This window comes from Trifolium pratense, linkage group LG5, assembly GCF_020283565.1.
Source record: "Trifolium pratense cultivar HEN17-A07 linkage group LG5, ARS_RC_1.1, whole genome shotgun sequence".
NCBI lineage: Eukaryota > Viridiplantae > Streptophyta > Magnoliopsida > Fabales > Fabaceae > Trifolium > Trifolium pratense.
Window position 1 is genome coordinate 51,574,830 of NC_060063.1, and position 71,838 is coordinate 51,646,667.

General features: G+C 33.8%; 6 protein-coding genes, 1 long non-coding RNA gene and 1 other non-coding gene across 11 annotated transcripts; 5 read left to right on the plus strand and 3 right to left on the minus strand.

Moving 5' to 3' along the window:
• The first annotated feature begins 4,400 nt into the window (after positions 1-4,400).
• LOC123885273 (pupal cuticle protein 36-like) lies at positions 4,401-7,688 on the plus strand. The gene is made up of 4 exons (XM_045934550.1): positions 4,401-4,565; positions 4,656-4,906; positions 5,491-5,716; positions 7,422-7,688. Exons 1-4 carry the CDS (start codon positions 4,487-4,489, stop codon positions 7,529-7,531), a joined length of 666 nt encoding a protein of 221 aa, XP_045790506.1. The 5' UTR covers positions 4,401-4,486; the 3' UTR covers positions 7,532-7,688.
• Positions 7,689-8,690: 1,002 nt separating this feature from the next.
• Positions 8,691-8,762, minus strand: TRNAP-UGG. The gene has a single exon. It is a non-coding gene; the product is annotated as a tRNA-Pro (tRNA).
• A 1,407-nt stretch (positions 8,763-10,169) lies between these two features.
• On the plus strand, positions 10,170-11,509 carry LOC123885545. Its single transcript, XM_045934824.1, has 2 exons — positions 10,170-10,350; positions 10,544-11,509. Exons 1-2 carry the CDS (start codon positions 10,321-10,323, stop codon positions 11,270-11,272), a joined length of 759 nt encoding a protein of 252 aa, XP_045790780.1. The 5' UTR covers positions 10,170-10,320; the 3' UTR covers positions 11,273-11,509.
• Positions 11,510-21,903: 10,394 nt separating this feature from the next.
• On the plus strand, positions 21,904-26,430 carry LOC123884992 (transcription repressor MYB6-like). The gene is made up of 3 exons (XM_045934230.1): positions 21,904-22,152; positions 22,299-22,428; positions 25,521-26,430. The coding sequence occupies exons 1-3, from the start codon at positions 21,972-21,974 to the stop codon at positions 26,224-26,226; spliced, it is 1,017 nt and encodes a 338-aa protein (XP_045790186.1). The 5' UTR covers positions 21,904-21,971; the 3' UTR covers positions 26,227-26,430.
• A 6,325-nt stretch (positions 26,431-32,755) lies between these two features.
• Positions 32,756-37,956, minus strand: LOC123885757. Of its 2 annotated transcripts, none has more exons than XM_045935075.1 (6): positions 36,974-37,339; positions 36,393-36,524; positions 36,237-36,295; positions 34,190-36,145; positions 33,667-33,790; positions 32,756-33,579 (listed from the first exon to the last, which is right to left on the minus strand). In XM_045935075.1, the coding sequence occupies exons 2-6, from the start codon at positions 36,499-36,501 to the stop codon at positions 32,906-32,908; spliced, it is 2,922 nt and encodes a 973-aa protein (XP_045791031.1). In that variant the 5' UTR covers positions 36,502-36,524; positions 36,974-37,339; the 3' UTR covers positions 32,756-32,905. The 2 variants fall into 2 exon arrangements, with proteins under 2 accessions (XP_045791031.1, XP_045791030.1); XM_045935074.1 differs by lacking the exon at positions 36,974-37,339 and adding an exon at positions 37,511-37,956 and having other exon boundaries at positions 32,764-33,579.
• A 13,648-nt stretch (positions 37,957-51,604) lies between these two features.
• Positions 51,605-57,009, plus strand: LOC123885677 (protein REDUCED CHLOROPLAST COVERAGE 1-like). 3 transcript variants are annotated; one of them, XM_045934980.1, is made up of 8 exons: positions 51,605-51,903; positions 53,206-53,514; positions 53,618-53,680; positions 53,774-53,875; positions 54,228-54,545; positions 54,968-55,060; positions 55,158-55,259; positions 55,376-55,871. In XM_045934980.1, the coding sequence occupies exons 5-8, from the start codon at positions 54,279-54,281 to the stop codon at positions 55,688-55,690; spliced, it is 777 nt and encodes a 258-aa protein (XP_045790936.1). In that variant the 5' UTR covers positions 51,605-51,903; positions 53,206-53,514; positions 53,618-53,680; positions 53,774-53,875; positions 54,228-54,278; the 3' UTR covers positions 55,691-55,871. The 3 variants fall into 3 exon arrangements, with proteins under 3 accessions (XP_045790936.1, XP_045790935.1, XP_045790934.1); XM_045934979.1 differs by adding an exon at positions 56,950-57,009 and having other exon boundaries at positions 51,618-51,903; positions 53,774-54,545; positions 55,376-55,609; XM_045934978.1 differs by having other exon boundaries at positions 51,618-51,903; positions 53,774-54,545.
• A 5,492-nt stretch (positions 57,010-62,501) lies between these two features.
• Positions 62,502-66,593, plus strand: LOC123885678. The gene is made up of 3 exons (XR_006801218.1): positions 62,502-63,165; positions 63,953-64,082; positions 66,282-66,593. It is a non-coding gene; the product is annotated as an uncharacterized LOC123885678 (long non-coding RNA).
• A 92-nt stretch (positions 66,594-66,685) lies between these two features.
• LOC123886873 (protein SRG1-like) lies at positions 66,686-67,959 on the minus strand. Its single transcript, XM_045936147.1, has 2 exons — positions 67,107-67,959; positions 66,686-66,931 (listed from the first exon to the last, which is right to left on the minus strand). Exons 1-2 carry the CDS (start codon positions 67,344-67,346, stop codon positions 66,686-66,688), a joined length of 486 nt encoding a protein of 161 aa, XP_045792103.1. The 5' UTR covers positions 67,347-67,959.
• Between the last annotated feature and the right edge of the window lie 3,879 nt (positions 67,960-71,838).

Sequence of the window (71,838 nt, forward strand, 5' to 3'; positions counted from 1 at the left end):
GGTACCAAAATTTCAAGATATTTATTTACTATTTTTCTATAAAACAATTTTTTTTAAAAAGGATCTCTTGGCGACACTGTTCACATCTTCCTAACCCGGATTCCTGCAAAACGGGTAGCGGTTGACCCGTGTTTGACCCGACTGGTTTTCCTTCATTGCTCAACGAAATTCAAAGTGCTTTATATCGTTTTGATTGTCATTCAATTTTACAAAGGTTCCCGCTTTTCTTTTAAGGATCATCATTCGAATCATACAAATAAAAGAATTAAAGTTTGTACCCAAAACTTCGAATTTATCATCGGCTCTTGCTTGGTTTTTAAAAATGATATGTTTAAAATAGAAACAAAACAAATTATAGATTGGAACAAAACAGAACGATTTATACTCATAAAAATAGCAACAAAATAGATTAATATGATCAACTTAATAATCTATTAAAAGAAAAAAGATAATAAAATAGTCAATAACAAATTATAGAAAAAATAAAATGAATATGCATAAAATTAGATAAAAACAAACAATATTTTTCATAAAAAAATACTATTAACTATTAATATAATAAAAATACAATAAAGTTAATTACTAACAAATTTACTAAATTATCCTAAATATTCCTAATCAAATTTCTATTTTTTTATTAAAAATATACACAGGACTATTATTTGTGACGAATACATAGAAAATTAGATAATTTATCATTGATAATTATAATCAAATTTATTCGTTTAATAAATTTTACAAAAAATACCACAATAATATAGTTTCACGTATATTTAACAATATTATATAAAAAAAATTTAAATATTTTATTCTAAATAAATTTTCTACTATAATATAATAACACATTTAAATATCTAATAAAAATTAATGACTCGTACGAATGAATGATTCTTTAAACTAGTTTTTATATAAAACTTAACATTCATTTGCTTTTTTTGGTTCTTAACTAATGTTCTATGCAATTGTTAGTATGATCTTTTATTTTAGTTTTTTAGTAATCTAGTTGCTGGAAATTCAGAAATGAGTAAACTTAATGAATCCCATATTCAAACCCCAATACCTATATATTAAATATGACTCACAAGGAAGCATGATCCACTCACAAGGACGCATGATCCTATCACTTTATCTCATCTAAACAAGTAACAATATCCCTGCCAAAATATGCAAGGTTGTGAAAAGAAAATAGAAAAAGTGCACATGTTCTTCCACCCCAACAAATTTGTTATCTTAGCTTGTATAGTTTTTTTTTTTCTTGTATAGAAAGTATCATAGAAATCAATAAAAACTCAGAGTCTCCGTGAACTTAACTCTATTGATAAGAACATCGCATTTTATATGTAATGATTGAGGTTCAAATTCCGAACACGTCACTTATCCATAGGGGTGTGCATGGTCGGATAATTTGACAAACCAAACCATATCCAAACCGAAACCATTTAATTGGATTTGGATTCATAACCATTATCATATTTTATTATAAACCGGTTATAAAACTGGTTATAAATTTAGTTATGGATATATATATAACCAGTTATTTTAACCAAACCAAATTTAAAAGCGGTCATTTTTTAAATCCAATTTTTAACCGATTATTTTTAAATCTGATAAAAAAAAATCAGTTATTTCCTTTTAAAAACTGGTTTTAAGACAATTTAAAAAAATCTTTTTTTTAAAAAAAAAATCTAAATTTACTAAAACTTGCGTAAAAAAAATAGTAAAGAAATCAGAATTTTATACATAGAATAAATTCCTATATTTTATTTGGATAATGTAATTGAATTTCCTTCATTTAATTTTATTTATTTTAATAAAATCTACCATAAACCCAAAAATTGGCCGAAGAACCGAAAAAATCGGCGGAAAAACCTAAAATCGGTCAAAAAACATAAATCGGCTGAAAAACCTAAACTCGACCAAAAGTCCTAAAATCGACTATAAACTCTAAAATCGGCTGAAAACCCAAAAAATTAATCGAAAACCCAAAAATTGATCCTAAACCCAAGAAATCGGCCGAAAAACCTAAAATTGGCAAAAAACCCAAAATCGACTATAAACCCTAAAATCGACCGAAAAACGAAAAATCGACCGAAAAACGAAACAATCGACTATATAAACCCTAATATCGGCCGAAAAATGGGTTTATAGTCGATTTTAGGTTTTTCGGCTGATTTTGAGGTTTATAGCCGATTTCAGAATTTTGGGTCGATTTTAGGTTTTCGGCCGAGTTTTTTGGGTTTAGGGACAATTTTAGATTCTTCGGCCGATTTTTTGGATGTTGGCCGATTTTGGGTTTTCGGTCGATTTTAGGGTTTATAGTCGATTTTTGGAATTTTGACCGATTTTAGGTTTTTCTGCCGATTTTTCGGGTTGCCGGCCGATTTTTGGATTTTGGCCGATTTTAGGTTTTCGGTCGATTTTTGGTTTTTCAGCCGATTTTTTGGGTTTTCAGCCGATTTTAGGTTTTTTCTGCCGATTTTTCGGGTTGCCGGCCGATTTTAGGGTTTATAGTCAATTTTTTGGATTTTGGCCGATTTTAGGTTTTCGGCCGATTTTTTGGGTTTTCGGTCGATTTTTGGTTTTTCGGCCGATTTTTTGGGTTTTCAGCCGATTTTAGGGTTTATAGTCGATTTTCTGAATTTTGACCGATTTTAGATTTTTTCTGCCGATTTTTCGGGTTGCCGGCCGATTTTAGGGTTTATAGTCAATTTTTTGGATTTTGGCCGATTTTAGGTTTTCGGCCGATTTTTTGGGTTTTTCGGTCGATTTTTGGTTTTTCGGCCGATTTTTTGGGTTTTCATCCGATTTTAGGGATTATAGTCAATTTTTGGAATTTTGGCCGATTTTAGGTTTTTCTGCAAAATTTTTGGATTTTCGGGCGATTTTAGGGTTTATAGTCGATTTTTGGGCTTTTGGCCAATTTTAGGTTTTTTCTGCCGATTTTTTGGATTTAAAAAATTCTCCCATCCAAATAGGGATGGCAATGGGTAGGGTATGGGTAGGGTACTATAGTACCCATCCCCATACTCGCAGATTGAAAAAATACCCGTACCCATCCCCATACCCGCGTGGGTAACAACTTTTGCCCCCGTCCCCATACCCTATGGGTACCTATGTACTCATACCCGTACCCGTTACCCGCATTTTTACTAAAAATAAATTGATCAATTATAAAATATCATATAATTTTAATAGAATTAAAAAAATTTCAAAGATTTTAATATTGACTAATAAAAATTATAAACAAAATTATTACTAACCTTATGTTAAAGTTCATATTTATCTTAAATATTCACATTAGTTTTATATTATGTTATAAATAAACATTTTTATTAAAAATATGTAATAGTTTAGTAGAGTTGTATTGTTTTAAATTGATTTACATATATTATAATATAATAATATAAATAAAATAAATAAATATATATTATGCGGGTATGGGGCGGGGTGGGTACTAAGGTACCCGTACCCGCACCCATACCCATTCATTTTTGTGGGTAATTACCCATACCCGTGCCCGTACCCAAAATGCGGGTTTTTACCCTACCCATTGTGGGTAATTTTTGCGGGTACCCTCTGGGTATGGGTCAAATTGTCATCCCTACATCCAAACACACTCTAAAGCTTTTTCTCATTTTATCAGCTCCATTCCCCCGCCAATGAGAATTCGATTCACTTTTTTTGATACAGAATTCGATTAATTTAAGAGTTTATTTTTCTAATTACTTTCAATTTGGCAATGCTCATAAATTTTGTTTGTTTTTAATAAGAAAAAAAAAAATCAAAGTTACGACACCAAGCCACAATTACATTCTGGTTAAAAGGGACATCCATTTTATCAACCGGTTAAAAATATGGACAAACCGATCCAAAATTTATGGTCTGGATAAAAACCATATTATAAATATCCGGTCATTTAAATTTGGTTAAGGATATGGATGAAGTTTTTGTTTGATAACCAGTTAATTTGTGCACCCCTACTTATCCATTGGTTATCTAACAAACAAAAAAACATGAAATCAATAGAAACCGTTTTAGGTTTGATTTATTGGATTCAAGGAAAAACAAAGTTGGTGGCTTGCACTTCAACTGCTGCCAGGTCCTAATGTTTCTTGTCTTATTTTATTTCACTAATGACTTTTTTGCAAATGCTTTTGACTAGTTTCCCTTTTTTCTAATGAAATTCACCCAACATTGCAACTTTCAAAACTCATTCATTCTAATTAAATATTTGAAAATGCATTAATTTATTTAATTGTGGCAGTTTAATCTTGTTGAGAAAAAAACATGAGTAAGTAATTACTAGAATTTTCACACGCATAGTAATGTTGGTAGCTAGGAATTTAATTTATTCAGCATGGTACTATTTAGCATATATGATATATCATGGTACAAAAGTGTGTAACGTTACATTACATTGCTATATAATATTCTCAAATTAAACTTCATTATTTGCATGAATTGATACCATAGATAAGCTTCTATAATGGCATTTCGAATGAGTGTCAAACTTTTGATTTTAATCTTTGCTCTTCTTTATGTTTGTTTATTCTCGAGTAACTTTGGTATGCATCTAACTAGACTAAAAGAGTTTTAATATTGTTTATTTTGTAAAAAATTATTGTTTTTGATCAAATTAGAATTTAATTTTGTAGGAAAGGCTGATGATGATGAACCTGATACCCAAATAGGTGGTGGTGGGTTTGGTGGTGCTGGTAATGGAGGCGGTGGTTCGGGGATTGGTGGTGGTGGTTCTGGAGTTGGTGGCGGTGGTGGTACCGGAGGGATTGGAGGTGGTGGTGGTGGTGCAGGCGGGATTGGAGGTGGTGGCGGCGGCGCCGGCGGCAGATTTGGTGATCCTTCTCAAATTATATCTAAAGCCTTGCTATGTTTCAATGATAAATATGTGAGCAATATATCCTAAAATGATTTTTCTACTTTTCTTTCAATAAGAGTGAACATTCAAATTGGTTCTCAAGATATAAAGTATAGATCAAAATATTTTTTTCAAATTGATGGTTGATTTTTTTTTAATTATCCCGAAAGAATTGTCGGTAGTTTATCCAAAAACTTATAAGTAAAGTAAAAGTTAGTATGTGAGTATCACATGTAAATCTACGTAAGTGATTTGTTTTAATTGATTGTTGGATAAATACTCTCAATTTCTTCAAAGAGTAATGTATGTCTCACCGTCGACAAATACATTAGTACCTAAAAATAGTAAAATGTCATTTAAAATAGTTAAGTTGTTAGTAACTTTTTGTGGTTTGAGATTATACTGTAGTGACACGTTAACTGAACATGTCACATTGCACGTTGATTCTACATCATGTAGATTCTCTGAAATCCCATCAATTCAGTCATCTCTTTTGTCCTTTTAGGCCGGTTCGTCTTGACAACTCTACTTAACAATAGCTAGGGATAGTGTAATCTAGCAAGGATTGTTAAAGTGAGAATGTTAATTGTGTGTATTATTTTAAAATTTAACAGATTTATCAAAGCTGTGAAGAGTCATACAGATTGAGTGAAAATGGGAATTTAGATGTGCCCTCAGAGAAAACTGATGCATTCTGTGAAGGACCGTGTATGTCAGAGACAAACTTGGTCCTAGGCTGCATTGACAACATTTTCAGCAACTTCATATTCTACAACAGAGCAACCATAGAAGATGTTAAAGAAACAATTCTAGCTGGTTGTGGTTATGGTCCTGAAAGAGGTATAATTACCATGTTTTAATTGCATATCATCATATTATAATTTGATAAGGCTTAATTAATAAAATAGTCCCTTAAAGACATTTTAGGTTTCAAAATGGTCCCTTAAAGAAAAAATGGTCCGATTTGGTCCCTTAAAGATATAACTGTTTGCCACATTGGTCCCTTCCGTTAGTTTATCAACCCCAAATGTATTAGGTGGACCAATATTATAGGTGGTTCACCATATACCTCAATATATTTTTTAATCTTAACCATTAGATCTTTTTGAAGAAAAATAAACCATTAGATTTTGCAAGTGCATCGGATCTAACAGTGCACCACCATCACCAACTAATGTTTCTGTTCATCTTCTTCCACCCAGAAACAACACACGCAGCAGCAACCACATTAAGAATTAACCCATAAACAACAAACAAGCAGCAAACACAAAAAATCTTCATGATATTCACCATCTTCATCTTCATCCAGAAAAATCATCATCTACAAAATTCAGAAAAATATCATATCGAGATTAAAAAAGCCCAAAAATTCATAAATGAAAAAATAAATCAAATCTTTAATAGAAAACAAAAAAATCAGAATCATCAAACACACCTAAATCTTCAAACATTCACACCCAAATCTTCAAACATTCAACACAGAAAATAAATTAAAAAAAGAAACCAAAAATTTTGCATATCTTCAAACATACCCAAATCTTCCAACACACCCAGATCTTCAAACATCACTCAAAAATGATTTCGATCGCATTTTGTTCTACTTCTCCAAAAAAAATTCATTTTTATTATAGTTGTTAATTTTTTCTTCTCTATGTTTTGGGAAAGTATGCAATTTTTCGACTTTATTTTGATGCAGAAATTCATGATTTTTTTGATTAATTTTGTTTTGGTTATTTCCCAGACCAATCTTGCGGCTGTAGGAAGCAGTTGATTTATCTTAGATTGAAAATTTAGATTTAGTTTCCTCTCTGAGATGATTAGTAAAAATGTTTAGTTTTAATTTTAAATTTTTTGGGTTTATCTTTATGAAGATGGATAAGGATGAAGATGAATAAGGATGAAGATGAAGAAAAGGGGTAAAAGTTAGGTGTTGGTGGTTTACTATTAGATTACATAGACTTTACAAGATTCAAGGGTTTAGATTTCAATAAAATGATCCAATGGTTAAAATTTAAAATTTTATTGAAGTCTATGGTGGACCACTATGTATATTGGTTCACTTTAGATAGTGTCATGCCACCTATTCACAATTTAACGTTTTTTTCTCAAAAAGTAACGGAAGGGACTACAATAGCAAACAGTGATGTCTTTAAGGGACCAAAGCCGAACTTTTATTCTTTAAGGGACCAATATGAAACAAAAAATTTCTTTAAGGGACCAAAATACTAATTAAGCCATTTGATAATTATATAGACCATAAAGATTAATGTACAATATTATATTTACAAATTTCATGGGATATTTTACATCAATACATTTGGTTTTATTGATTTTTGTGAAATACTAATATGTAAATCTATAAAGCACTAACACAGACATTAAACATACAAATGATATGAACAGGTCAGAACTAATAATTATTTGAGAAAATAGTATTCCATAACCAGGGCCGAGTTCTTGGTGGGCTCGGGAGGGCCGCGGCCCGTCCCAAAATTTTATAAAACACTAACATAGACATTGACATATGTGAATTCCTTTTGTGCAGGAAACTTTAATGTGGCTGAGCACATCCAAGAAAACAAAGCTGGGAAGGCTACTAGCCATGTTCTAATGGGCCTTGCTTTGATCATAATGGGCCGTGCTATATTGCTCTAATATTTAGGTTTTTATTTTTTTAAGCAATGCTCTAATATTTAGGTTAATAAAGTGATACAAGTGATTTGTGTTTGTATGTGTACTAATTTACTTATTTAATGGATTATACAAATGAAATGAATTTAAGTGTTTTTTTTAATGAATTCAAGTTATGTAGTTGTAGTCATTATGTGATGTATTTCAAAAAAAAAAAAAAAAGAGAGAAGAGAAAGGAATGTGATGATAAACAAATTGAGCTAGTAAAATGGATGGATTTAGATTTGAATGATAATGGATTGATCAAAGTAATTTACTAATCCATTAACAATCCACTAATTTTTTTTTAAAAAAAATTCAATCAAATTCATCTATTAATTAAATATAAAATCCATCTAATTCACCATTATTGTATTTTAAAGGATGAATATCCATCCAACCATCTATTAAATTAAATAATTTTTTCTTTCTTTCTGTTGTTGCATATTTTATGCTTTGAAAGCGATTTGTTTAAAATATTTTCACCACAACTTTTTTTTTTTTTCTATTTGTGAATTTAGCTCAAAGCCATTCCTTTTATTGGCCGAACACATAATTTTTTTTAACTATTCCAAAACACTTTTTTTTATTTAAAGAACAGTTTAAAAATACTTAAGCATTATATAATTTAATATTAATAAAACATTATTAAATAATAAAAAAATTCTAAATTTATAGAAATAGTAGCAGTCAATGAGTTAACATCAGAGTATGGCGCCTGTCGGAGGTGGTCCGTGACAAAACTCCGGTAACTCATGATGGCGTATGATGATTCTGATCAACCTGTGATGAAGCTTCGATGGTCCACGGATGAGCTCCGACAGTTTTATTTAAACATTCTCCTTATTTAAAGAAAAAAACATTCTCCTCATTTAAATATATTTTTTCCCCCAATTTTTCTTAAACTTGACAATTCCACATTCATTAGTATATAAAGGTAAGGTAGATAAGTAGGATTGTGTAAAAAAAAAAAAAAAAAGTAGATATGTAAGATAGCTGTTATGTAGGTAGGTGCAAAAAGAGATTAATATGTGTAAATGAACTGAAGTATTGAGCTTGGGCTTGATCGAAAAGAGAAACAAGTGCCTAATAAACATATAATTAAGTGTCAAAAAAAAAAAATTAAATGATTAAAAATAAAAAAGGGGCATTCGGAGAATCGAACTCCGGACCTCTCGCACCCAAAGCGAGAATCATACCACTAGACCAAATGCCCAATTGTGTGATATGCTATGTGGTGGGTATTATATATAGTATGTACATTAAATTGTGTTAAACTTTTATTACCCACTCTGTTACATAAGTTCTGCTATTTTGACCCATCAGCTAGAAGCCTAGATAGATAACTTTTTTAGATTAAAAATTTTACTTTGAATTTAACCTCACATGTTTTTTTACTCAAATTTTAAGTCACACTTGTTTTTAGAGTCAAACAAACTTTGCTCTAATACCCAGTTTAACAAAGAATATCAAAACACTATTATGTGCATGTTTTGAACTCGACTACAAACAAGTGATGGACAATATATAGAAACAAATCACATTTCTATGAGTTTCGAATTTTTTTTTATGTTAAGTTCATTTGCTGAGATAAAACAAATAAACGAAGTGTCCATAATTTTATCGATATTTAAACATGAATCCAAACGATTATTTTGAATGAGACATGTTAAACTTGATACGGTATATTAACAAAAACTAAAATCTATGGAAAATGTATGTTGAAAAACGTGAATCACATTGGTTACTTTGGAGATACATTGCCTTACAAAAAAAAATTAACATTTAGTTGGTAATTTTTCATCTTATAACACATTTTTGTTTTTCAGACTTTTATCTTGCAGCATAAAATGCATTCTCCAATTGTGGAGATAGCTTTGTAGATCTTTAAAATTTTGTCCTTTTTATGTTTTTAGGTGCGGAGAAATATTTGTGAAAAAATAGACTGTTGTAAATTTCTTTACTGACCTACAGGAGGGGAGATCAACATTGAGGCCAGCTGATTTTCTAGTGGACGGATGGGTAGGAGGAAAACATGCATGTATGGACTTAACTGATGTTTTCCCACTTGTGGGATTAAGGAATGAGGATTTTACTGTGAGACAGACGGTCTTCAAAACTACTTCGAGCAAAATGGTCAAACATGAGAAAACGTGTTCTGACCGATCAACATGCTTATATACCATTAGTGTTTGACACTTTTTGACTTTTTTTTGGACTCTTTTTAAAAGAGTCCAAAAAGTCATGAATATCAGTATTGTACGTATCTCCTAGCTAGATCTCTCGATGTAGTGTTTAAAATGAATAGTTTTGTTATCTAAAAAAGATTAGCGACGCAGTTTATTGCTTATTTGCATCCATTCATGTATAATCATCTTGAATATACAATACACAAATTCCACATATTTTTTTAGAGATTTAGCTCATTTCGTGTCAAATAGCTTATTAAATAATGTCAAACTTTTCTAGTTTATATCAGAACAAGTGAACAACCATAAAATTTATTCTAAAAGGTTAGCATTTTCATTTGAACACACAACCACTATAATCCACATCTAACATTTTGATCAATCTTTCACGTATAAGACTCTATTAATTTGTTAGATTCAAGACATTGTACCATGAGCTGCAATATTGGTCACCACCAACTAAGAAGAATAAAATCAACCTTCACATTAATATAATCAATTGGAGCTCTAAAAATTCTAGAGCTAGAAAATTAAATTCTCCTCATTATCTTGCTGCTAACACCAATAAACTTATTGACCATAAGTATGTCCTTCAACGAACAAGACATTTTAGAGGTAACAACATATGCTAATCTTTTTTTTCTTTTTTTTTATTTTGGGTAGATTAATCTCTTTTATTTTTACTATAAGCAAATGTTGGTATATTAATTGTTATATGTAACAATATTAATTTTGATGTTACGGTTTTTTTTATTTATTTTTACGATTATAAGTTTATAACGATTGTTTTCTTGTTATCGATCTGCAGAAGATGATGATATCAATAAGCGAATTTTTCTCGATAGAACCTAAACCAAAATGTAGACGAGGAATTGTTTTAAAAAGCGCTTATAAAGATATATTAGCTGTTTTGAAGTTGAAGAGATCAAAGAACCAAGTGAAATCTTTTTCCAATGATTTTGATCCCAAACATCAAAATCACAATGACCCTTTTGATTATATGAGTCATGAGAAGCTTCCTAATCAATTGGAAGATTCTATGTTTCATTCTACTCAACCCTCAGCTCCACCAATTCCAAATCCTACCTTTATTGGAATCAAAGCTAATATTTTAGCTAACTTTGACATTGATTATGTTCCTTTGCTAGAAAAAGTTTGCAATATTCATCCTTGTTTAATAGAGTGTCAAAGGAAAAGAACTCCAAATTATGCAACTTGGGCTTTTACAGCTCTTGGAAGAGTTTTACATTTTCTTGAGATCACTAAAGTGGAAGAAATGAATAAAGAGGCATGTGAATGGCTTCAAGTATTGTGGGATGAAGTTCAAGTGTTTGGATTTGATTTGTCATGGCTTGCACCACAAGTGGAGTTTGCTTTGAAGTATGTGGAGAAAACAAGCAAAGTGAATATGCTTGAGGAGGAAAAAAAGAAGCTAGAGGTGAGAATTCAAGAATTAAGCATGGAATTGTTTGAGACAAAGAAAGAGATGGAAAGTTCTAAAGATGATTTGGAAAAATTTAGGGTGGAATTGGGTTAGTTGGTGGAAATTAGAAAGGTTATTGGGAAATCAAGCTTATGATGTAGAATTCTTTGAAATATGTGACTATATATTTTAAGGGGAAATACAATATGAGATACTTTAAATTATTTGATTGTATTAGATTAGTCCTTTGAATTTTGTTGTTGATGTCCCAAATAGGTCCCATAAGACAGATTGGGTGTACACAATTACCCTTTTTAACATTATATTATAAAAATATGCAAATATCTATTATATGGTATTGATGTGGCAAGAGCGAGGTTAGTGGCATATTTGCATCACACATTTGATGTAGCAAGTGCGGAGTTAGTCACATATTTACATCACACTTTTAAATTGAAACATTTTCAACATAGATGTCATTTTTGTCCACAAAATGGTCACCATGGTTGGAACTTGGAAGTCAACAAAAAAAAAATTGGTCATTAGTTTAAAAAATACAACACAAATAACAGACATTCATGATCTTTACATTAAGCGCTCAATCATGTCGCTAGGCGAGATAAGGCAGAAGTTGCGGGCTCTTTCTAGTCTTGTCATCAACCAAGATTAAGTATAAACAACACGTTTTTGGTAATGAGCAATGCTATTTGTCCGGAGAGAATTCATCCCGAATTGATCACGAAAAATACTTGGCCAATTAAATTACTCCTTTGCCAGAAAACACAGGAGATCATGGATGTTATTTAGGAAAGATATTTAGTAGCAATGTATTCGTGATGTTTTCGGAAAGTTATCTGTTGTGATAACTAGCAATTTCCTTTGGTAATTATTTCATTATTAGGCGATGCATCAATAATTTCAAACCTTAAGCGATGAAATTTTTCATTTCCACGATCAATGATTTCATTCACTTTTATAAGCTTAATTAGAGAAACTATTGTAACAAAATTGTCATGTTAACGTTATAATCATATTGAACTTTTTCAAGGCCTTTATTTAGCCCAAACTTTTGAAGGAAAACTCTAGCTAGAGTCTCTTAGCCCTTGGATCAACCCTGCTAGCCCAAACTTTTTCAAAAACTCTCTTCGGCCAAAAATTATGAGGTCTAAAACCTTAACTTAAACTGATTAACCCTTGAGTCAGTCATATGTTTGAGCTTGATCAGGGACGGACATGGGGGGCGTGGCAAGTAGGGACGGACATAAGGGGGAACGGTCATATGTTGTCGTTTTTTTTTTTTTGTTAAGTCAGTCATATGTTTGAGCTTGATCAGGGACGGAGGGGGAGGGGGGGGGGGGGGGGGGGGGGGGGCGTGGCAAGTAGGGACGGACATAAGGGGGGACGGTCATATGTTGTCGTTTTTTTTTTTTTGTTATATATTTGTTCTTGATATATATGTACACATAAATTGATATTTGAGAGATGTGTTTAACGATTAGTAACTACCGTTTGGTGCAAAACATGTACCCACAACATAGTAATTGTAACAATTTACTTTAAAATATTTTGATAATATATATTATACACTACTAAAGTCCAAATTCAATTAAATTAGTTCTGATTGTTTGCTACAAGTGAGAGATTATTTTCTGCTATGAAGATTGTGAAAAATAGGTTGAGAAACAAGATAGAAAATGAATTTCAAACTACTTATGTGATTACTTACACCGAGAGAAGAATTGCTAAAAAATTTAATACAAATTCAGTTGTTGATGAATTTTATGATATAGTGCAATGTCGTGTACAATTTAGATAAACAATGTGATGTATTTTTTATTTTTTATTGAGTATATTCAAATACTATTATAATTATTAATTATTCCGACCTCATTTTATAGATTCCTGGATCCGTCCCTGAGCTTGATCAATAACAATCTCAAACTTGACTGTATGATTGCACATTTAATGCCCTGAAAAACTTGATCCCATAACAATCTTTCATAGACAATAGAGTTTAATTGATATGCATCGACGGTGTAAAATAATTTTGCACAATCATCCAATAAACAACCATTATTTTTCCATGTCATATCAAGAAAGTGGGGTGGAGTGGGGTGATGTGGCGGAAAACATGATTGGTATTGGTTAACAGTGTAAAATTATTTTACACCATCGGTGCATATCAATTAAATTCTAGACAATAATACTACACGAGCATTCGTCATCACTTAACCTTTCATGCTATTTTTCATATCTAAATAAAACTTGTTGGGAAGATTGGCAAAGCTCAAGTGTAATTTCCACCTCTACACATATCCAAAATAGGAGCATTTAAGAATTAATGAGTTAGAGATTCAAGGTTCAAGTTCTAACCTCTATCAAAATTACAAGAGAGAATATACTATATCGATCTACATCCAAAATCTTGATACATAAAATATGAGTCATTTTTCTTATATAGTCCAGTATCAAATATATTTTTTAAGCAATGTGAGACTTAATTATCGCTTATACTTGGGAAAAGGATTCATTGCAGTCGCTATGATGCAGTCAGTGCATCATAGCCGTCTAGCTAAAATCAAACGATTCAAATTTAAATGCAGTTTTAATATTTTAAAATATAAAAATTCTAATCTATAAATATAAACCGTTTTATCTCGATCGAATGGTAAGGATCTGGGTGTCTGCATATACCATCATGAATGTTGAGTGCATGCAATCCAAGTCCCTTATACTTGAACCAACAAAGTCAATCGTTGTACATCTGCATTTCTTTCTTGATCTAGGGTATACATGCCAGGTAACCATAGGCGCCGCAATAACTGTGCCAGATTGGTGGCAGTAATTGTTTCAACTGACAAAATGAACATAAATGAAAATTTTGTCGGCCGGCACCCATTAACATCCTTCTCCCTCATAGTAAACAATGAATGCAGTTGGTATATGGTACAACATGCACATGTAATATTTTCTACTCATGGCATGGGAATAGAGTACTGTACTTTCAGAAGGATTTAAAGGTTAAGATTAATTTTTAATTAAAACATTACTTCACTTAATAAAGTTAAACAGATTGTTTTGTCAGGAAAAATAAAGTCTAAACAATAGATTTTTTTCATCACAGTATCCGACGCACTAAACTGTATAATCTGATTCAGAGTTAATTTTAGCATTAAGTGATTACACCTCTTCCCGATCGTAGTTGCGAGAAATCAAACTGTTATCCTCCCTAGCTACTAAGTCCAACATTAATCACCACTGAATCAACTAACTATTGTAACAATGGCATCACATTGCTTAAAAAATATTTTAATATGTGGTACCATGTAATTCATTTGATCAAATGCAAAAAGATATGTGGTACACAGTGAGACACATATTTCTTTCCTTAATATTCTCTTATTCTCTTTTTTTTCTCACTTCACAACCTCTTTCAAAGAAGAAAAAAAAAAAACCTAGTAATAACACTCTTGACTCTACCCGTTGAAATGTCAATAGGTAAAATAAATATAGTACTAGTGAAAAGGAAAAATCAATGACAGTAGCCAGTAGGTTAAATTTATGTCGTTAAAATGAATTCCAATTTATTACTCTGACATATATATGGGCCATGGCCCAATTAGGAAAGTAACGTATACCCGATCCATTGACTAATGGGGTAGGAAATAGTAATTTTTAGTATCCTAGACTCATGGAGTACAATTCTATCTATGAGTATCATATTGTCCAAAAATATTTAGACTTTTTTTTATCCAAATACCTAGACTCTTTGTATTGTTTTTTTATTTTTACAGTAGAATCTTTGTATTGTTGTTCTCATATATGTGGGGATTCCCACAAATTGTGCATGGAAAGATATTTCTAGCTTGACATAAATAAACAATTTAAATAAAATTAGGATAAAATCCAGTGTAAAAGTTAAAAGTTAAAACTCATGCTTTTCTTGAAAAAAAAATTGCTTAAAAAAATATATTTATAGGATGAGTTGAGATCCTCTCCATTTCTTATGTTTTCCATTTCTTCCATTACCAAAGTTTTTAAATATTTTGGAGTGTATAAATGACATTTGGACCCACTTGATGTCACATTTTTGCATTTATATTCCCAAAACTATATAATAATGGAGGAAATGGAAAGAATTGGAAATGGAGAGGATCCTAACTCTAAAAGGATCATGTTAACACGTATCCTAAGGGCACACCTAAATACAAAAATTTACCATCTAATGTTTCTTTTTTGACAAATTTTACCATTTAATGTTTAGAAGGTTGAATATACAATTTTCAAGAAAATATTTCTATATTTATCTCCTTAACATATGCCCTAACATTTTCCTTATGTAAATATGATTAAAGTTTTCCTTGAGACATCCACATTTATTTTCTTTTTCTTTATTCAAATAGATATGTCGAGTTGCTTACAAACTGCGCCGTCATGACTCAATTGTAGAGATTATGCATGGTTTTCAAGAACCATTATTGTTAATTCAAATCTCAACATGGCGAGGCTCGAGATCATATTTGATATGAATAAGTATATAAGTATATTTCTAGAGGATTGAGACTATAGATTTGGATGTTCTCTTTATAATGCTAAAGAAAAATAATCTCTTTTGTATATATTTTCAGACCTGCTAAGAAGCGAAAGGGGAAATAAGAAGAGTTAACTACAATTTCTTAGTTGGAATGATTTTATTTTGTGTTAACTCTCACATGAATGATGTTTATCATCAATTTTATTAGCAAGTTTATCATTTTTTTTATATAAAAAATAGAGTTCATATGTATGATGTAAATTTTTACGAAATTATTAAATAATCACGTTAACTTGTGCTTTAAGGGTACTGGATAAAGTATCTAAATATATAAATTTTGTATTAAACACTATAGTAAAAAAAAATTAATTTTAAAAAAGTTGAATACACAAATTTCAAAAGATTATTTCTACAAAGATTACAGTTGAATCTTTGTATTGTTGTTCTCATATATGTGGGGATTCCAACAAATTGTGTATGGAAAGATATTTCTAGCTTGACATAAATAAACAATTTAAATAAAATTAGGATAAAATCCAGTGTAAAAGTTAAAAGTTAAAACTCATGCTTTTCTTGAACAAAAAAAAAACTCTTGCTTCAAAAAATATATTTATTAAAAGGATCATGCTAACATGTATCCTAAGGACACATGATAAGATACCTAAATATGAAAATTTACCATTTAGTGTTTTTTTTTTGTTGACAAATTTACCATTTAATGTTTAGAAGATTGAATTAATATACAATTTTCAAGAAAATATTTCTATATTTATCTCCATAACATATGCCGTAACATTTTCCTTATGTAAAAATGATTAAAGTTTTCCTTGAGACATCCGCATTTATTTTCTTTTCTTCATTCAAATATATAAAGTAGATAAAATAATTTAAAAAGAGGGAAATCTGCAAATAAATTGAATATGACTCAAATTAAAAAATCAGTATAGGATTGAAGTTGATCTGTGTAAAACCAAACAATGTCAAACCAAACAATGTCGCATCAAGATGACCAACCAAATAATTTCACACTCATACGAAATAATGGAAAAACATCGAAGAAAAAAAAAATCTATTTTGAAAATTGAAATCACTCATTTTTAAAAATTGAATTGGATTTAACTCATTCATATAAAATAAACTTGTAAGTAAAAAAATTTCGTCGTAAGCATAGTTTTAGATCAAAGAAAAAAGGTTAAAAAAGATCATGCAAATAGGTAATTCTGAATTCCATAATATGCCTAAACTCACACGTTTAGATCTGAGTAGAGAGAAGTTATGAGAGAGGCGGCTAGAGTGGGCATCTAAATTTATTACTCCTTCCGTCCCAAAATATAAAGAATATTCCCTCAAGTTCTTTTTATAAGGAACACTTTGAGAAAAAAAATTGGTCCTTTTTATAAGAAACTTTGACTAATTTTCAAATATTTTAAATGTTTGATTTCACTTATGCCATTTTTTATTATGAGAGTGAATATTAAAAATAAGTATATTAATGTGAATTAAGAGTAATTAAATAAGAGTATACATGAAATATGTTTATATTTATAAGAGTATTAAATGAAAATAACTATTTACCATATGTGTTTTCTTGGTCCGTGTAATTTTTTCAAAGTGTTCCTTATAAAAAGGACCGGAGGGAGTATTGGTTAAAGAAAATTGATGTATTTGATTAAAGGAGAATGTTAACTTGTGCCCTTAAGGGCACATGTTAAGAAGATAAATGTGGAAAAAATTTAATGAACTTGTAGTGTATTCAATTCTCTAAACATTAAATATTTTCTATCATTAAATGCTCTATTTCTATTTTTAGGTAGCTTAACATGTGCCCTTAGGGCACAAGTTAACATAACCCTTGATTAAAAGTTTGGACTAAGTATTAAACTTTGGTTGGCCAATTTTTTCTTATATTTTGGGACAGAGGAATTGATTGATTTTGTACTCAAAGAAAAAGACTTTCAAAATACCTTGGACCTCGTAGCCATCAGTCAAATGATTTTTATATGCTGGTCCTTAATTCTTCATCTTTCTTTATTGAGTTGGTCCTTAATTCAGTAAATTGAATGTGCCAAAGAAAAATACAGATTACCTCCCAATGACAGATTCATTTCATAAATTTTGATAAAAGGTGAGGTAAAAAAAATTGAATTTAATTTATATGCATTCTCAGTCTAAAGTTATTTTGCACATGCGTTCAATAATATACCGACACATCATGTATGGTAATTAAAAATACATGATGTGTCACATTCATGGAATGATGTGGCAACACGTCATTAGATACATGTGTAAAACAAAATTACACCGACGGTGCACAACAATTAAACTCAATAAAATTTGATTGAAAATTACCTAATAATTATGTTGTGAATTCGATTAAAATTATACTAATGAAAATTTGATAAATCAAGCAACCAAAATTAAATGAGGAATAGAGATAATAATAATCTAAACGAAAAATAACCAACGCAAAGGAGAAAGAGAACAAGAAAAACACAATAGTTTATTTATCTGATTCGGTCTAAAGATGATCTATTATGGGGGAGAGAGTAGTTCTCCGTTCCACTAATCAAATAAAGTAACCTTACACAAGATTTTCAAAAGAGTGTTACAAAATTAGTCTTCAAACCTAACTCTACCCTTATCCTGAATTTTTCGTGATCAAGAGACTCAATTTGATAGTGTTTCCAAGGTGAATTGAATAACTTTTTGTCCAACCCTAGAATTATACCAAGAGAGAACCCCTTGTTTCTCTCTAAAATCCTAACCTTTGTGTTGGTGGCAAATCCTTATTCTACCTTTCACTCTTCTTTTTCTATGAATAAAACAACTATTTATAGAAAAATATAACCTTTAAAACTAGGAACATATATAATATATTTTGAAACAAAATCAAAATATATTTTCAGTAAATTTGGGCGCTTGCACCGGTGCACATTGACCATGCACCGGTTCAAGTTCTTCTAGGATTCAGCCACCGGTAGATCCAGAAATTTTCATTGGTGGGGGCTAGAAAATACCCCTTCCAAAAATTTATGGGTATCAAGATAAATAATTGTAATAATAAATTTGTCAAAACGTAGAGGTATTTTAGTAAGAAAATCATTAATGTATATATGTTAAATTTTGAAAAGAGAAATACAATTTAAGTTTTTTCAATTATATTTGAAATACAGAGATATTTTCGTAAAGAAATTATTAATGTAGGCTGAATTTTGAAAATGATCTTATACGTACTAAGGGACAACAAAAAAATAGAAAAGGGTAGTGTATATATTTTGTTGACTAATGAAAAATTTACCAACTTCTACAAAATATATAATTATAGTAACAAAAAATATATAAACGTTTGAATAAATTACAATTGTCCTCTAAGAAGAGAAGAAGAGTAAATTTAAGAGATACTATATAAAAAATTTAATTGAAGAGTGAAAGAAAATTAATGGTAGTAAAATGTTGAAAATTGAACAATTAAATTTGTGATGAGTGAACCAAGTTCATGGGGGCTTAAAAAACACATAATACTATTATCAAAAGAAAGTTTCATTTTCTGGTGTGGAGGTTTGAGCCCCCAATGCCTAAATCTTGCATCCGCCACTGGATTTAGCAGCGTCACTTTTGCACTGGCTCGAACCTTTCATTCACCGATTCAAAGATCTCTCGGATTTCATCTCATCACGTGCTATGCACCGGTACATCTTGGACATGCACCGGTTCACACAATTTCGGGCTGCTTGCACCGGTTCAACTTGACCTTGCATTGGTTCATCCTGAACTGACAGACTCTCAAATTCCCGATTTTAAGTTAATCCTCATAAATTGAATTTAAATTCTTTCCAATGATTTTTTTTTTGTGGTACTTTTTTTTTAACAGTTTTTGGGTGGTACTTATTAATCAATTGAGTATATGATTATAATTTAGGTGATAAAAGAATACAAAGACATTTGATATGCTGGAGCATAAGTTCGAACTTGTAACTATCACTTCTCTCTGCATAATGTTTGTGAATCTGCGCTAGGCTCTTTAAAAAAAAATAACATAAATTATAATATATCAATCCTAAAAATATTAAATAAGCGAGAGAAATCTAGATAAGGAAAATGTGAAATATCATTCTTTAACTCCTGTCCATAAAATAGATAAAGTTGAATTTTGAGACATTATATACATATGAGAAGAGAAGCAACACATGTGATAGTTAAAATTTTGAATACTTCCTTCATTCTATAATAAATAAATTACTTTTACAACTTTGAAGTTACAAATTACTTTTTGAACTTTCAATATATGTAGGGATGTGCAAAAATATTGTAACTAACGAATCCACTTTAGCGGAGATTAAGTTGGGTGTATCGGACGGGTTTATATGGGTTTTTTTTATAAAAAAAAGCTAAATTAGCCCACCCAAATTGGCGCCAGAGAGAATCGAACCTCAAGTTTATATGGGTTATCGGGTCTATAAGTAACAAATATCGGGTAAAAACGGTTAAATATGGTCAGGTTCGATTTTGAAAATTTAAATATACTCCCTCCGGTCCTTTTTATAAGAAACACTTTGGAATTTTTATTTGGTCCTTTTTATAAGAAACACTTTGACACAATTCCATTTGTACCCTTATTAAATACAATCAAATAATTCATTATAATGCTAGTGCATTAATTAGAGAAGTCTATTTCTCATACTAGTCAAAGGTTAGTTTTGGAATATAACATTTTAATGATAGAATCATTAATGAGAAAATTTACCTTCCTTGATCTGTGTGATTTTGTCAAAGTGTTTCTTATAATAAGGACCGGAGGGAGTATCTTTAACCAAAGCCGACCGAAGTTGTAAAATCACGAGTCTTTTATGTCTTATCGTAAGTATTGAAGCATGGTTTCTTTAAAAAAAAAACACTACAAGTTATTTACACACAAGACTCAAGATAGTCTATATTATTGTAAAGTTAAATTATATGTTTTTGTCATATCATTGGTTTAATCTCTCGACGATGTTTACTAATAACAAGTTAACTTAAAGTGAAAATATTTTATTATTTTATATGTGTGTGACTATTTTTTATTGATGTGTTAACCCGAATAAATCAAACGACCAACCCGTAACCCATATAAACCGACACCCGACAAAATCCGACCGAATCCGCTCAATACCGTACCCCAAATACAAGTTCCTTTTTTAATTGTGTAGTCAAATGAATACTATTTTTTTTTTTTGGTTATTATTTTTTACTTGGTGTAGTTAATCAATGTAATTTAATAAAAGTATCATAGCATCTCCAATGGTGATATCATTTTGGGTATTATACATTACTAACAAGTGGTTCCTACAATGTCATGTAATATTTATGCAACTCATACACATTTTACTGCAATGATGATACCACTTTTTGAGTATCATATATTAATGACAAACGGCAATATTTTGACATATATGGAAGTTATTAAATTGGATTTATATACCAAAAATAAAAATAATAATATCATTAAATTGATGATATGGTACCTTATTTAAGGTACCGGTATCATCAATTTTGATACCCTCTGTGTCACGTCATGGAACTCCAATGATAAAAAAAGTTAAGGTACCATATCATTAGTCTATGAAACTCTTTTAGATACCCTTATTGGAGATGTTCTCATTATATATCTATTTTATTTATATGGGTGATCAACTCTATGGTACACAAGTGAAACACGTTTTACACCATGTATAAATTCATTTTCATTATTGAATCAATAAATCTCACCGTCAGATCAAATAAAATGTAATATAACATATATTGATCCAATTGCGAAAAACAAAGACATCCATTGGGTGGATAGTCAACACCATTGGGTGCACTACAGTCAGCTAAATCGGGATTGTTTGATCAAGATCAAACAATCAATATTTTGAGATCAAAAATGAACTTTTTTTTTATTATTTTGTAGATAAAATGAATGCACTTAATCCATTAACAAATTTATACATAGTCATAACTTATTTACTTGTGCATATAAAGACAAAATATATATTTTTCTAATGTAAAATGGTAATAAGTTCCTCATTTATTGTGGTAGCACATGGAGTAATTTTTAACTATAGGTAAATCATAATAACTCAAATTAATACTCCACCAATAAGCCACCTAGAGTACATGAAGCTAAAGTAAGAGCAGTAACCAAATAGTGTACTTTAACTACTGCAAAGGCAGGTTTTTCACTGACAAATAATTACCAGATTCACATGTCTATCTCACTCACTCTCTATATATATGCTACAGTGTTAACCATATTTCTCCATGCAACAAGAGTACTCTACCATAGCCATATTAGTGTCTGTAACCAATATGGGAAGAGCTCCTTGTTGTGAGAAAATTGGATTGAAGAAAGGAAGATGGACTGCTGAAGAAGATAAGATCTTGACCGATTACATCAAACAAAATGGTGAAGGGTCTTGGCGGTTTTTGCCTAAGAAAGCAGGTACGTACTACTCCAGTCTTAATCATAAGAAAACGTTTACTTTTTAGATTTTTCTGTGAATTACTTTGTGTGTGAATTATTTAATGATTTCATGATGTTGGTTTAGTTTATTTAATATTGAATTTTGTAATGTGTGATATATGAAGGTTTGTTAAGGTGTGGGAAGAGTTGCAGATTGAGATGGATAAATTATTTGAGAGCAGATGTGAAGAGAGGCAACATAGCTCCTCATGAGGAAGAAATCATTGTCAAGTTACATGCTGTTCTTGGAAATAGGTGCTGCTTTGTCCTGTCCTTAATTTTTACTCCATTGTCTCACAATATATGATGAATGAATGAGTTATATTTGGCCGTTTCACACATATTAAAGAAATATTATAAATGAAAAAAAAAAATTAACAAATTAAAGCATACGTGTATTTGTCTGTATCATGATAAATTAAAAACAAGAAATATGAAGTGAGCAATATTGAATAAAAAATTATACAAATAATATTAATTAAATGGTGCAACTTAAAAAGTACTAATTATTAATATTACATTATAAATTGAAAGTGACATTCACTGTGGGACAATTTTTTATAAATGTATATGTCATTGTGGGACAAAAAGGAGTATTATCACTAATATTAATTGGTTCAATCATGATTAGCGCTGAATTTGGTAGGGAGAATCATGGTTCGATCTCCCGTAACTGCGATCGGAATAGGGCTGATACTATATGATGTCATTACCGACATCCGAACCAGATTAAACTAGTAGTGAAAGTAAAAAAAAAAAAAGAGTATTATCAATAATCTTTTTATTGGAATTACTACTATTTCGTATTTTTTTTTTTGTCAAATAGCCTTATGACTAAAAATTACACTCTTAAGGTGATAAGTGAGATGACTAGAGTTCGAACCCCGACCTCTTGCATATATAATGCAATGTCTTATCAACTAAACAAAGCTCGTGGGACACTACTATTTCGTGGTATTAATTAATTGGTTACGTTAGTATTTGAACACTTTTATTAAAAGGATTTTGCAAAAGAGTGTATTAAAGATATTTGTTAAAGAATTCATAAAAGAAAGGCCGTCTTGATAATACAAGTTTTTTTTGTTTTTGACTAAGATAATACAAGTTAAACATTTACCAATTTATAATAAAAATAGTCTAACAAACCAAAGTTAAAATTTTGGCCAAAAATTATGCTCATATTTAGTCCCTAAATAGCTCAAACATCATTACCTCCCATGGAGGTAACATGAGGGTCAGGAAACCAAAAATAACCATTGTAATTGCTCATTGTTTGGAAAACGACAAATAAAACAATAAAAATGTAATAGTGCATGAAAAGCAAGTTGAATTCCCTCGTAAATGGTCCTTTGGGTTTGGGTACTAGTCTTGAGTCTTGACACTATTTTCAAATCGAGTAGGGTCACATAATTGACAAACTATATATATTTATAAGATAAGATGGGGTATATACAAATAAATATTTTCTCTATCTTTGTTTTCTTGACAAATGAAATTTTTAGTTATCTTGTACTCCATAGATCTTGAATATAAAAAGGAAAAATTTAAGTTTTGTTGGTACGTACATGCATAGTACGTACATGCATAGTAGATAAGGAAATTTTAACTAGTATTATATTGATATTATTTCTGAAATATATTTATGTTAATTTATTATTTCTTTTAGATTTGGACTAATTTTTTATGTTATTTTTTAATTTAAATTTTACTACTTTCATCTCAAATAATAAGTTGTTGACTACTATGACAATTTACATAAACTAAGAAATACGATTAATATTGTATAAAAAAGAAAAATTATTTATTATTTTACAAAATCATCATTCATTATTCATATGGAAAATAGAAAATTTATTGAATTAGAAGTGTTGGGGAAAAACCGGCATAGAGAAAATAAAAGAACGCAATCAACAACACAAGAATATAACGTGGAAACTCCAAAACCGGAGAAAAAACCACGGCCGTTGTCAAAACCGACAACCAGAGAATAAACACTATGTGAAAATTGCTACAACACATAGACTACCCTCAACCTTCCCTTGGCCCCCAATACACCCACACTCTCCAAAGCAAATACCTAACTACATCTCTCAACCCTCTAATACAAGAGTACAAGAGAAAAACAAAAAAGTCAGATATAAGCTTAAAGTGCTACTGACTGGTGCAATTACAAACAAAGAACTTAGGTCCATTATATAGCTTTGATTTCCCCCTTGCTTCACAATTCTAAGCGATGTGGGACTTCTTCAATATAATTTCTTTGACCTTTTTTTTTTCCTTCATTAACAATGTGGGACTTACATTGCAATCAACCCCAACAATCTCCACCTTGATTGTAATGGTCTTCAATCTTCATTGTCTACACCGACAATCATTATCTTCTGCTTCCATTGTCTATACCGACAATCATTGTCTTCACCGACAATCATAATTCTCATTGTCTATACCGACAAATTAAATTATCATACTCCACCATAAAGAGTATACTCCACTTGGAACTAAACCATCCCAAGATTTTTCTTCCATCGGCCGTGGTTTTTTCTCCGGTTTTGGAGTTTCCACGTTATATTCTTGTGTTGTTGATTGCGTTCTTTTATTTTCTCTATGCCGGTTTTTTCCCAACAAGAAGAAGATATAATTGTACTACATAGTAAAGATATGATAGAATTTTTTTTACTCAAGGTATGATAGAATTGAATAAATAGATGATAGATGTATATTTAACCAAACATAGAGAAAAACAAGTTTTTTTTTTCGTCAAAAAAGTTTTTTTTTTTTTTTAAAAAAATATCTTCCATGTATAACTATAGAAATTAATCTCTCAAAAATAATTTAGATTGTTCTAAATGATTGATCTTTCCCGACAAATATTTTTGCATAAACTACGCTTAGGGTAGGGATAAATATGAGAGTGTTTACCTAATATATAAAATCTACAAAATATAAAACTTTTACATGATGTAGCCGTTATGTAGTTTCACACCACAATAAATTATACACTAATGTAAGGTCTAGATGGACCAATTCATAGCATGTGGTACTTCTATTGTTCAACCACTGTACCAAATTTTTAAGAATTGGGGTATATAGTTATTTGTCTAAATAAATGCCATCGTTATCATAGTAAATATTAACTAAAGGAAGACTTGACCCAAAAAATATTTAAATTATATATTTTTATTTTAAATAATTTAACGACAAAATTCACACACTAAATACTGAGAAATTAATAATTTGTATGAATTTTTTTTATTTTAATTATCATTTTATGTCTTTTAACTTCTTTTTACTCAATTTTATGTCTTTTAACTAAGAAATTGAGAAATTGTTTGGTTGTATATGTATAGGTGGTCTGTGATAGCATCACATTTACCCGGACGAACAGATAATGAGATAAAGAATTACTGGAACTCTCATTTAAGAAGAAAAATTTATTGCTTCATGAGATCTATAAATGAGTCTCCACCACCACTACCACCGCTTGACATGGCATCTACATCCAAAAAATTATTTAATGGGAAAAAAATTAATCCAAAAATAGAAGAGAACAATAACATGTCCCTTGAACCAATTATGCCTAAAGAAGTTGAAGAAATTTCAATGAATAATGTTTTTTATGAAATGGAGGGTAATAATAATAATATAAATAATTCAATTTTATCATACCCTAGCAAGATTAATGAATTAGCTATTGATGAAGGTTTAGGACCATATAAATGGCTTGATGATGAAATTATGAAACTTCGTACCATGTTTGAAAATGGGATGAGGAGTTATGTTACACATCATGAGAATAATGAAAAGGGTATTAATGATTATGATTATAAGAATATGCATGTGGAAATAATGGAAAAAAATAAGGAAATGAAAAGTGACATTATTTGGGGAGAATCATCTAATGGAGAATGTGGAGAGTTGTACAATTGTTGTTCATCAGGGAATTCTGCCACAGATTATGATCAATTGTCTGATTGGGATTTTTGTGAAGAAGAAAAAATGAAGAGTTGCTTGTGGGGTACAGGTATTGGTGAAATCATGAATGGTTTTTATTAGTAACTAATAAATTGTTTGAATTGTTGGAAATGTAATTGTTTATGTGATTTTGTTGTGTGTAGAAGTTTAATCAATGTCATATAGTATAGTATATATATAGTATATATAATATAAAATAAGATCATCAGGTCAGTTATTTTTTTAAGTGGTATGAGATTTGAACTCTGATTCCTGCATATATAATATAATATCATTATTAAGTGAGTTAAGGTCAAAGAGACCGTCATTTGTTTTACTTCTAAATGTATCCAACCATGAAATTAAGTTGGAGCATTATGTTATTATATATGTAAAGTTGCAAAATTTACTTTTTGATATTTTTTTTTATAATCAAATGATATTATATTATAATATAAGGGGGTACTCAAACCCTTACAACAAAGAACAAGCAACTCAAGAGTTATGGATACACGACAACGGATCTAAACACCAACTAGAAAAAGGAATACAAGTTTTACGACCAAACCGACGGGAGAACCATAACCAAGAAGTAAGCTTAATCTCTTTCAAAAGCGCTGATGCATCCATAATGCCACCGTTGAAAATAACGTTGTTTCGGACTTTCCATAAATTCCAAGTGGTGGCCAACCAAACCAAATGACGAATACGCCCCAAATGGTCGATGTTGAGACAAAATCCTATTTTGATGTTTTAAAGATAACAACCCTTAATTAAATTTTAATTTGATTCTGATCATTTTGTGATCTAACAAGTGCTCTTGAGTGATTTAATTTAAGAACAGATGCAATGGATTAAATTAACCTTGTTTCACTCATAAGAAAAGAATCAAGCACGTTTTAGACAAATCTGCCTCAAGAGAATGATCTCAGATTGGTCTCCAGACTTATGTGTTCTAAAGCATAAGCGCTTATTCAAGTCAACTGGTACAAGACAAGAATGAACTTTTAAGTTGGACTTATTAAAGGATCATAACAGTGCAAATAAGTCATTTAAGGCAAGGAATTGATTTTGGTTCTTGAGCTTACTCGAATAAGCTTCTTTAAGGAATAATAACTTCACATCTTGCAACAAGGCTTTATGTTCTCCAAGAACATCATTAAAGAAGTTAATCTAGACCAATGAGAACTCAGCAACAAGTACATACAGCTTGCAATGAAGTTTCATATCTGATCCAAAGTACAAGCTTATGACATGGGTGGCTACACTCTCCCATAAAATAGTACTTATCTCACTATTCATGTGTCCTTTGAAGGACAAGTGAACAGTGGCTACTCTATGCCTTTGATGAAGGTTTTACAGCTGGTTGACAACTTGCAACAACTTGCAACAGCTATATTTTCGTTGGACCTTATCCACACCATCTCAGAGAATGGTCTCCAACGTCCTGGAGAATGATCTCCCAGTTTCTGCACTTAGGTGGCAATCTTATCCAAATGAATTCAAATTCTTATTTTCCCACATGGGAAATACATTTGCAACGGATATACACTCAGAGACAACTCATTGACAGTTGGTAGAAGAATATCTCTGACCAACAAGTACAATGTGACAGTCAGAGACCATTAGAAGAATGATCTCATGAAGCATCTCAAAGACAAAATCACATGGGCTGTTTTGTTTCTCTCACAACGGCTAGTTCCTCACTCACAACGGATATGTGTGATGTCCAAGCAACAAAGGAGCATCTCCATCTATAAATAGCACGTTGGATTAATTGGAAGAGCAAGAACTTCAAGCACACAAAGCAATCTAATACATTCAAACAAGCTCTCCTTTTCACTCTTACTCTAAAGCTCTTTAGAAATCTAGGATCATATATTTGTAGAGTACTTTGAGTGTATCAATTTGTAAGCTTCACATCCGGTTAGGTGTATAAGCTTAGATCCAAAGAAATCATTGAAAAAACCTTAGGATTCTCTCAAGTCAATTGGGTATAATTGATTGAGGTAGAGCAGCTGGTTATAGCTGGATACTTTGTGATCTTGGTTTAAGATCATAAAGGGTCTTTGATCTGGGCTTAGATCAAAGGGAAGTTTTTCTGTAATCTTGGTCTAGATTATAGTGGATAATCTCACGCAAGTGGGGACTGGAGTAGCCCATACTATTAAGGGGTGAACCAGGATAAATTCATTGTGTTATTCTCTCTTCCCTTACTCCTTTTTATTTGTGCAAGCACTAACTCATTTTACTGCACTTATATTCCAGGAGAACGTTCTCCAGTTAGTCTAACCGTTTACTGTCATAGTGTGTATTGTGCTTAAATTGTTTTGCAGTTAAAATTTTAAAGGGTCACAATTCAAACCCCCCTTTCTTGTGACAAATATTGTTACTTCAGTCGATTCCTACCGCTCCCAAAGGAAGGGAGTTTTGAAACCAAGATAAAACTTTTTCCATACTCCATTACTAAAATGGCACGAGAAGAAAAGGTGTGCACTATCCTCAATATTCTGAAAACAAAAAACACATGGCAGATCATGGGGAATAAATACTATACCTCTGTGATGACGAGGGACCCTTGTTGGTAATTTGTTTAAAATTAGCCTCCACCCAAAAAAACTAATTTTAGATGGTATATCCGTTCTCCATAACCGTTGTATAGCATCTAACACCTTGTTATCCGAAGTTTCGGCCTGCCTTGAAGATAATAAACTAGCATAGCTGGATTTCGCCGAAAAAATACCGTTAACGTCTGGTATTCAACGCCAATGGTCTAGAGCGGTCAACTAGAAAGAAAAACCAGAAAACAGCCCTTCAAGTTCCAAAAGTTGCTGCTCATCATTCTCATCCAACGGAGCAAGCCAACTCCATCTAAACGCTCAGCCACCTTTGCATATTTGTCCGCCTCATGAACATACAAATCAGGAAACAAATCACACAATGCTTGAGACCCAAACCATTTGAAATTCCAGAATTCTATATCATTACCATTACCATTACCAACACAACAACCGATGTTCGACTTAAACCAACTAGAACTACAGCTTTTCCCCGAACCGATGATATCACGCCACCATAAGGATGAATTACGACCTGCTATAATATCATGACAGCCCAATAGCGGAGAAGGTAAGTGACCATACCTGTGACGCAACAACTCGGTCCAAATGGCATTATCATGATTCAAGAACCGCCACTTCCATTTGCTCAACAATTACGGTTATTTGATATAGGCTAATCAATTACGATTATTATAATTTTTTGACGGAAAGACGTTTAAAGCATTTCATTAATAATAATGTTGTGAATACAAATAGGTGTATCAGTGAAAATATGGAAACTAGCTAGGGATGGGGCTGCCCGTGCTAAAACATGAGCGACCACATTGGCTTGTCTCCTAATTATATACTCGACCTTTGAGTTTTTGAAAAAAGTGTTGTGCAACTGTTGACAATATGACTTCTCCTAATTCAGATACATCGTTCTTTTTACCATATGAAACTTAGTAACTACAGTTACGGTTATTTTATATTGGCTCAGTTGCATAAAAAAAAAAGTAATTAACGTTTATTTATAGGCCTTATTTCTTATATAAATGGTGTGTTGCGTAAAATAAAATAAAATAAATATATAGTGTATTGTTGATATTGTAAGTTTACGAAGCAATCTACGAAAAGGGGTGAATTAGACTTGCTAGATTTTTCTTATTTTATGTAAGTTCTTTTTCCTTTTTAATTTTCTGGTTTAAAGTAAGTGTAAGGGCTGTTTTAAAAGTTATATGAAAGAAAATTAAAATGCAGAAAGTAAATGAACATTGAACACAAGTAATTTCTCGTGATTCCCCTTATAATTAAGGGCATGTCTAAAATGAATTGCAAAAGCGATGATTTTATTAGTATATCAAAGAGTATAATCTTTTCTTTTCACTATTTCAAACCCTTTAATCCACATTTTATACCCTCCTCCTACATAACTTTTGCATCTTAAATCCAAACATTCACTCACACAATCAAATATAACTTTCCTTTCTAATATTCTTGATTCATCGTCACTCTCGAAACCTCCCTTTCGGCTTTCCAACTAGTTGAAGAGATGAGAGTTAACAACTTCGTGAGATCGACCGAGTGTAAAATTGATATACATCAACTCAACATTACATAGTATCTCTTTGACATAGTCTAGCTCCCATGTACTTGATGATCTACCGAACTTCATCGCATAAAATGTTAAACGACATTAACTCAATAGGCCTATTTATTTTGTTAGGTACTAAAGGACTTACAAACGTGGGACTTTAGTGTGTCCACGTATTGAGTGAGACATTTCCATCCGAATTTATCACCCTTTTCAAATGAGGCGGATTCTAGGGTGGTAGACTTTAATAGATCTCTCACCAATGCACCACATCTTTTATGTATTGGATGGAATGGAGTGAATGTGATACATGATATTATGGTGTACTATCAGCATTATATAATTTTCTCTTTCTCACTCTTATTTGTATCAACAATATTGGTAGATGATCACAACCAAATTTTATATCCAAATTTCTCATAGTCCAAATTCAAATAAATTTTTCCTAAAAAATCGATAACTTTTTTCCCCCGAAAAATCGGGAACTTTTTTTTTTAAAAAAAAACTACAATTTTTTCCCGAATAAAATATCGGAAACTTTTTTCCGGAAAATATCCGAATAAAATATCAGAAATTTTTTCCGAAAAAAGATCGGAAACTTTTTTCCAGAAAAAACTCCGAAATTGTTTTTATCTGAAATCGAAAAAATTTCCCCCAAAAATCGGGAACTTTTTTTCCGAAAATAATCGAAAATTTTTCCCGGAAAAGTTATTTTCCATTATAGCACAGTGACATGAACGAGAGTCAAGAATTGAAGAAGCAATTATTTCAAGCACTTTTAGATCATGTTTGGTTCTAAAGTAAAAAATTAATTTTAAATGAATTAGTTTTAGTTAAAAGTGAGTTGAATATAAAGTGTTTATTTGGATACATTTGTGTAAAAGTAAATTGGACAATAAATTTTAATGAAAAAATTACGTTTAAATTAAAAAATATAAATTATAGTTTAAAGTTAGAATTAATTCTAGAGGTAAATTCAATTCTAAAAACAATCAAATATGTTAAAATTAATTTTACACTTTTAAAATTAATTCTGAAAACGTTAAAGGTCAAACAAAACATAAACTTAGCAAAATGAAGAAACAAACCATCATGTAATGTAAACATATATAATAAATAAACATATTAAAGGCGATGTCTACTGTGAAAGACTCATTTAAGTCTTGCACCATGTAAGACTTGTTTCTACCGTTGGATCAAAATATGGCATAAGATATTATCATGTATTTTGTGTATTATATTAGTTAAATTTTAATTTTTTATTCTGCTTTTAATTTTTTATTAAAAAAAAAAAAGTTTCATTCTCCTTCCTCACAACAATCTATTCTTCGCCGTCGAACAAACCACATCTTTGTGTCCCAAGGCCGTAGTTTGGCCAAGTAATCACCAATATTTAATTTCTCTCTTCCCCCTCTGCATAAAACGACATATTAAATTTCAAATTAGAAAGATTTTAAAAACCCCAACTGACACCTCATTTTTTTCCAGCCGCCATGGCCACCGGCAGCCGCATATGGATAAATTGGACTACGATTTTCTTTCGTTTGACATCGGCAACAAAACCCCTAAATTTATTTATTGATTGGAGCGATTTGTCGGCGACCACCGTGTCGGAAACACATCTCCGCCGTGCCGGAATTTTATATTCCCTACCACTTCCATTATCATGGTCTCTGCATGTTTTCCCCATATTCTCTTTGTTATATTAAAATTAATTTGTTTGCTATAGTTCAATATTAGAAACAAGGAAGAATATTCGATATCATCAATAGATGGAATAATGTAAACAGAAACAAAGATCAATAACATGCAGAGTGAGTGATGGTGAATAAGAGTTTTTGATAAAGTATCGCACCTTGGCTGTGAAAGGAGAGAGATTTTTATGTTGGGTTGAGAAGAAAGAGAAAGAAAAGTAAAAACAAAAAATCAAGTATTGATGACATACAATAAGATGTGGTGGGTCTATAAATCCAACTCTTGAAAACATGTTGTGCACCGTGCAAGATATTCCTTACTCTTTCACATTAGAAAAAGCCCATATTAAAAGGACATACATATAAAATATAAAATGCCTTTTCTACCTTTTGTATTTTTTTTCATTTTTGACACCTCTTTAAATAAGGGGTAATTGTGTCTTTTTATATCAAATTTTAATAAAATAATATTATTATAATCATTATACTCTATTACAAATTAAACTCTTCTACTATTTATATATAATTTATCTTTATACTCATCATAATAATACGATGACCTAATTATTTTTGTGATTTCTATGAGACATATGTTTCTACTCATATTTATACTCATATTAATACGATGACCTAATTTTTTTTGAAGTTTCTACTCATATGTTAATAAAATTGTTCATTTTTTGATAATTTATTTGAGTCATATATTTATACTGATATATTATTATGAGGGGCCTAATTTTTTTAGCGGTTCACTAGGCCCCATTAGGCCTATGGAAAACCCACTATCAAAGTAAGGGAAAGGGTAAAAAAATTTAAACATGATCTTTGTTCAATCACCAAGAACAAAAAACTATATATATTTATAAAGACTTGATAATCCAACTTCCATGAATGAATCAATAAGAGAACAACAATGACTTCAAAAACAACTTCAAAATCAACCATCAAAGTGTTTAAAATTGCAACATATCATAGACAACATCATCAACCAAAGAATTAAATATTTGATCAGCAACTTCTTCACCAAATTCATAAGCATCAACCTCATAATCCAACTCCAACCACTTTCCATATTGACTACTCATATCCTTGTCCACAAGTTCGTCAACCATTGAATCTCTCATCCCTTTCCAACCCAAAATTTCCTTGTACACATCTTTTGCTAACCAATCTTTTCTTTTCACTATTTCAAACCCTTTAATCCACATTTTATACCCTCCTCCTACATAACTTTTGCATCTCAAATCCAAACATTCACTCACACAATCAAATATAACTTTCCTTTCTATTCTTGATTCATCGTCACTCTTGAAACCTCCCTTTCGGCTTTCCAACTGGTTGAAGAGATGAGAGTTAACAACTTCGTGAGATCGACCGAGTGAAAAATCGATATACATCAACTCAACATTACATAGTATCTCTTTCACATAGTCTAGCTCCCATGTACTTGATGATCTACCGAACTTCATCACAGAAAATGTACTATTCTGCTTCTTCATCATAGTCCTAGTTGATGTTGAAGAAGCTGAGTCAGATAATTCTGCATCACATTCGGTTGGATAGAACTTCCTTGAAAAATTAAAGCCATGAATTTCTTGGGCTTGAAGAGACGAAAACATTTTGCTTCCTGAAAGTATAGACAGTACAAAATTATCGCTTCTGTTATTAAATTAAATAACAAAAAAATTTACAGTCCCTTTTCAAGCATGACTACCTTCTGTACTAGTAACGTCTGCGCTTATCGAAGATTCACAGCTTTCGATCGAAAAAGAAGGCTCAAGAACTGAGATTGGACTTGGTTGTCGGCAATTGAATGACAATGGTTCCATCTCATCACCCTGCAAACATTTTTAAGTTTAATGACTCACTCAATGGAAGAAAAACATAGTTAAAAATATGCCACCAATTTTATTCAACAAGTTGCGGTTTTTCAATGGTACTTTTAGCACTCATGATTTTAATAGCTGCGCAAATTCTGTTTCACATTACATACCGTAAAAAAATTGTTGTTGACTAAACTCAAATTCGGTTCAAGTTAAACATGACATTTGCATAAACTTAGAAAGTGCTAATTCTAACACAAAATAGTGCTTCTATCATTTCAACCGTTAGACTAATCAAATGATCGAGAATAGTGCAGCAGGGGGGAGATGTAGAAAACTAAGCTATCAAGGATCCGATCGAGATAATGACTTATATAAATTAGGCAACCAAAAATTGAAAAGATTGCGACATACCCATGATTTATGTTTCAAGGATGATTCTGGAAGATTGGTGAAGGACATGTCAGAACCACGGCTACCACTTAAACTTTCTGTAAATGACATATCTTGGTCTTTCTTCTGCTCCGATCTTGGATTGAGGTTAACTATATTGAAGTTGGTTACTTGATCATTTGACTTTGGTGCAGTAATGGAAGAGGTTTCAACTCCACTTGTCAATTGACTCAATTCCTTCAACTTCTGTTCTAGAAGAATACCTAAGGCATCACCACCAATTACATTGTATCCTATTGGAGACCTTGTATTGTCTGCATCTAGCAACACTCTTTTGATGCGTTGATCTAATGAAAGTTCATTAGTATTCTTTCCATCTTGTCGAGGTGTCTCAGAACCTGGATTGCTGCTGCTCCTTGTTAATGGTGTAGTAAATGTGAAGGAAACTACATCCATGTCTTTCTTTTTCACTTCTTCAGACCAACCATATTGTTTATTACTTGATAGATTCGACTTAACAGACTTTGGAGTTTTGTCGATGAACAAATTATCGACAACTCTATCGTTCCAATCTTTGTCCGTAGTCCTTTTCTTTCTTGGAAAATTGTTTGTGCTGGTGTATAGAATTTCGTTTTCGCTATCTGTCACCTCCACGGCTGACTTTCTCGATCCAACTTTAGATTTTGCAGTAGATTTACTACTGGAGCTTCTGTGTCGTCCGTAAGGGGAATCTCCAGTCGTAACTTTTCTTCCTTGTGAATTGGAAACCAATGGCTTAGATGGTGCTAATCTGTCGTTATTATCATTTGAATGGTTCTGTTTCAGATTATTCTGCCTCAGAACATTAGAAGAATTCTGGCCAGAAGATTTCCGATGCAAATTCTTCTGAGCATTTGCCTTAGGCAGTGGCTGATTCGATTTAATGTCGACATGCTCTTTTTGGCCCATCAAGTTTCTGCCACCTGTCGAACTCAAACCTTCCCTTCTTTGAACATTTACCTTTGCTTGGATTGCAAGCGAAACAGACTTCCCTTTATTCTTCAAAGTAGAGTCTTCTTCTGCATGTGTTGGAGACTTTACAGATGTTTCCGCAGACGAAACAGACTTCCCTTTATTCTTCAAAGAAAAGTCTTCTTCTGCATGTGTAGGAGACTTCGCAGATGTTTCGGCAGACAAAACAGACTTCCCTTTATTCTTCAAAGAAAAGTCTTCTTCTGCATTTGTAGGAGACTTCACAGATGTTTCCGGAGTTCCATTCCAGCTTCTGTTCAAAGACTGTCCTTTTAAATACTTTGCAGCATTCGACTCGACTGATGACCTTTGAGAACGTTCTGAAACCCTGCTTGTTCTTTGAGAAATATCTCTTTTTTCTTTTAGCTCTCGAGTCCTAAAAGCCACGGAAGATGTCGTAATTAGAGGTACCTTCTGCGAAGAATCCAACTTATCTCTAACATCTTTTACCCTCAGTGAGACTGTCGATGATGCCGCCATATGTGTTTTAGCCTTTGCTTGGGAAGATCCAGGTTCAATAATTCTCGCTGCAGCCTCCATTATATATGCAGCATTGTTGGATGGAACAAAGCCGGGATTCTTAATAGGGGACAAAAGTTTATGGTGTGTAACAGGAATCGATTTAGCCGATTTCGGAGGTAACACTTCTCTTTGAAACTTTTCAATTGGTCTTGTAATAACCTTTTGAGGCTTTGGCTCCACGAAGTTGCTAGACGATCCATCAACTTTTTCAACCAACTTTCCAGAATATAGAAACTGAGAATCTTGAAGGGATCTTGTTTCAAAATATGGCGTCGAGTAAGGATCAGAGAAACCGGAAGAAGGCAAAGAATCTAATCCCATGAGCCTTGCAACTACATTAGGAGCTCGTGTTCCACATGTGTCATCACTTGTAACAGATGAAGCATAACTATTATCACAACTTCCTCTAACATATTCCCCTACACCATTTTCGTCTTCATCGACCTGAACAATTAAACAAGTAATAATTAGCAAATTTCATAACAAAAATTATATATATAAACATTTGAGTATGAAGATATAGCGATATTGCTACCAGATATGGATGTCTCATTGCGACATTGTGATTGGCTTTTCTTTCATGTTTCAAAGACTCTGCGAAATGATGAAGAAAAATTCAGCAAGAGCAAAAGATAAAATGAAATAAACAATAGAAAAACTATTGCATGTCCTACACAAGAAGTATATGTACCTGGTAAATCTGACTTAGATGCAAATAATTTCTTGCGCGATTTCGAGGTCCAATCAAACAAATGGAAAAAACTACCTCCACTTTTAGTCCCTTCTTTTTCAACTCCCATTTTCAAAGTAGAATTCAGTATACCTTAAAAATGGATCAAGGAAGAAAAATTAACATTGTTAGTCAAGCAACGAATTATTATACCTCATTTGAAATTTAATCACAGGCAAAGAAGTCATAGTTACTTAAACATCACTAAAGAAAAGATGTGTTTTTCGTCCCTGTAATATGGTATCTGATATTATGGGAAACTTGTAAGGATTCTTTTTTTCAGGGCCGAAAACCCAAATTCACCTACATTACAGGGACGAAAAGCACATTTTGCCCAAAATTTAATCACAGGTAAAGAAATCATAGATTTACTCAAACACCACTACTTGAAATTTTAGAAACTTAATAGGGGAATATTAAATCAAAGGGTAACATAGAAATAAACATTTCTAAGTAAACCAAGGAAACTAGTGCAATCTAAATCAAAAACATTCAATTAACAAAAGAAATACTAGTACTACTGGAAAAACCCTAAGATCCACCTTAAAATTCACTTAGTGTAGGTTTGGGAGAAAAATTGATTTTGACACCTGTTGAGATATATCAAGTGTGAGTCCGATTCTCTCGAGCTTCTCCGGACTCTCCAACATAAGCAATTAAATCTCACATTAAGATAGTGTTGTTACATTCCAAATAAATCCAAATACACACAGCCACTAATTTCACTAAGCAAGTACCCAAATCTAAAGATCCATACTATAAATTTAAGCTCAAATCAAACATTTAGTAATTCTACTGAAAAAAAAAGGGAAAAGGGGCAACTAAGTAAAATACAATATTGATGATCAAATAAAGATATGTAGAAAACAAATCATGCTTATACAACTAATGAAAAAAACCCAAAAAAACAAAACACGGAAACTTCAACAGAACACTAAAAATAACACAAATGATGGCAATGTGGCACCAATAAAGTAACCAAATGAAAACGAAATCTGAAAGGAAAGAACCAAACAGAAAGAACCCATTAAAGGAAAAGAAGAAAAGATTGAAACTTTAGCATTAGAATGAACACTTACGTTGAAAGAATGAGATGGGTCAGCTACGAATTTGAGTAGAGTGAAAGAGAGGGAGAAGCATAGAGCACCCACCAAAAAAACATTGTCTTTTGATTTTGTTCTTTTTTCCTTTTCAAAGTGAAAGACAACAACGTAGTTAAGGAATTTATGTTCGAAGTTGAAAAGAATCAGAAATTGAATCAAGAAAAATGGGAAAATCTAGAGAGAGAGAGAGAGAGAGAGAGAGAGAGAGAGACCGTTTGAAACATTTATGAATGGAGACAGAGAGAAATAAAATGAGAACTTTGGTTGAATAATAATAATTGAAAAACAAATAAAATAATTTAAAAACGCTTTTATTTGAAAATTTATAGGATTGTTTGGATTATAAAAATAGGGAGAGTTTACAACGTCTCTCTAGAGAGAGGGATGAGAATTCAAATTCCAAATGAAGAAAAAAGTGAACCGAGGAGCTTCATGACGTCACCTCTTTCCTTGTATTTGGTTATTTGGTTAGTTGGTTCGCCAATTGTTAGAAGACACGTGGAATGTCCTTTCGAATTCTTCATCTTTCAAATAAGCTCATAGACCGCATTAAAAAGAAAAAACTCACAGATGTTTTTTTTTTTGATTTTTGAGTAAAAACCAATCTTATTAAACAACTAAGAGAGAAAATTTCCTATATCTTTTTGGATATAAGGGAGGATACAAGAAGGAAAATTATTGGGCCAATTTTGATTGGGCTCAAATTCAGCCCACCTAGCTAATTCATTTACAGCTTGGTTACCACCTCTTCTCGTCTAAGAGAAGTTCGAATTAGGGTTAGCCTCAACAAACGCAATGCAATGGCGGACCACAAAACCTCAGTTCTTTCTAACTTCCCTCTTCTCTTTGATAACTCTAATGATAGATTGAGAGTCAGATTCAAAAATAACATTCTTTAATCTCATCTCTTCTATCCAATCTAACGTCACGTTCAGACTCAAAGACTCACCTATGTTGGAACAAAATTGAGATTTAATTGTTCCCCTGTGATTATTAAAGTTTTGATGATAACAAAATATTAAATGTACAATTGGAGATACTAAAAATTTATTTGTAAGTATGCAGAATTAGTTTGAAGATAAGTTCTGAACATATGCCAGAAGATGACCATTCAGAGGTTCATAAAGCTCAGAGGATATCAACGTCAGAAGTTGTTAGTCTCAGAGGATGGAAACCTCAGGACTTGATAAGTCGGAGGATAATAAATCTCTGGATTGATCTTAATTCTTGTGAAGACTTGATCATGAAGGTTGAATCACTACATCAACACTTTTACCAATAAAGAAAGCGACCTCTCAAGTGGTTCAGAATAGCCTTCTTTCATTATCCCTAGTCTTAAGGAAGGAACGTGATTTGTCTGGTCTCTTAGCTTAAAATGGAAAGTCTTCTCTACATCAAGTCAAAGTTACTGAAACTCTTATTCAGTTTTGGATGACATTCAAACTCATGTCAAGACAAATGCAAGCAGACAATCTTATCTTCATCAACGGTCATATGCAACGTCTATTTCTCTTTGGGATATAAATACTAGACAAAGTGGATTGTTAAAAATATAACACACGTACACGTTATCCATTGCAAATCTTTCAATACAAACACTCAACCTCTGAACCGTGAATTTCATTCTTATTCAAAATACTTTGAAGTCTTTTAGTACTCATTGTATTTTATTATCAAGGTTCTCTAAGTGTATTGTATTATATCAACAAACTTTATTTACTTTGTTAAATTTGAGAAGACTCTTGTTGTGTGCTTGATCATTGTGTAGAAGTCTCTTGTTGTCTGCTTGATGTGTCTTTTCTCTCCCTCTGAACTTTGTTTATTGTGTTTAATCTGATTTATCCCTGCTATCTTTATTAAGTTAGAACTTCGAAAAAGTTTTAATTTATCTAAAACACAATTCAACCCCCCCTTCTTGTGTTTTCACACCTTCAACCTAATACTACTTCGTCCGTTCGAGTTAAAGAGCGAGTTGCAGCTCCAACGGCGCTTCCGTCCGGCCGTCTCAAGATCATCCCTGCAAACCAATGGCCAACATTGCTTAGGTGAGCATCCACATTGGTTTTTAGGGTGCCCCTAAGCGGTAGAGTCCAGCTGGTGTTGTTACTGCAAGATCGCTGATTAACATGACGGTTTGGGAGCGAAGTGAGGTGTCTGAAGGTTTGGTATTCCATAAGTAGAGAGAACGCAGATGTGCACAGCTCCAGAGGAGGTATGTATTTGTTCTGAAATATCTTGACGTTTCTAGCATGCCAAATGCCATAGATAATAGCTACTATATGCTCCATACTTTGTCTATCTGTGTTATTGAATAAGTAGGTAATCCAGCCATAGAGGTTTGAAACCTTGTTGGATTCTAGATTGATAGTTAGGGGTGAAACGAACCAAACTTGTTTGACCCATTCACAATCCATAAAGACATGTTGGATAGTCTTCACCTGGTTAGAGCATCTGGCGCATAGAGGGTCACATTTAACACCTTTTTTGAAAAGGTTCCCTTTAATAGGGAGAGCATTATTTAGAATCCTCCAAAGGAGGTGGGTGTGTTTACGGGGAATGTTTAGTTTCCATAACTTAGGCCAAATGTCATCTTTATTGCCTGAGTCTGTTGCCCTGTCTTTGTCTGTGTGTTGGTTGTAACACCCAAACCCAATATTAGCCTTATTCTACCTTTAGAATCTGATTTACAAAAACTACGCAGCGGATCAAATAAAGTCAAAGACTTAAATCAAAAAGATTGATAAAATATTGGTTCGAGATATTACAAATTACTTCAAAACCTTACTAATAACATTAATTGGTAGAATACGAGTTTAAACCAAATCTTTGAATTAAATAAAGTATTATTAATTATGCAAAATAATTAAGACTAGAGGACTCTACATATATAAAACCCCTTTTCTCGTGTCACAATCAGAGCAGAGCTTCATCAATACTCGAACACACGACCTGAGAACCTGGACCCCCAAAGGTCCAGCACATACACAAAACAGAGAGTTAGCAAAATATCAGACTAAGTGCAAGTAACTCGATTACTATCCACACTTGAGTAAATAAAAGTAAGGCATAAGCATATATGTTCCCACACAATTCTATCTAATAAGCATACTCATTAACAATATAGCATAGCGAATTAGATAACAAATACACACATAATTATCAAAATAACACTTATATTAAATCATTGACAATTATCAAGTATTAAGTACAAATGACACATAATTCCTAAATGTACACTAATGTCAATTAGAAATTTATGTCTCCTAATGCATATCTAATGCATGTGGTACCATTCCTTTTTTTTGGATAAACTTATATCCTTTTGCATCTCTCATTTGCTTACCAAAGCGGTTATGCATTTGACCAATTACATTGGATTTCCAACCTTACCAAAGACCAATCATACAACATGAGTGCATGAAATGTTCACATAGCAATTATATGATATTTACATCTACACATATACCAATATGTATGTACACTATCAATCATAATTACTATTCCAATTAATTATCAACGCCATGATCAATTAACAATTCATATTATGATTCAATCACAAATATCATTGTCACACATAATGCATTTATTCCATCAATCAACAATCCAACTATCATTGAATAAAATACTAGCATATATTCTTAATTATTCAATCATTTGAATTCATAAAACTCATTTTATTTCCAAATCATGCTTCTAACATAAGAAATTATTAACAAGAAAGCATTATTCCAGAGAACTAACTTCAGATTCGGAATCTACACAAAAAAACTGTGAAAAATAGGTTCCGGGTGCATGAACCATTGGAAAGTCAACACTCAGTCAACAGTCAAGGGGTCAACAGTCAAACTGTCAAACCAACAATTGCGTCGGTCATAGCGTCGATAAGTTTCGACGCAAGGACCTGTTCATACTGCATAATTATTATGCAGAAGAATTAGCGACGCCATAGCGTCGACCTATTCGACGCAAACATTGTATGTTGCAGATTTCCAGAAAAACGGGTTTTGAACGTGGGTTTGATCCAAAAGTACTTATTTTCACCAAAATCACTTATTTGAACTTAGGAAAAGCACATAAATTTAATACCCAACAAATAACTCATATAAAACAACTTAAACATAAGTTAAAACACCAAATAATCAAGATTAATCCTTTATCTTCAAGTTATTAGATTTTATCATAAATCTCAAAACCCACCATTTTTGCAAAGAAGTTTGAGCAATCAATCAAAAGCAATGATATCATATATGCATCAACAAGGAATATAAACACATTCCCAATTCCCAAATTAACCACAACCCATAGAGATGAAAGAGTTTGGGTATGGAGAAGAAAGGTTCTTCTCCCCTCTTTATGAACCATCTCAAAATGAATAAATTACTACTCTCATACCTTATTGATGTTGGATTCTCTAGTCCTTCATCTCCTAGCTCTTCTTCTTCAATCTTCCCCTCTACTTAGCTTTCCTCCTCACTCTTTGTTCTTTCTCTTCTTTTCTCTTTATCTATTCTTTCTTGAGAGCTTCTCTCTCTACCTCCATCAAAATCATAATTCATGACAATCTCTCTCTAACTTGGTCCTTATATAGTTAGGTTTACCCCTTCTTCTTTTACTAAAATACTCCTCTACTAAATGGGCCTAAAACATATTCTAACATCACTTCCCTCATTCTATTCTTAATGAGTTATTTCTATTAAAAACACGTAAACCAACAATTAACACATAATTAATTAATTAATTACATTAAAAACCACAAATAAAATAAATGCAAATAATCAATTAATTACTAATAATTAAATCTGGGTCGTTACATTGGTCCCACTCCATAATAGCTATGTAGCCTGATTTGACAGTATATTGGCCATTAGCTGTGCCATCCCAAGTAAGAAGATCCTGTTGATTTTTATCTATAATGGGAATTTGAGTGATCATTGAAGCTTCTTGAGGGAAGAAGAGCTTTATGAGGGTAGAGTTCCATTCATTGGTAGTGTCAAGCATGCTCATTTGTTTTTTGGGTTTAGCTTTTAGAAAGTAGTCTTTATGGTAGTATTTTGCTTTAAGAACTTGGGCCACTTGTGATGAGGGTTGAGTGATAAGTCTTTACCCTTGGTTGGCAAGTAAAGCTTCATTGAAAGCTCTAAGGTTCCTAAAACTCAGGCCTCATTTATGCTTGTGAGAAGAGATTTTTGACCATTTGACCCAATGAATCTTTCTGCAGTCACTAGAGCTTCCCCACCAAAACTTACAAATCATTTTCTCGAGTTGTTCACAGACTCCTTTGGGAATGAGAAAGCTGCTCATGAGGTAGGTGGGGATAGCCTGGGCAACAGCCTTGATTAGAGTACCTCTTCCTGCATAGGAAAGTTTTTTCTCTTTCCAGCTTTTAAGTTTATTCCAAAAAATTTCTTGAATAAAGTTAAAAACTTGCTTCTTAGATCTTTCCATAGTAGTGGGGAGCCCCAGATATTTAGTGAAGTGAGATGAGACTTTCATAGGAAGAATCTGAACTATGTCATTTTTGGTTTCAGCTGTAGTACCTTTGCTAAAAACCATATCTGATTTTGAATAGTTGACCATTTGGCCAGAGGCCTCCTGGTAGGTTGAATGATTTCTGTCATCTTAGTGACTTCCCCTTTGTTAGCCCTACAGAACATTAAGCTGTCATCAACAAATAACATATGAGTAATCTCAGGTGCTGTGGGGGCAATTTTAACTCCATGGAGATCCTTTTCTCTGTGTGCCTTGGAGATTAAGCCAGATAAAACATCAACACAAATGATGAAGAGATAAGAGGATCAGGGGTCTCCCTGTCTAAGACCCCTTTGAGGAGAGAATTCCTGAGAGGGGTGCCCATTAATAAGTATAGAAAATTTCACAATAGTGACACAGTTCATGATTATTTGAACCATATTGCTTGGGAATCTCATAGCCTCCATAGTAGCTTTAAGGAAAGACCATTCCACTTTATCATAGGCCTTAGCCATATCAGTTTTGATACCTAGAAACCCTGCTTTTCTTTTGGTATGAGAAAGATAGTGAAAAATTTCAGATGCTATCAAGGTATTGTCAGTAATGAGTCTCCCTTTGGTGAAAGCACTTTGGTTAGGGCTAATGATGTTGGGTAGGATGTTTTTTATTCTATTGGCTATGGTTTTAGTGATGATTTTAAGAGAGACATTACAAAGGGAAATTGGGCGAAAGTCGCTAGGAGATGTGGGATTGTTAACTTTAGGGATGAGGCAAATGTTGGTGGAATTGAGGTGGCTAGGATCACCTTGGTTGTTAAGAATGTTGAGCACCATGTGGAGGATATCTGAGCCAATAATATCCCAATAATTATGATATAATTGGGGAGCCCATCAGGGCCAGGTGCAGCCATGGGTTTTAGGTCTTTCATAGCTAGATACACTTCTTCCTTGGTGTAACTTTCATTTAACAACTGATACATATCCTGATTTATCTTTCCTTCTACAACTTTTACTGTCTCTTGGATATTTCTAGTGTCTTGGTGAGAGAAGAGGTTTTGGAAGTGTTCAATAAAGACCTTCTCAATTTTATCTTCTTCATGGTGAATTTGTCCCTGAGGGTCTCTGATCATATCAATAGTGTTTTTCTGCTTTTTTATGTTTGCTTTCATGTGGAATATTTAGTATTCTTATCACCCTGTTGGAGCCATAGGACTCTAGATCTTTGAAGCTACCACATTTCTTCACACTCAACAATATCATCCAGCTCCTTTTCTTTCTTTTTAATTTGCTCCATGCTTTGGAGGGTGCCTTTGTTATCACTTAGGATTAGTAATTCTTCTTGTAGGGTTTTGATACGTTTAGGGATAATTCCAAACCTTTTTCTACCCCAGTTGTGAAGAGCAAAGAGAGTATTATCAATTTTCTCATGATGGGTCTGGGCCTAGTATGTCTTTGTTGTTGGGTTAGGTGTTTGTTGAACTCTAGAAGAATGGGGGCATGGTCAGATTTGTATATGAGGAGATGTGAGTTGGTGAAGTGAGGGAATAAAGATATCCAATCCGAGTTAGCCAGAAATTTGTCTAATCTGGCTTTTATTAGAAGAGGCCCCTCTTGTTTGTTTGTCCAAGTGTAACTGTCACCCTGGTAACCTTGATCCTGTAAATCAGAAGAAGTGAGAGTAGACCTGAACATAGTAGCTAAGTTAGAATCAATAAGGTTACCCCCAAATTTTTCAGAGTCATTAATAGTTATGTTTAAGTCACCAAAGATAAGCCATTTAGTGTTAAAATTACCAGTGCTAAGTTGATTTATGAGAGTGCAAGTGAGGTGTTTGTGTTGGTGTTGAGGGTAACCATAAACACCAGTGGCCCTCCATTGGTCAGATGTACCTAAATTGGTGACACAGACATCAATGTAGTTAAAATCCATATCTTTTATATCAAGATGACAAGTACAATGGTTCCAAAGTAAGATAATACCCCCAAATTTACCCCTGTTCCCATTTAAAATACAATCAATAGAAAAAAAGTTGTAAGTAGCAGCAAACTTATCCTTTATGTGATTAGTGTTGTTTTGCATCTTAGTTTCCATGAGAAAGACAATGTCAGGCTTGTGTTGAGCAATGAGCTTTTGAAGGGCTTTGACTGTCTTGGGGTTGCCAAGTCCCTGACAGTTCCAAGATAAGATTTTCATTGCTTCTGGCCAGCCTGTGGTCTCAGGCCTGCCAATGATTGTATGTCCATATTGCTTCTGCTGTCTGTGTTGCTGTCATAAGCCAATTTCAATCTTTTGACTTGGTGGTGTTCTTCTATGTTGATTTTCCCAGTTTATTCTGTATTCTGATTGCTTTCACTGTTTTGCTGAAATGTGGCCAGTTGTTGATTTGTGTCTTTAGTAGTGCCATTGTGATTTGATTCCTGTTGATGTTGTTCCTCCATAATCTGAGTTTGGTTGTTGTTCATAGTGGGTTGGGTTTGTAGTTTCATAGCAGCTAATTGGGCTAGTATGGCTGTTGCGAACCGGAAATTTCGCAACTTATAAAATATTGAAGAAAATGATTAAAAAGCTGGAATAATGAAAACAATGTATTATTATCTGAAAATGAAAGATAAATGCTAGAGGATGAATATCCTAATGCCCACAGAGCAAGGCTCCTTCAAAGAAAGAGAAGACTCTTTCCTTGCCTAACCATAATGGTCCTAATAATAATCTTCCATAATCCATCGCACTCTCCTTACCTCACTATATATACTACTACTAAGAGGCATAACAAACTTGCCAACTCAGCACCCTATCTCACTTACTAATTACTCATAAAACCTCATTAATTACTCATAAAACCTCATTATACTCTTTATTACAATAATAGTCTTTTTCCTATATTACTCATACTTGGTCTCTATCAATACCTCAAGGTTGGACATGATTCCTATTACTCTTCTTGCTGCTAGGCGACCCTTCAATTCACCTGAGAAACACATAGGAATCAAGCCATGGAAGACAATGAGGTCGATCATCACTTGCACCCAAATGCTCGAGGACCAAAACTTCCCTCTATCATATACCATCATAAGCAGCACCAAAATGCTTTTGAGCCAAATCTTTCCTCTATCAAGTACTAAATTAAGCAAACCATAGATTAAAAGGAAATTTCTCAAACATTGATAAGCAACTCCAGTCATAAAGGTATTGAACTTCCCTGGATCCCATGGTATTGCCATTGTTGATGAATTTAATACTGTAATTACAAACATAGGAGCGTTAGAGGTAGTATATTCCTTTTTCCTCTCAAGAAATTTGATCACAAGTAAAACTCCATTTGCAACAATTTGCATAAGAACCTTCTGGGTGCAGTAGTAGTTGAGAATCAGATCATTGCCTCTCGAATCCCCTTGTTGGAAGCTTGACAAGCCCCCTTCAAACAACCAAGTCACATGCACCGTTTTACAACTACAGCACCCTTCTTCTGAATTCAGAGAGATTAATAGGTCACCAATCACAACTAGAAGAATTGAATGATTCCCGCCAATCATTAATCTCGGTACATACAGATCACCTACTAGCATAGATCTCTTGCAAAGGGTTGTATTATCACTGATCGATTGAGTAAAGGGCCATATTCCAAAAACCAAAACACATATTTCAGTTTGTAGAATTTCTTCCACATTTGTGAAACTGCAACGATGGTTAGGGGAAATCCTCCAAGCTCTTAAACCATTTCCCTCACTGCTTTGTCTCCAGTTACCCTCATCATTATGTTCGGCATGCAATATTGAAGAATATCCACTAGCAAGGTTTGTTTTATTGTGTGCATCACTCTCCTTAGCCTGATTTGTCATTGAGGGGACCCAACTTGCCAATCCAACATCTCTCATGAGAAGAAACAGTATCCTATAATCTTTTGTCAACTCACATAGGAGTACAAATGATGTCACAGGGGCAGAACAATTATATGCTAGTGTACAATCCATGACAAGAAAATCAAACCAAGTAAGGAGCAAATTTATGTGTTGCTCATTGTGAACATTTCCATCATTAGCAGTATGATCCGGATTACAATCAATTGCATACTTAAATGTCTTGCAAAAAGAGTTGTCAGAAACAGAAAAACTTTCTTTTACTGAACCATTCCGACTATAAATCTTAATCTTGGAAAACCTTTCAAAATACTTCTCATCCCATACACAAGTTAAGAGTGTAATCCTTGTTTCTAAGTACTTTGGTGAGAGAACTTGATTTAAAAATACCCAAGTTAAGAAACCCAATTTAAAGTCTTCTGAATGCAAAGACATCATCTTAAGAGCAAAGTCTACATACCCCTTCTGTCCATATCCATGTGTCACATTTTCATTTAACAACAAGGGTGAGTCAACATATTGCATATATATGAAGTGCTCAAAAACTTCCACGTACCTCTCTTGTTGTGGACACCCACTGAGAAAAGAATTCCACCTTATTGACTTTGGGAAAAGTCTTTCACCCACCAACAAAGCCTTAGTAATGAGAACTTCAATATCAAAAGGGCAATAGTTACGATTCTCTCCCTTCTCCTTTGACAGCCATGCCACAGTCTTTACAGGTAAAACGAAAGTCGACAACCCCGGAGTTGGTGATGCCACCACACGTTGAACGATTTCTCGCAGTTGTGTAGTCGCAACTAGATTAAGTATCTTTTGGATATAGCCGACTGTGATGAACAAATTCGGGTCAGGCGGTTTTGGCGGAACTGTTGCAAACTGTTTTCCGTCTAGCGATTCCGGCGAACCTGACCGGAGGGTGCATGCAATAGATTGGCACAGAAAGCATCTCGTCTGCGACTCGAGTTTGACGAAAAACGTGACTTGGATCGGACCCATAGGGTTTAGCCCATGAATAAGGTTGACATGGACTCTTTTCTTTTGACCCGGTAAGTTAAAATTTGTTTGGGTCAGGCCCATTAGGCTTACAATTGGACTCAAATTTCCAAATACCGGTTCTACCCCTCTATCTTCCTTCTCCATCAATTTCGTACGAGTCATTGAGGATCTCTTCATCGTCGACCCAACGATGCTCACACTTGAATCGGGGACCGGTGACACCGATGGTGGTGGTATCTTGACCATCGACCCATTCACATCCATATACTTGTTCGCCTCTGGTGGCTTAGGTTGCGGACGTCGCCGTGGGAGGACCACCAATGGTTGATCGGAGACCGACAGGTCCGGCGGCTCCGGCGGTGGTTCAAGAGCAAACACTTGCTCTGCTCTTCTGTGCATCTCACACATCTTCACACTCAATTTGCTGTTAATTGTTTCCGATTTTTCGGCTCTCACCATCCAAGCAATCGGATCTGTCCTGGTAAACGATGGAAGTTCCACCTTAACGGAATGGCAAAACTCCGTCAACGTCTCACCTCCTAATTCTCCAGAACTCGACTCTTTCGTCTTCTCCGGCAAGATCTGAACCAACGTCGTCGTGTTAGCGACCACACTGGCACCTTCTTCCTCCACCACAGACTTACCAAAACACTTTTCCATCATCGCGATTAAACTTGTGTGGCTCTCCTTCATCGCTTTCTGAACATCAACAAGTGTTGATCGGACCTCAGAAATTTCTCCTTGGAGAGCTTCGACCCTAGCTTCCATTGTCTTCACTGGCTCAACCATCGTAAATCCGGTAGGTCGGACCATTGTTGCGAACCGGAAATTTCGCAACTTATAAAATATTGAAGAAAATGATTAAAAAGCAGGAATAATGAAAACAATGTATTATTATCTGAAAATGAAAGATAAATGCAAGAGGATGAATATCCTAATGCCCACAGAGCAAGACTCCTTCAAAGAAAGAGAAGACTCTTTCCTTGCCTAACCATAATGGTCCTAATAATAATCTTCCATAATCCATCGCACTCTCCTTACCTCACTATATATACTACTACTAAGAGGCATAACAAACTTGCCAACTCAGCACCCTATCTCACTTACTAATTACTCATAAAACCTCATTAATTACTCATAAAACCTCATTATACTCTTTATTACAATAATAGTCTTTTTCCTATATTACTCATACTTGGTCTCTATCAAAGGCTGTAGGGACAGGGGGGCTATATTTGCCAAAGTTAGGAGAAAGAGATGGATTACTGTAGAATTTTCTGTCTTTTTCTTCTATCTTCCTTCTTCCATATTGATTGGATCTAATCCAAGGTCCAGGGGGTCAATAGTATCAGTGTTAAGAGTACTATTTCTGCACAGTTTTGTTTCATGACCCACAATACCACAATTAAAGCAAGTTTGTGGTAGTCTTTCATACCTGTAGTCAATCCAGCTAGTGCCATCAGTTGGGTTTCCAACATGGATACCTGAAGATATAGGTTTATTTTCATCTCATACGAAGTGTTGTATGCGACTCTTTTCACGAATCAAGTGATTGAGCTTAAGATTATAATTTTTGATTGAGTTATCAATTACAGCTTGTTTCTTACCATCATTGTGTTAGGTGGCAATTGAGCTTGTTCCAAGGGATTTCGACATGGATTCTCCATTTCCGTTCCAAAAAACTGATATTGTTAGCTTGGTCGCAGTTCACAAGGTAGCAGACAAGTTGAAATATAGGTTGTCTCACATAATGTATTGAAGATTATTGAATAGTCCCTAACTTATTTATTGTTTATGCTGATCCTTTACAGCAAGCATCATGCTCATCTGCAGATGGAAGGCAGCTCTTGGAGTCCTCCATCTGCTAGAGTAGAGTTTTATTATCCATTTATCCTACCCTCCAAACTCTCTCTGCAATAAAAGAGCACATATCAGAAAATCGTCCCAACACATACATACTCTGCAAGTAGTCCTCAATTTAAATTTAGTGTATTGTTTCACCCACTCAACATGAGGCCATACAAAAACCTAAACACAAAAATTCAAAGATAACACATAGAGTGAAATGTGAAATCTTTGTCGGTAAATAATAAACTTAAGTTATTATCAATAAAGCACAAAACTAAGCTTGGTCAATAGAGAGAGTTATCTCCATGTAAGAAAAACAGGATCTCAACAATTAAAACTCTTATATATCAAAATTGAAAATGAAATTAGAGGCTCAAGAAGTCGGCATATAACATGAATACAGCTGAGAAATATGAGAAAATTCTTGCAGGCGCGCCATTGTTTCTGTTTGATGCTATGTCAATAGAGAGAGCTATGCAGAAGCCAAGGAGTTTGATTAAATCATGGTCTGAGACTCTGAGTATGATTACAAAACATCAAATATCACTTTGAAAACAAAGTGGCACAACATTAAACTTTTTATAATGATTTTGATCACTTCTTTCGAACAATAAAATTGTAAAACTGAAAATACAGGTTGGCAAAACATTAAACTTTTTATAATGATTTTGGTCACTAATTAGCCCTTAGTATGAAAATGTCAATGACTAATTTGGATATCAATTTTATCAGGACTAAATACAGGTTGGTGTGGATTGCATTGTAGCAAGAGATCGACATTGCAGAAGATGATGATGATGTTTCTTTGCAATTTAATTTAACTTTTTCATTTTATTTTAATTCAAGAACCTAATAATAAGGTCTAATTAAAGAGCAACTAGAGTTCTAATAGGAGATATATTAAACTTTGAGTAAGAGCTTTCTTCTAACATTTTTTGTTGGAGGAGATCATGTACATGTAGTACAGGTTGAAGAAGTTCCTACCACTTATCTGTTTGAGATCTCAACCCATCTAGGTGGTATGAGTTCTTCCCAAGTCAATGTTAGTGATGAGGTTTTATAAATCCTAATGTTGCTCGTGATTTGACAATTTAACAGCAGTATTAGAAGGAAAATGATGGTAGTGACATTGGGCAAATATTTTATATCAATGAGGAAGAGAGAGCGATTAGTTTTTTGAAGAACCGTGAAGCTGCTAGGGAAGAGATTTTCACAGAAGTGGTGTCTAGGACCAAGAAAAAGGATTTGTAGAAGAGTTTTCATGTTCGTAATACCCGCTCTAGGAGTAGGATGCCATGAGCTTTCTTTGCTCTTTTTTTCTTTTTCTTCTCATTTTTCATTTCCTCTTAGTTTATTATGTTTTTTATTTTCTCGCTATTTTCATTTTTCTAGGTTTGACTTTTGTCCCCTAGGTTTTATTTCGCTTTTCATGCTTGAGATGATTTTGGTTTAGGTCCCCCTTTTCTTTTGTTCTTGCTTCATTTTATATCTATTTAGGGTGTTTACTACCCATTTGCTAATTTGCTAAAAAAAAAACCAATAATAATGATAATGATGATAATAACAATAAATAAAAAAATTATATCTGACGTGGGCTGCCACATAAGTATAACATATAGTGTCATGCTATTTAATTAGGTGACACATCATCAAAATTGAAAACCAAAATACAAGGGTGACCAAATATCTACATTTATAGGGGAGATCAAAATTGCGAAAAAAAATGATAGGAGGATTAAATTTTTTTTTTTTTGATAAGTGAGGATCAAAATTGTTGATTTAGTAAAATAAGGTGACAAAAATTACATTTAAGCCTTTTTAAAAAGAGAAAAATAAATATGTTTCAAAAAAAAAAGAGAAAAATAAATAAACTATTTAAAATAACGGTAAAGTAGTGAAGTGAAACACTTTGTTTTTGTGTTTTGCAGATGAAATTCTCTCCGATCACCGCCATCTCAATCTATCCCCACCATTCCTATTTTAAACCCTAGTCCTTCTCCATCGTATCTTCCCAAATCCACAACCTTCCATTTCTTGTACGACGACGGTGAATTCGGGAATCCCTTCGTTTTTGGCGTAAGTGTTCATGAAGAATCTTCAAACCCTAGAAATGTGTTTTGAATTCGTGCAGAAAAAGTACAAACAATCAATAGATAGTTTCTTGATTCAACATTCAACGGATCTGCAGTATCTCTAGGTAATTCTTCTGAATTTGATTTTGGTTCATTTCTCTTTCTTTTTCCATTTGATTCATTATAGCTTTATTATTGTGCAGTATCTACTATTCTAGAAAATTGGATTTTTCTTGTGGTGTTTGAGATTTTAGCAAAGAAAATTGGATTCTTGATAAATTGAATTGACGGAGATGCATTATGTGGTCCTAAATTTGATTAATTGAATTGACGGAGAATGCCATTGGATATGAAATTTGATATTTGGATTATGTGGTTAGAATTTTGATAAACTGAATTGATGGCAAATTACATTGGATACAAACTTTGATATTTGAATTTTGCGGAAATTTGATAAATTGAATTGACGGAGATGAATTATGCGTGGTCCTAAATTAGATTAATTGAATTGACGGAAAATGCCATTAGATATGAAATTTGATATTTGGATTATGTGGTTTGAAATTTGATAAATTGAATTGACAGCGAATGATCTTGGATACATAATTTGATATTTGGATCATGTGATCCTAAATTTGATAAAGTGAATTGATGGTACTATGAAGTCTTATTTTATGGTCTAAATGCAATTTGAATATGAACGTTTTATTCATAACTTGAAATGCAAGTTGAGATGACCCTTGATAAGAAAGATGGTTGTGTGTGTGCCTTGGTACTTTAGATGCGAAATTGAGTATATGTCCCTCAATGTCCCTAAATTGAATTTATGTCTCTCAATGTCCTTATATTGAGTTTATGTACCTCATTGAATGCAAGTGGAGAAGTCCCTTGACACCTTAGATGCAAAATTGAATATGTCCCTCAATGTCCCAAAATTGAATATATGTCCCAAATGCCCCTTCGATGTGAAATAAGGAAGATAGTTGTGTCGTGGTGCCTTCGATGCGAAATTGAGTATTTGTCCCTCGGTGTCCCTAAATTGAATTTATATACTTCAATATCCCTAAATTGAGAGTTTGTCCCTGTATGTCCCTAAAATTGATGGTTTAAATGTTTTTTTTTTTTTTTTTGATAAAAATTGATGGTTTGAATGTAATTTCAATGTGAATGCTTCATAACTTCAAATGTAAATTCAATGTGAATGCTTCATCACTTCAAAAGTAAATGGAGATGACCCATGGTGTCTTGGATACAACATTGAATATATGCCCCTCGATGTCTATTAATTGTAAATGGAGATGACCCTTGGTGTCTTGGATACAATATTGAATATATGCCCCTCAATGTCTATTAATTGAATATATGTTCCTAATTGTCCCTAAACTTGATGTTCATAATTCTGCTCTGTTTTGTTGTCTATTATGAAGTTTATCGAAAACAATACAGAAAAAGATAAGAAACCATCGTTGGAGAAGGCTAACAATGAAATAAAGGTTGAGGGTCTTGGGAAACCCCTCAAAGCCCTCAAGAATAATAAAAAGAAATCTGATTCAAGCAATCCTAATTTTGCATCCGAACATTCAAAATCTAATCTCGAGGCTGAAAATGCTGCCTTGTCCTCAAGTGAATCCCAGCATGAAGCTGCGGCAGCTGAGAATGAGCTTGCGCTGAAACAGATGTTATCTGAGGCAGCTTTTACCTGATTGAAAGAATCAGGAACTGGACTTCACTGCAAGGTAAATATTCTCGTTGTAACAACGTATTATCAAGTTCTATAGCGCAACCAAACCAATCTATTTCATCCGGTGTCTAAATCAAACTATATTTTCTTGTTAGCAGTCTATTCAAGATTTGATCGACTTATCTCAGAAATATTACATGGATGTTGCTATCCCAAAACTGGTAACTATATAATTTTATTATATTGGTTTGCTGCAAGTCTTTCTTGATAACATGACTGTCATGATTTTTATGACTGTTAATTATGCAATACAGGTAGCAGATTTTGGCTCATTGGAACTCTCTCCAGTTGATGGCCGCACGCTAACTGATTTTATGCATACTAGGGGTCTACGAATGTGATCTCTAGGGCACGTTGTCAGTGCTCTAAACTTTATTTACTTGTCCTCTTTGTTGATAAATAGCGTTCCTTTTTCATGCTTCTTCTACAGTCCACAGTCACAAATGGCATTCATTAGTGTTTCATTGACAACTCTATAATAGCATTACTAACTCTGAAAATATGCCTTTAGGGATTGTAAATGTTGGTCACCCACAGTTCTTTCCAAACTAAAATACTTTATATTTGCATCAAAGTTTCTGTTTTTGCCCTTTTATTGTCTGCCACACATTTTTAGAAGGTTTTGAGCGGGATTTTGTTTTAGTTTTATGATAATGTACGTGAGCTTTTCCATGTTGTATGATGTTTGCATTTTGCTTATCTTCACAGGTCAAGCTTTCTGAAAAACTTTCACATGTGCAATCACTTTGCATTCATGAGATGATAGTTCGAGCTTTCAAGCACATCCCGAGGGCAGTGATTTCTGCTGTTGTTGACAAGGAGAAAATGGCTTCATCAATAGCTGGTGCATTGAATTTGCTGCTTGGTGTTCCTGAAAATAGAGAAACGGATAAATCATGTGATGTCCACCCTCTTGTGTGGAAATGGCTAGAGTTGTTTTTGAAGAAACGATTTGACTGGGATCTTAACAGGTTGAACTATAAAGATGTGAGGAAATTTGCAATTCTACGTGGCTTGTGTCACAAGGTACTGGAGTTTGGAAATTACAATTTCTTGTAATATGTTGTGCCAAATTTTGTGATTTATAGTGCAAGTATTTGTTGCTTACAAGGTCAGTTACTATATTAAAAATAGATAAGGGGACCTATTGAGGTGAGTTGTATTTTACAGCTTAATATTGTCACCGTACAAATTTATTAAAACGAGTCTGAGGTTTACCTCTCTGAGAAGTCAAAGTACCTCTAGTAATTGTTTGGTGCCTGAATGAGTTTGTTTTACATGATCTTATGCTACCTTTATTACCTTACTGATTTTTGAATATAGTCTTATTTTCATCTCATACGAAGTGTTGTATGCGACTCTTTTCACGAATCAAGTGATTGAGCTTAAGATTATAATTTTTCATTGAGTTATCAATTACAGCTTGTTTCTTACCATCATTGTGTTAGGTGGGAATTGAGCTTGTTCCAAGGGATTTCGACATGGATTCTCCATTTCCCTTCCAAAAAACTGATATTGTTAGCTTGGTCGCAGTTCACAAGGTAGCAGACAAGTTGAAATATAGGTTGTCTCACATAATGTATTGAAGATTATTGAATAGTCCCTAACTTATTTATTGTTTATGCTGATCCTTTACAGCAAGCAGCATGCTCATCTGCAGATGGAAGGCAGCTCTTGGAGTCCTCCAAAACAGCTTTAGACAAGGGAAAGCATGAAGATGCTGTTACCTATGGGACAAAGGTATACTGTAGCCAGAACCCTTTGCTTGGAAATCTTTAGATTGCTGAAAAGGTTTTTCAACATTCAATATCTTTCATTCTGAAATTGATTTATGTTATCCTCTATAATGGTAACAGGCTCTTGCGAAGCTTGTAGCAGTTTGTGGTCCCTACCATCGGATGACAGCAGGAGCATACAGCCTCCTTGCTGTAGTTTTATATCATACCGGAGACTTCAATCAGGTTTTGTTTTTCTCTTATATGTTTTTCTACTCGTTGGAGGAAGGTCTGGGAAATGTACACATTGCTCTCAGATCTCTTCACAAAGCATTAAAGTGCAACCAAAAGTTACTTGGTGCAGATCATATTCAGGTTTTATGTTCATTTTATTTTCTGTTTTTGCCACAGTTTGAAGGATTCTTGTTTAATTGGATTCTTGATAAATTGAATTGACGGAGATGCATTATGTAGTCCTAAATTTGATTAATTGAATTGACGGAGAATGCCATTGGATATGAAATTTGGATTATGTGGTTAGAATTTTGATAAACTGAATTGATGGCAAATTACATTGGATACGAACTTTGATATTTGAATTTTGTGGTCTAAATTTGATAAATTGAATTGACGGAGATGAATTATGTGTGGTCCTAAATTTGATTAATTGAATTGACGGAAAATGCCATTAGATATGAAATTTGATATTTGGATTATGTGGTTTTAAATTTGATAAATAGAATTGACGGCGAATGATCTTGGATACATAATTTGATATTTGGATCATGTGATCCTAAATTTGATAAAGTGAATGGATGGTACTATGAAGTCTTGTTTTATGGTCTAAATGCAATTTGAATATGAACATTTTATTCATAACTTGAAATGCAAGTTGAGATGACCCTTGATAAGAAAGATGGTTGTGTGTGTGCCTTGGGTGCTTTAGATGCAAAATTGAGTATATGTCCCTCAATGTCCCTAAATTGAGTTTATGTCTCTCAATGTCCTTATATTGAGTTTATGTACCTCAATGAATGCAAGTGGAGAAGTCCCTTGGCACCTTAGATGCAAAATTGAATATGTCCCTCAATGTCCCAAAATTGAATATATGTCCCAAGATGCCCCTTCGATGCGAAATAAGGAAGATAGTTGTGTCGTGGTGCCTTCGATGAGAAATGGAGTATTTGTCCCTTGATGTCCCTAAATTGAATTTATATACTTCAATATCCCTAAATTGAGAGTTTGTCCCTGGATGTCCCTAAAATTGATGGTTTAAATGTTTTTTTTTTTTTTGATAAAAATTGATGGTTTGAATGTAATTTCAATGTGTATGCTTCATAACTTCAAATGTAAATTCAATGTGAATGCTTCATAACTTCAAAAGTAAATGGAGATGACCCATGGTGTCTTGGATACAATATTGAATATATGCCCCTCGATGTCTATTAATTGTAAATGGAGATGACCCTTGGTGTCTTGGATACAATATTGAATATATGCCCCTCGATGTCTATTAATTGAATATATGTTCCTAATTGTCCCTAAACTTGATGTTTATAATTTTGCTCTGTTTTGTTGTCTATTATGAAGTTTATCGAAACAACGCCTGGGAACAACTGCAAGACTCAAGCTTTATAGTTGAAAATTGTGTTCATCAGTTACTTTAATGTTGGAATTTAGCGCAGATATAGTGATCTGTTCCAGGTTTTATGCAGGCAGAACCTGTGACTGTTCGGGTCTGATACAAGCTGGTGCTTTGCGGAATGCTACAGTGGCTGAGCTTGATACGGCACAGACATATTCGGCCGCCGTTAATGTTGGTATGTCCCTCGATGTCCTGAAATTGAGTTTATATCCCTCGGTGTCCCTAAATTGATTTTATGTCCCTCGATGTCCATAAAATTGATGGTCTGAATGCAATTTCAATGTGAATAGTTATTCATAACCACCAATGTAAGTGGAGAAGACCCTTTACGCTTTAGAAGCAAAATTGAATATATGTCCCTCGATGTCCATAAATTGAATATATGTTCCTCGGTGTCCCTATTGATGGTCTGAATGCAATTTAAATGTGAATGTTGAATCTTGATTATCCAACAATGTGCTAAATTGGTGAATCATGATTATTCTTACCTAAGAAGGCTAATTTGGAAAGCAAGAAATTGTATAATGGCTAAAAGAATTCTTGAGACAAGTATTGAGATGATGTGTTTGGATGTCCCTATCGAGATAAATTTTTTATGAAAAATGTGGTTTACAATTGACGCAGTACGGAAGCGCTAGGTTAGCAAAACGCTAAACCTAATTGATAAAGACAAGCCGCAAGCACAAACTTGTCAAGATAGGGTTTCGGAGTCCACCGAAAATTGAGATAAAACTCGAATATTTTATTGAATAAAAAACTGCCCCTCAAGGCTACAATGGTTTGGTTTAAATAGTAAGGGAAATAATAAAAATAGTAAATCTAGAATAATAAAAATAGCAAATCTAGAATAATAAAAATAACAACTCTAGAATAATAAAAATAACAAATCTAAATAAACTTAAAAATAACAAATCTAAATAAACCCTCCTACATCAGTCTCCTCCACCTCAAAAGAACTCGACCCGGAGTTCTCATCTTGATAAAGGACTTCATCTGCATGGTACTCATATATATATCTGCCACATTGAAAGTGTTAGAAATGTTCATTGATGCTGGAAGGGCCACTACATAAGCATTGTCATTGATCTTGCGAGTCACTTGGAACGGGCCATATTTGCGAGGCTGCAGCTTGCTGTAGGTACCAACTGGAAATCTTTCTTTTCGCAGAAACACCATCACTTCATCTCCCACATTGAACACTTTGACTCTTCGGCGTTTATCTGCTGCAATTTTGTTTTTCAATCCAGTAGCTTCCAATTTGGACTTGACAGAATCTTTCACAGCTATAATCTCTTCAGCCATATTTTCAGCAGCCACACTAAATCCAGGAGCTTTAGGCAACTTAATCAAATCAACCACGTGCCTAGGAACAGAGGTGTAAACAAGTGAGAAAGGTGTTTTACCAGTAGCAGAATGCACAGTGCTGTTATAAGCAAACTCAACTTGAGGCAGAGCCAAATCCCACTGCTTCGGTTTGTCACCACAAACACATCGAATCATATTTCCCAGAGTTCTGTTTGTGACCTCAGTTTGTCCATCAGTTTGGGGATGAGTTGTAGAACTCTTGTTCAGTGATGTATCAAATAACTTCCATAAGGTGATCCAGAAATGACTGAGGAATTTGGTGTCCCTGTCTGAAGTAATGGATTTTGGAACTCCGTGAAGACGCACAACCTCCCTGAAAAACAGTTTGGCTATGTTGGATGCATCAGCTGTCTTCTTACAGGCAATAAAATGGGACATCTTGGAGAATCGGTCTACAACCACAAACACGGAATCCACACCTCGCTGGGTACGAGGTAGACCCAACACAAAATCCATAGATAAATCTTGCCAAATGTCATCAGGAATGGGTAGAGGCATGTAAAGACCAGTATTTTGTGACTGGCCTTTGGAAACTTGGCAAGTATAGCACTTCTTGACTATGGTTCCAACATCTTTTCTCAGGTGTGGCCAATAAAACCTTTCTTCCAGACTAGCAATGGTTTTATCCCTCCCCATATGCCCACTCAGACCACCACCATGCAGATCCCTAAGTAATTTCTCCGTCAAGGATGAACATGGAATGCACAGCCGGTTTCCCTTAAAAAGAAACCCTTCACGAACATGAAAATCGTCACAAGGATGCTCACGGCATTTAGCCCATAATTCTTTGAACTCAACATCATTCTCATACAACTCCTTCAGACATTCAAAACCTACTACCTCCTGCGCTAAAGTGACAAGCAACGAATCCCTCCTACTCAAAGCATCAGCTACTTTGTTAAGGGCTCCAGATTTATGTTGAATAATAAAAGGGAACTTCTGCAGAAAACTAACCCACCGAGCATGCATCTTGTTGATCAGTTTCTGACTATGGAGAAATTTCAGAGCCTGGTGATCAGTGAATAAAATGAATTCTCTATGAATCAAGTAGTGCTCCCACTGGCGAAGAGCTCTAAAAACAGCATAAAATTCTTGATCATAAGTACTCCATTTTCGACGAGCTTCACTCAACTTTTCACTAAAGAAAGCAATTGGTTTCTTCTCCTGAGACAACACAGCCCCTATTCCAATTCTGCTAGCATCGCACTCAACTTGGAACACTTTATCAAAATCAGGAAGAGCTAAGACAGGGGCGGTACACAACTTTTCTTTAATCAAGGCAAAACTCTGCTCCTGCTCAAAACCCCAATTGTATTTTCCTTTCTTCAAACATTCAGTGATTGGTGCAGTGATAGTGCTGAAATCTCTGATAAATCTTCTGTAGAAAGCAGCCAGCCCATGAAAACTACGTACTTCAGTAACTGATGTAGGTGCAGGCCAGTCTCTGATAGCCCTCACTTTCTCTTCATCCACCTGAATTCCATCTTCACCAACTACAAACCCCAAGAAAAGTAATTTGTTGGTACTGAACGTGCACTTTTTCAGGTTAATGTACAGCTGATTCTCTTGTAACACTTGCAAAACTAGCCTCACATGTTCCAGGTGTTCTTCCTTGATCTTGCTATAAATCAGAATATCATCAAAATAAACCACCACAAAAGAACCAATAAAAGGACGCAGAACCTGATTCATCAACCGCATGAAGGTGCTAGGGGCGTTAGACAACCCAAAAGGCATCACCAACCACTCATAAAGTCCATCCTTACTCTTAAAAGCTGTCTTCCATTCATCTCCAGGTCTAATTCTTATCTGATGGTACCCACTTCGCAGATCTATCTTTGAGAACACCTTGGATCCTGCCAATTCATCAAGCATGCCTTCTAAACGGGGAATTGGAAAACGATACTTGATAGTGATCTTGTTGATGGCCCTGCTATCAACACACATCCTCCACTGATTTCCTTTCTTAGGCACCAAAAGGACTGGGACGGCACAAGGACTCATGCTTTCACGGATAAATCCCTTCCTTAGTAAATCCTCAATTTGCTCCCTTAAAATCTCATTCTCCTTAGGACTCATGCGATAATGAGGAAGGTTTGGTAGGCTTGAACCTGGAATCAAATCAATCTGGTGCTGAATATTCCTCATGGGCGGTAAGTCATTTGGCAGCTCATCTGCAATCAACTCGTTGAAATCCCTTAGAATTTCTAAGATTTCCCCTGGAATTGGAGCCTCTTCTTTCACAGTACTCATCACCCCTTTGAAAACAACTGGACAAAAACAATTAGCTTCTCTGACAGCCTTATCAAGTTTCCTCTCATCCTGAGTCATCACTAGGAAACTAGATTTCTTGTCTTTCGGATTCTTATCAAAATGTAAAATAGGAGCCATAGCAATTTTATGAGTGCCCCAAGTAAACATCATCACATTATCCCGTCCCCGGTAAGTAATATCATTATCTAACTGCCAAGGCCTTCCAAGTAAAATATGACAAACATCCATATCAATAACATCACAAAGTACCTCTTCTTTATAATGTTTGCCAATGGAGATGGGAACTCTGCAGGACAGCGTCACTCGTACCTGGGATCCCTTGCTGACCCAGCCAAGGGCATATGGCTTCTCATGAGGCTCTGCGGGCAACTTAAAATAATTCACCAATTTTTGTGACACTAAGTTCTCTGTGCTCCCATTATCTATTATGAGATCACATACTGAGATCACATACCTTATTCTTGACAGAACAATGAGTCTTGAATAAGTTTTTGCGCTGACCTTCTTCTTTAGTTGCTAGTAACATCCGCTGCAACACAAAATTCACCCTTTCATCAGATTCTTCTTCAGCAAATTCTACCTCTGCATATTCATCCTCATCAGGCTGCTCTGTCTCATCATCATCGTCCCTTTCTCCCACCACAGTTGCAACTCTCCTTGATGGACAGACATTGGATCGGTGACCTTTCCCATTACATCTAAAACAAGTAGAATCCCTGCTGCTGCACTTTTCTCTTTGTCACCTGATGATTCAGTATTATTCTAGGGAGAATACTTTCTGAAGGAGGAGAAATTTCTGGGCGATTTCTCCATCAATTCTGCCTTCAAAGCTAGGTTGGACGCTTCAGCAACGGTCCAAACGGTTTGCAAACCCATCTTCTCCTGCAAGGATCCTTTCAATCCACTGATATAACGAGTCACTTTCTGATTTTCTGATTCGCCCAATTCATTACGTTCAGAAAAACGCAGAAATTCAGCGGTATACTCTGTCACTGATCGCTTGCCTTGAACACATTCAATATACATTTTATACAGAATTTGTTCATAATCTTCAGGTAAAAATCTCTCAAGCATCAATTGTTTCATCTTCCGCCAAGTTCGAATGGGATTCTTTTTCTGCCTCTTCCTCTGAACAACGAGTCTGTCCCACCAGACAGCGGCGGTACTTTTCAGCCTGATTGCCACCATCTTAACCTGTTTGTGCTCAGGGACGTCCATGACGTCGAAAAATCTGTCAACATCAATCTGCCAATCTAAAAATTCCTCTACTCCCATCGTTCCGTAAAACAATGGAATATCTGCTTTCACGCGGTAATCATGGTGATTGCCACGATCGTTTCTTTCTTCAGTCACGACCTCCTCTTCTGAATTCGAATCATCCATCGTATGATTGTTTCCACGACCTCCTCCCCTGTTCAGATTGATTCTGTTGTTGTTAACGTTGTTGTTGTTGTTGGATAACGTCGTCACCTGTGTTGTCAGAGCGGTGATGGCCGCGGTTAAAGCCGCTATGGCACCATCAAACTCTGTTTTCGTCACCGGTTGATCTCTCATCTGATCACTTCACGAAAGAACAGGGGAAACCTGCTCTGATGCCAACTGACGCAGTACGGAAGCCCTAGGTTAGCAAAACGCTAAACCTAATTGATAAAGACAAGCCGCAAGCACAAACTTGTCAAGATAGTGTTTCGGAGTCCATCGAAAATTGAGATAAAACTCGAATATTTTATTGAATAAAAAAACTGCCCCTCAAGGCTACAATGGTTTGGTTTAAATAGTAAGGGAAATAATAAAAATAGAAAATCTAGAATAATAAAAATAGCAAATCTAGAATAATAAAAATAACAAATCTAAATAAACTTAAAAATAACAAATCTAAATAAACCCTCCTACATCAACAATATAAATTCTTATTTTATGGTCTAAATTGAATTTGAATATGAACATTTTATTCATAACATGAAATGCAAGTTGACATGACCCTTGATAATAAAGATGGGTGTGTGTGTGCCTTGGTGCTTTAGATGCGAAATTGAGTATATGTCCCTCAATGTCCCTAAATTGAGTTTATGTCCCTCAATGTCCTTATAATGAGTTTATGTACCTCAATGAATGTAAGTGGAGAAATCCCTTGAGACCTTAGATGCGAAATTGAATATATGTCTCTCAATGTTCCAAAATTGAATATATGTCCCAAGACAATGTTCATAGTCCGCTCTGTTTTGTTGCCTATATATTATGAAGTTTACAGGAACAACGTTTGGGAACAAGTGCTAGACTCAAGCTTTATAGTCGAAAATTGTGTTCATCAGTTACTTTAATGTTGGAACTTTTTATCGCAGAGATTCTGTTCTGTTTCAGGTCTGATGCAGGCTTAACTTGCGATTGCTTCAGGTCTGATACGGGATAGTCCTTTGCTGAATGCTACCACGGCTGAGCCTGGTTCGGCGCACACATATTCGGCTGCTGTCAATTGGAAAAGTCTGACCCTGGGGCGATTCAAAATGCAATATTGATGCATCATTTGCGTCACATTTAAATAGAGTTGGGATTGGAATATGCATCTATGACGAGCTTGGTCAGTTTGTGCTTTCAAAGAGAAAATTGATTGCCCTTCTTTGTGGAGTGGATGTTGGTGAACCTCTTGGTGAGTATTTATTCATAAATTGATGGTGTCCTTCGATGTTTCTAAATTGAGTTTATGTCCCTCGATGTCCTTAAAATTGATGGTCTGAATGCAATTTCAATGTGAATGCTCAAACCTAAGAAAGCTAATTTGGAAAGTAAGAAATTGTATAATGGCTAAAAGAATTCTTAAGTCGAGTATTGAGATGATGTGTTTGGATGACCCTATCGAGATGATTTTTTTTACGAAAAATGTGGTTTACATTATGGTCTAAATGTAATTTGAATATGAACGTTTTATTCATAACTTGAAATACAAGTCGAGATGACTCTTAATAATGATTTTCTCATAATAGTAAATAAGGAAGATAGATGTGTCGTGGTGCATTCAATGCAAAATTGAGTATATGTCCCTTGATGTCCCTAAATTGAGTTTATGTACTTCGATGTCCCTAAATTGAGAGTATGTCCATCGATGTCCCTAAAATTGATGGTTTGAATGTAATTTCAATGTTAATGGTTTGTAACTTCAAATGTAAATTTAATGTGAATGTTTCATAACTTCAAATGTAAATGGAGATGAGCCTTGATGTCTCAGAAGCAATTTTCAATATATGCCCCTCGATGTCTCTTAATTGAATATATGTTATTCAATGTCCCTAAACTAGATGTTCATAATTCTGCTGTGTGTTGTTGTCTATTATGAAGTTTATGGGAACAAAGTATGGGAACAACTGCTAGACTCAAGCTTTTTAGTTGAAAATAGTGTTCATCAGTTACTTTAATGTTGGAATTTACCGCAGATATAGTGATCTGTTTCAGGTTTTACGCAGGCAGAACCTGTGACTGTTTCGGGTCTGATACAGGCTGGTGCTTTGCAGAATGTTACAGTGGCTGAGCTTGATGCTGCGCAGACATATTTGGCCGCTGTTGATGTTGGTATGTCCCTCGGTGTCCCTAAATTGAGTTTATGTCCCTCGATGTCCCTAAATTGAGATTATGTCCCTAGGTGTCCCTAAATTGAGTTTATGTCCCTCATGTCCGTAAAATTGATGGTCTGAATGCAATTTCAATGTGAGTAGTTATTCATAACCACCAATATAAGTGGAGATGACCCTTAACACTTTAGAAGCAAAATTGAATATATGTCCCTCGATGTCCGTAAATTGAATATATGTTCCTCGATGACCCTATTGATGGTCTGAATGCAATTTAAATGTGAATGTTGAATCTTGATTATCCAACAAAATGCTAATTTGGAAAGCAAGAAATTGTATAATGGCTAAAAGAATTCTTAAGACAAGCATTTAGATGATGTGTTTGGACGACAATATCAAGATGATTTTTTTACGAAAAAAGTGGATTACAATTTGAATTCTTATTTTATGGTCTAAATGCAATTTGAATATGAACGTTTTATTCATAACTTGAAATGCAAGTTGAAATTACCCTTGGTAAGAAAGATGGTTGTGTGTGTGCCTTGGTGCTTTAGATGAGAAATTGAGTATATGTCCCTCAATGTCCCTAAATTGAATTTATGTCCCTCAATGTCCCAAAATTGAGTTTATGTACCTCAATGAATGTAAGTGGAGAAGTCCCTTGACACCTTAGATGCAAAATGAATATATGTCCCTCAATGTCCCAAAATTGAATATATGTCCCAAGATATCCCTAAATTGAATATATGTACGTTGATGTCCCTAAATTAAATTTTCATAGTTCTGCTCTGTTTTGTTGTCTATTATGAAGTTTACGGGGACAACGTTTGGGAACAAGTGCTAGACTCAAGCTTTATAGTCGAAAATTGTTTTCATCAGTTACTTTAATGTTGTAACTTTTTAGCGCAGAGATTCTGTTCTGTTTCAGGTCTGATGCAGGCTGAACTTGACACTGCTTCAGGTCTGATACAGGATGGTCCTTTGCTGAATGCTACAACGGCTGAGCCTGGTTCGGCGCATACATATTCGGCTGCTGTTAATTGGAAAAGTCTGACCCTGGGGCGATTCAAAATGCAATATTGATGCATCATTTGTGTCACATTTAAATAGAGTTGGGATTGGAATATTCATCCGTGACGAGCTTGGTCAGTTTGTGCTTTCAAACACAAAATTGAGTTGATTAAAAAAAAAAGATAAAATTGATTGTGCTTCTTTGTGGAGAGGATGTTGGTGAACCTCTTTGTGAGTATGAGTTCATAAATTGATGGTGTCCTTCGATGTTTCTAAATTTAGTTTTTGTCCCTCGATGTCCTTAAAATTGATGGTCTGAATGCAATTTCAATGTGAATGCTTAATCTTTTTTTTTTTTTTTGACTCATGTGAATGCTTAATCTTGATTATCCAACAACGTGCTAATTTGGTGAATCTTGATAAGTCAAACCTAAGAAGGCTATTTTGGAAAGTAAGAAATTGTATAATGGCTAAAAGAATTCTTAAGTCGAGTATTGGGATGATGTGTTTGGATGACCCTATCGAGATGATTTTTTTTTCGAAAAATGTGGTTTACATTATGGTCTAAATGTAATTTGAAGATGAACGTTTTATTCATAACTTGAAATACAAGTCGAGATGACTCTTAATAATGATTTTCTCATAACAGTAAATAAGGAAGATAGTTCTGTCGTGGTGCATTCGATGCGAAATTGAGTATGTGTCCCTTGATGTCCCTAAATTGAGTTTATGTACTTCGATGTCCCTAAATTGAGAGTATGTCCCTCGATGTCCCTAAAATTGATGGTTTGAATTTTATTTTATTTTTGATAAAAATTGATGGTTTGAATCTAATTTCAATGTGAATGCTTCATAACTTCAAATGTAAATTCAATGTGAATGTTTTATAACTTCAAATGTAAGTGGAGATGACCATTGGTGTCTTAGATGGATTATTGAATATATGCCTCTCGATGTCTCTTAATTGAATATATGTTCCTCGATGTCTCTTAATTGAATATATGTTCCTCGATGTCCCTAAACTAGAAGTTCATAATTCTGCTCTGGTTTATTGTCTATTATGAAGTTTATGGGAACAACGTATGGTAACAACTGCTAGACTCAAGCTTTATAGTTGAATTTTGTTCATCGGTTATTTTAACGTTGGAATTTAGCGCAGATATAGTGATCTGTTTTAGGTTATATGCAGGTAAACATGTGACTGATTCGGGTCTGATACAGGCTGGTGCTTTGCAGAATGCTACAGTGGATGTGCTTGATGCGGCGCAGACATATTCAGCCGCTGTTAATGTTGGTATGTCCCTCGATGTCCCTAAATTGAGTTTATGTCCCTCGGTGTCCCTAAATTGAGTTTATGTCCCTCGATGTCCATAAAATTGATGGTCTGAATGCAATTTCAATGTGAATAGTTATTCATAATCACCAATGTAAGTGGAGAAGACCCTTAACGAGAAATGTAGTCTATAAAATACTACTGTTAACACAAACAAAATCATTTATTATTATCATGCATGTACAATTAATTGTTCACATTCTATATCTCAATACCCCATTAATGGTTCTAGCTAGTAAGAGCTGTTATCATTCTCCACCCTATGTGATCTTCATTTGATTTAGATATGACTTTCCATGGAGCACTTGTGAAAAGTACCCATTGAAATGGTCTACAACACTTATTTTTCTAAACTGTGTTGGTCTTTCTTGAGTTACAAGACTTGGTGCCGGAGCTAATATTGCTTGCATGTTAGGGCCATAAAAAGTAGCTAGTGAAATCCTCTCCTTCTCTGAATTAACGGTTGCTCGATGTACAATGATTGGGTAAATTCCATTTGTAATAATCTGCAAATTAAACCATGATTGTCAATGCAAATATTCAAAAGTTGTGAAATGATCTTAATCACATATATACGTCTAACATGTCTCCAATATTGACGATTGTTAGGCCACCGGCATCTGAATGAGATTTTAAACCAATGACTTGTTCTGGTTTGGGGCATGGAGCATAATAATTTACCCTTATGATTTGAGTTCCTATGTTAAACAACTCTGTCATTTCCTTAGGATTTATTGCAAGAGCATTTGCCATAAGTTCAATGATTTTGATGGCAAGTTTTTCCAATTCTGCCCATTCTAGCTTTTGTTCCTCAGATAAAATGAAGGCCTGACCAAATCCCTCCATCTTTCCTTCTTTCTGCCATAGCTTCTTCTTTTCTTCCTTTGGTAGTTCAAACAATGTTTTAGTGTCTCTCTTCATATATTCCACCAACGAAGTACTTATTCCATGATTAACCAGCTACAATGATTTTATTATTACACATATTAGTTGATAAAATCATCTGCATCAATATATATGTACTATGCACATTTTTATCTAATAGAAGGAATAGTAGATGACTACTATTCATGTAAGTTACATCTCTAATTTCTACCAAGTTTGGTGTCCTTATTGTGGATGGTCAGATGCTTTGGAATTCTAGTTTTTAGTTAGATGACCATTAATCGGTCCTAAGAGAGAAAAGTCTATTCTAGTATTAAATATAAGGAAATAATTAAATGAAAATAAAGGGCAGTTTGAGAAATTCAATTACTACAATGCATACTTATTAATTCATTTTTCATCTCAATTCCCTAATTGTTCTAGTAAGTACTGTTATCATTCTCCACCCTTTGTGATCTTTATTTCATTCAAATATGATTTTCCACGGATCCCTTGTGAAAAACTAAGATTGTAGTAGTCTACTGTCTACAACATTTATTCTTCTAAACTGTGCTGGTCTTTCTTGAGTAATAAGGCTTGGTGTTGGAGCTAAAATTGCTTCAAAGCTAGGGCCATAAAAAGTAGCTAAGGAAATCCACTCCTTCTCCGAATTAACTTTTGCTCGATTTTCAATGCTTTTATAAATCCCATTTGTTATAATCTGCAGATAAAACCATTTTGGTTAATTATACTGCAATGTATGTCAAAACTCAACAGCCATCACTATAGCACCTAAACTAGTCTTACATTAGTTCAATAATTCAATTCACATGACTTAAGCTTCTTCACACACACAAAGTGGAGGGACCGGGGTTTGAACCCCGATCATGACATCCGACCTAGCAATTTTAGCATTTCTGTCGGTTGAGCTAGATTTGTGGACATACATAATGAAAGTTGAGACAAAAAGTTGTGAATGATTTTTTTTCTCCAAGAGTCGTGAATGATTTTAATCAAATATTATATATATATATGAGTCAGGATCCGTTGACACCAACTAGTTTGACACCAAGTGTTACACCTCTCAATAACGTTTTAACCGATATAAATTTTATAAAATCCACCGTTGGATTGAAAGTTTACATCATATAGATCATTTGTGTAAAATTTCAGACAAATGATCTATATGATGTAAACTTTCAATCTAACGGTGGATTTTATAAAATTTATATCGGTTAAAACGTTATTGAGAGGTGTAACATTTGGTGTCAAACTAGTTGGTGTCAACGGATCCTGACTCTATATATATATATATATATATATATGGGGGCTGCTAACTTAGACCTAGTTGGGTCTAAGTTAGCAAGGTGCACCATTTCAGTTGGACAAAAATACCCATTCTTTTTAATTAATTAACCAAATTACCATCAATGGACGCGGATCCAGTGTCGCGCGCGTACCGCAGGACCATGGTTACAAACCGTTGATTTCCATCAGACAGCCAAGATCTGATCTCATCAAGACTGTCTGATCTATCAGACAGCCCAGATCATCCGAATCCATCAGATTCCAGCGCGTGCACCACACTGGATTACACCCTGGAGAGAGAAGAATCTACTTTTTAAAAGCAGGACACGTGTCACTGTCTGATCGGCTGGGCGTGATTTTTTTCCATTTAATACTTTGAACTCAATTATTTCGTTGTAAATTAATTTTTTTTTTTTTTTTATACCAAAATTCATAATTTTTTTTTCTCTACAAATAGAGACTTGGTTCGTTTGATTTGGACACAGAAAAAAAAACCCAATTTTTCACTACCTTAATCTCATTTTTCACTACCTTACATCAACTCACTGAAACCATTCTACCAGCAAAATGGTTTCAGATTACAACTCTCTGAAACCATTGTACCAGATAAATGGTTTCAGAAGCAAACACAATTAATAAATTACTCACTGAAACCATTCTACCAGTAAAATGGTTTCAGAATACAACTATGTGCAACCATTCTACAAGCTAAATGGTTTCAGAAGCAAATAACTAATAATCAACTTACTGAAACCATTCTACCAGCAAAATGGTTTCAGATTACAACTCTCTGAAACCATTGTACCAGATAAATGGTTTCAGAAGCAAACACAATTAATAAATTACTCATTGAAACCATTCTACCAGTAAAATGGTTTCAGAATACAACTATGTGCAACCATTCTACTAGTAAAATGGTTTCAGAAGCAAACACTAGTTTTTAATTACCGTTTTATCTCATTTAATTAACTAAAAATAGTTTCAGTTCTCCAAAAATTTCATAAAATATACCAAAAGTTCCAGAATATTATCTACTATTTTCCTGGTATAATGGTTTCAGTGAGTTGGTTGAGTGGTGCGTGTTAAATTACAACACACAAGTAACGTATTTAGTAGACAAAAAATGAGATTAAGGTAGTGAAAAATTGCATTTTTTTTTGGTGTCCAAATCAAACGAACCAAGTCTCTATTTGTAGAAAAAAAAAATTATGAATTTTGGTATAAAAAAAAATAAAAAATTAATTTACAACGAAATAATTGAGTTCAAAGTATTAAATGAACAAAAATCACGTCCAGCCAACCATTGTGTGACACGTGTCCTACTTTTAAAAAGCAAATTTTTCTCTCTCCAGGGTGTAATCCAGTGTGGCGCATGCGCTGGAATCTGATGGATCAGGATGATCTGGGCTGTTGGATTGATCAGACAGTCTTGATGAGATCAGATCTTGGCTGTCTGATGGAAATCAACGGTCTGTAACCATGGTCCTTCGGTACGCGCGCGACACTGGATCCGCGTCCATTGATGGGTATTTTGGTTAATTAATTAAAAAGAATGGGTATTTTGGTCCAATTGAAAAGGTGCACCTTGCTAACTTAGACCTAACTAGGGTCTAAGTTAGAAAACCCCATATATATATATATATATATATATATATATATATATATATATATATATATATGATCTATGTTATATTATTTTTCAGGATGATCTGGGCTGATGGATCAGGGTGTAATCCAGGTGCACCTTTTCAATTGGACCAAAATACCAATTCTTTTAATTTTTGAAAGAATAGAGCAACATGGGCATTTCTGTAATTTTACATAAAAAAAAAAATTAACAACACGCGCCCCACCTTCTTAAACAATTAATAGACGTGGATCCAGTGTCGCGCGCGTACGGAAGGACCATGGTTACAGACCGTTGATTTCCATCAGACAGCCAAGATGTGATCTCATTAAGACTGTCTGATCAATCAGACAGCCCAGATCATCCTGATCTATCAGATCATCCTGTCTGCGCCACACTAGATTATAAGCTGGAGAGAGAAAATTTTGCTTTTGAAAAAGGCAGCCACGTGTCAGCATATGAATGGGTCTGCGTGATTTTTTTCATTTTATATTTTAAACTCGATTATTTCGTCGTAAATTAATTTTTTATTTTTTATTTTTTATACCAAAATTCATAATTTTTTTTCCTCTACAAATAGAGACTTGGTTCATTTGATTTGGACACCGAAAAAAAAACGCAATTTTTCACTACTTTAAACTCGATTATTTCGTCGTAAATTAATTTTTTATTTTTTATTTTTTATACCAAAATTCATAATTTTTTTTTTCCTACAAATAGAGACTTGGTTCGTTTGATTTGGACACCGAAATCCTTCTGAAACCATTTATATGGTAGAATGGTTTCAGAGAGTTGTAATCTGAAACCATTTTGCTGGTAGAATGGTTTCAGTAAGTTGATTATTAGTTATTTGCTTCTGAAACCATTTAGCTTGTAGAATGGTTGCACATAGTTGTATTCTGAAACCATTTTACTGGTAGAATGGTTTCAGTGAGTAATTTATTAATTGTGTTTGCTTCTGAAACCATTTATCTGGTAGAATGGTTTCAGAGAGTTGTAATCTGAAACCATTTTGCTGGTAGAATGGTTTCAGTAAGTTGATTATTAGTTATTTGCTTCTGAAACCATTTAGCTTGTAGAATGATTGCGCATAGTTGTATTCTGAAACCATTTATCTGGTACAATGGTTTCAGAGAGTTGTAATCTGAAACCATTTTGCTGGTAGAATGGTTTCAGTAAGTTGATTATTAGTTATTTGCTTCTGAAACCATTTAGCTTGTAGAATGGTTGCACATAGTTGTATTCTGAAACCATTTTACTGGTAGAATGGTTTCAGTGAGTAATTTATTAATTGTGTTTGCTTCTGAAACCATTTATCTGGTAGAATGGTTTCAGAGAGTTGTAATCTGAAACCATTTTGCTGGTAGAATGGTTTCAGTAAGTTGATTATTAGTTATTTGATGAGATTAAGGTAGTGAAAAATTGGGTTTTTTTTTTCTGTGTCCAAATCAAACGAACCAAGTCTCTATTTGTAGAGAAAAAAAAATTATGAATTTTGGTATAAAAAATAAAAAATTAATTTACGACGAAATAATCGAGTTTAAAGTAGTGAAAAATTGCGTTTTTTTTTCGGTGTCCAAATCAAACAAACCAAGTCTCTATTTGTAGAGAAAA

Coding starts and splice junctions, on each gene's coding strand:
- LOC123885757 (XM_045935075.1), bottom strand. CDS start 36,501: ATGGGAGTTGAAAAAGAAGGGACTAAAAGTGGAGGTAGTTTTTTCCAT. Junction 36,146..36,236: donor CAATGAGACATCCATATCTG/GTAGCAATATCG, acceptor TTAATTGTTCAG/GTCGATGAAGACGAAAATGG. Junction 33,791..34,189: donor CCTTGAAACATAAATCATGG/GTATGTCGCAAT, acceptor AAATGTTTGCAG/GGTGATGAGATGGAACCATT.
- LOC123885273 (XM_045934550.1), top strand. CDS start 4,487: ATGGCATTTCGAATGAGTGTCAAACTTTTGATTTTAATCTTTGCTCTT. Junction 4,566..4,655: donor TTTATTCTCGAGTAACTTTG/GTATGCATCTAA, acceptor TTAATTTTGTAG/GAAAGGCTGATGATGATGAA. Junction 4,907..5,490: donor TATGTTTCAATGATAAATAT/GTGAGCAATATA, acceptor AAAATTTAACAG/ATTTATCAAAGCTGTGAAGA.
- LOC123885677 (XM_045934978.1), top strand. CDS start 54,198: ATGATGTTTGCATTTTGCTTATCTTCACAGGTCAAGCTTTCTGAAAAA. Junction 55,061..55,157: donor GCTTGGTCGCAGTTCACAAG/GTAGCAGACAAG, acceptor GATCCTTTACAG/CAAGCAGCATGCTCATCTGC. Junction 55,260..55,375: donor CTGTTACCTATGGGACAAAG/GTATACTGTAGC, acceptor TAATGGTAACAG/GCTCTTGCGAAGCTTGTAGC.
- LOC123885545 (XM_045934824.1), top strand. CDS start 10,321: ATGTCCTTCAACGAACAAGACATTTTAGAG. Junction 10,351..10,543: donor ACGAACAAGACATTTTAGAG/GTAACAACATAT, acceptor ATCGATCTGCAG/AAGATGATGATATCAATAAG.
- LOC123884992 (XM_045934230.1), top strand. CDS start 21,972: ATGCAACAAGAGTACTCTACCATAGCCATATTAGTGTCTGTAACCAAT. Junction 22,153..22,298: donor GTTTTTGCCTAAGAAAGCAG/GTACGTACTACT, acceptor TGATATATGAAG/GTTTGTTAAGGTGTGGGAAG. Junction 22,429..25,520: donor CATGCTGTTCTTGGAAATAG/GTGCTGCTTTGT, acceptor GTATATGTATAG/GTGGTCTGTGATAGCATCAC.
- LOC123886873 (XM_045936147.1), bottom strand. CDS start 67,346: ATGAAGAGAGACACTAAAACATTGTTTGAACTACCAAAGGAAGAAAAG. Junction 66,932..67,106: donor TAGGAACTCAAATCATAAGG/GTAAATTATTAT, acceptor TTTAATTTGCAG/ATTATTACAAATGGAATTTA.